Source organism: Coptis chinensis, chromosome 4, assembly GCF_015680905.1.
Source record: "Coptis chinensis isolate HL-2020 chromosome 4, ASM1568090v1, whole genome shotgun sequence".
Classification (NCBI taxonomy): domain Eukaryota; kingdom Viridiplantae; phylum Streptophyta; class Magnoliopsida; order Ranunculales; family Ranunculaceae; genus Coptis; species Coptis chinensis.
Genome location: NC_141459.1, coordinates 48,231,892 through 48,303,980, shown reverse-complemented (window position 1 = coordinate 48,303,980; position 72,089 = coordinate 48,231,892). Strand labels below are relative to the sequence as shown.

At 35.8% G+C, this 72,089-nt stretch overlaps 4 protein-coding genes and 1 non-coding gene across 7 annotated transcripts in view; 1 reads left to right on the top strand and 4 right to left on the bottom strand.

Annotated features, from left to right (window-relative positions):
• Positions 1-12,131: 12,131 nt before the first annotated feature.
• LOC147503788 (SWIB complex BAF60b domain-containing protein) lies at positions 12,132-17,401 on the bottom strand. The gene is made up of 6 exons (XM_086557003.1): positions 16,752-17,401; positions 14,522-14,633; positions 14,242-14,413; positions 13,866-14,158; positions 12,869-13,012; positions 12,132-12,427 (listed from the first exon to the last, which is right to left on the bottom strand). Exons 1-5 carry the CDS (start codon positions 17,285-17,287, stop codon positions 12,890-12,892), a joined length of 1,236 nt encoding a protein of 411 aa, XP_086413129.1. The 5' UTR covers positions 17,288-17,401; the 3' UTR covers positions 12,132-12,427; positions 12,869-12,889.
• A 15,001-nt stretch (positions 17,402-32,402) lies between these two features.
• On the bottom strand, positions 32,403-33,425 carry LOC147503787 (uncharacterized). Its single transcript, XM_086604959.1, has one exon. It carries the CDS (start codon positions 33,423-33,425, stop codon positions 32,403-32,405), a length of 1,023 nt encoding a protein of 340 aa, XP_086461085.1.
• A 1,416-nt stretch (positions 33,426-34,841) lies between these two features.
• LOC147503786 (uncharacterized) lies at positions 34,842-36,034 on the bottom strand. Its single transcript, XM_086604958.1, has 2 exons — positions 35,625-36,034; positions 34,842-35,433 (listed from the first exon to the last, which is right to left on the bottom strand). The coding sequence occupies exons 1-2, from the start codon at positions 36,032-36,034 to the stop codon at positions 34,842-34,844; spliced, it is 1,002 nt and encodes a 333-aa protein (XP_086461084.1).
• Positions 36,035-44,034: 8,000 nt separating this feature from the next.
• LOC147503785 (small nucleolar RNA R71) lies at positions 44,035-44,140 on the top strand. Its single transcript, XR_015194035.1, has one exon. It is a non-coding gene; the product is annotated as a small nucleolar RNA R71 (small nucleolar RNA).
• A 17,660-nt stretch (positions 44,141-61,800) lies between these two features.
• Positions 61,801-72,089, bottom strand: part of NAR1 (ferredoxin hydrogenase) — a 21,343-nt gene continuing 11,054 nt past the window's right edge. For 2 of the 3 annotated variants that reach the window (XM_086557001.1, XM_086557000.1), the window contains 3 exons: positions 69,578-69,704; positions 69,382-69,473; positions 61,801-62,245 (listed from right to left, as the gene is read on the bottom strand). In XM_086557001.1, coding sequence (XP_086413127.1) covers positions 62,093-62,245; positions 69,382-69,473; positions 69,578-69,704 — 372 coding nt within the window. In that variant the 3' untranslated portion in view covers positions 61,801-62,092. Of the gene's footprint in view, positions 62,266-69,381; positions 69,474-69,577; positions 69,705-72,089 lie in introns of all 3 variants that reach the window. The other variant, XM_086557002.1, reaches the window with a different exon arrangement.

The window sequence follows — 72,089 nt, the reverse complement described above, 5'->3', positions numbered from 1 at the left end:
TATGGTAGGATGATGAAATGTGGTAAGAACTTGTTCTATCTGACGCATATGCTGATAACCAAGCTTCTCGTGGTTTAACCCATAAAAAACCGGTAACAAATTAAATATATTCAGGGGAATTTGAAAATCCCCCATTGGATCTGCAAGAACGATGAATGACTTAGGGCTATCGTTTAGGGCTTTGTAAAAATCAGAGAGATGAGTCTCTGTTTCTTCAGCCATTAATGCAAGTGTAGTGTGTGGTATTCTAGATAGGCGTGTGCGTTGACGTTTACGATAAATAACAGAAGATGGTTTACTCTTACCAGACTTTAATCTCATGCAAGGCTAAGGCCAATATGAATACAAACCACTAACAGCAGTCAAACAAACCTGATATGCTAGAATGAAAAATCCTATAACAGAAAAGACGAGGAGGGAAGGAAAGAGTACCTGAAGACCTCCTTACTTCGCGTATGAATAACGTCTTGTATACGCAATCCCATTGTATTTAAGAAGTTGAAAACACTGAATAGGAAAAATAATTTGAACAAAACGAGAGTTCGTAACTAACCTGTGAAAATCGGGTTGTCTTCAGAAAGGGCGCGGGCACACTTGGAAATAGGCTTATAAAGGCGTGGGCGTGCTCAAGGTATTCTTTCGAAAAAGAAATTTTCCAGTAACCTGAGGGCGGGTGCGCTTAAGGTATTTCTTCGAAATTTATTTTTTCTGAACAAAACAAACACAGTTAGAACCAAACAATCGGGTGGGTGGGTGAAATGGGATTTTGGTAGGATCGAAAACACTACGGGAAACAAATCTAAACACAACTAAGATGGCAGCGGCGCCATTTGATAATAGTAAAAACAATAGTTATACCTAATCTTAACTAATTATGCTAGGAATAAGTAAAAGCTTGAATTTACTCTATGATCAAAGTTCTACTCTCGTTTATCATGCAAAATGTGGAGTAGAGAATTCGTTCCACTCCTAGTTGTTTAGACTTAAAGTTTCACTAGTTTTATCAATTCTAACAATATCAATGAGAGTAATGGATTATAATTATACTAATATGATAAAACAAACTAATTTCGAAGGTTTAATGATCTAGTTTATACTAAACAATTTAATACGAAGATTTTAAATGGGAAGAAGGGATTAGGGAGATTTGATTTCACTTAGATAAATTTATAATATGCTAGTATAGATTATTGCAATCCTAACCAATAAATATTAAGTATTTGATCCCTAATTATTCATGGCAATCTCTACCAACTAATAATTAGCATGTGAGGAAATTTAACTCATTCTCATGGTGAATAAACTAACATTTAGAGTGAAACTTTTGAATAAACAATAATTCTAACTAACACATCAAGTCTTCATCAAACCCCTCTAATAGAGGTTTAGCTCTGATTCATTAGACTATCATTAATAGAAGAATAAGAAGAAGACATCATAATAAACTAACTTGGCTTTATTAATCTAATGGAAGAGAGTCTAAGAATTGAAAACTATATTAAAAACTAAGTACTGAATAATTAACTAAGTCTATGAATTAATAACTAACTAGTAGAGAGTTATGCCTTAGTCCTTTTTATATAGGAGAGGGCTAGGTTTACAATTTCGTGCATGAGCTTTGGAGCCATGTTTTGGGCCATTAATTCAAGCACAAAACCTAATTACTTAAGTCCAAAAAGGGTTTATATATTAGAAATTACTGCAATAGCCATTTTGTCTACTTTTACCCCCCTAATTAGATCAAGGCCTGAACTATTAGAAAGTTCTTCCCGAGCCGGTCGTTTTGACATATAATAGGCCCAATTTCGAGGTCTGAGTCCAAATATACAGCCTACGGAAATTCTATTGACTTTTATGCTTTATTTCTACCTGCGTTGACTTTGACTTTTCAGCTTTGATCGGGCTTTAAAAACGTTTTTTCTCCTTGAATCTTGGCCTTTAGTCATAGAACTTCTTAGCAACCAACATTTGTTCCTTTCTCTTGCAAAAGGGACATATTTCTTCACATATTTGACTCCAATGCCTGAAATACACAAAAGCACGTAAACATTACTAACTCTTATTTAATAATCACATAATTGGTCTAAATGTAATATTATTCAGGGGTTAAAACTACAGTTTTGGGCTCTTATCATCTTCCCAGAAACAATTCATTGATGAGCAGAGAGAAGAAGCACTCCGACATTTGGAAAAGTATCAACAGAGTGTCAAAAAGAGTTATGACAAGAAAGTTCGTCAGCGAACATTCCAGCCAGGAGACTACGTACTTCGAAGAAAATTGGATGACTCGTCAGGGGGAAAACTATCAGAAGCTTGGGAAGGTCCTTTTATTGTTGAGAAAAGAGGGCCTAATGGTTATTATGTATTGTAAACTCTTTCTGAAGATTTTATTCCAATGCCTTGGAATGTAACAAAGTTTCATAAGTTTTATCATTAGTGTCGTAGATTCCATTGACACTACATTATTTTCCACCATTAATAAAATTCTTTCATCTGCAAAATATATTTTTGATTATTATTCATAGTTTAAAATGTTTTGTCATAAGCCAAGTGCAGCCACTTGCAAAATGGTTTTTTTTCGGGACAAAAACTAACCTATTTTTTATTTTTTGATAAACAGACAAAAACTAACCTAAGTGTTTACTAATGTACACTTAGAAAGCCAAGTGCAGTCACTTGCAAAATGGTTTTGTTTCCAGACAAAAACTAACCTAAGTGTTTGTTAACGCGCACTTAAAAAGCCAAGTGCAGTCACTACTTGTATTGCTTCAATTTTGTTTCATTCTATAAATAGGATTTAGGTGTTCACAAACGTGTACTTGTTAAGCCAAGTACTGTCGCTTGCACAAACCTAGACTCATTCTAATAGCCGAATCAAGATTTCATCATCATTACCATTTTATGATATGATGACTCATTTCATTTATTTCTTCGCCACATGGGCTTCACCCATGTGACAAAAAGGGGACGATATTTGGGCCCCACCTTCGTTGTGTTCCCAGACTTGGACTCCGACCCAACACCTTTCCAGACTCCGACCCAACACTCTGGATTCGGCCCAACACCTTTCTGGACTCTGGCCCAACATTCTGGATTCAACCCAACATGATTCCAGACTTGGTCCATATCCAAATGTTTGTAGGTGCATCTGGCACAGATTTAATTAAACATGCACATTCTGGTCAACAAATGACAGATAAGTAGGAAAGAATATCTCATTCATGAGATAAAGATGAATCAAATCTTTAGAGGTTTGGGGGTTAGAGTGGAATCCAGATCTTGGAATCCGGACCTTTCCAATAAGAGGGTCTGCTCTCACTTTCAGAACTAAGCAAGCAATATTGTTGAGACTTGATCCCTGTTTTCTGACTTAGGTACGTAGGCAGACATCAGAGGTTCAATCTCACCTCCTCCATTAATCCATCCACTATTAACAACCCTAATTGTGTTTAAGAATTTCTAGTCCAAACATTTGGCACCATCTATGGCTTCACCCATGTGACAAAGAGGGGGCGATGTTTGAGCCCCACCTTCGGTATGTTCCCAGACTTTGACTCTGGCCCAACACTCTAGATCCAGCCCAACACCTTTTCGGACTCTGACCCAACATTCTGTATTCAACCCAACATGATTTCAGACTTCGTCCATATCCAAATGTTTACAGGTGCATCTGGAACAAATTTAATTAAACATGCACATTCTGGTCTATATGACATATAAGTAGAAAAGAATATCTCAATCATCAGGAGATAAAGATGAACCAAATCTTTAGAGGTTTGGGGGTTAGAGTGGAATCCGGATCTTGGAATTTGAACCTTTGCAATAAGAGAGTCTGCTCTCACTTTTAGAACTACACAAGCAATACTGCTGAGACTTGATCCCTGTTTCCAGACTTCGGTACGTAGGCAGCCATCAGAGGTTCAGTCTCACCTTCTCCATCAATCCATCTACTATTCACAACCCTAATTGTGTTTAGGAATTTCTAGTCCAAACATTTGGCTTCGTCTGTGGCTTCACCCATGTGACAAAGAGGGGGCGATGTTTGGTCCCTACCTTTGGTGTGTTCCCAAACTTTGACTCCAGCCTAACACTCTAGATTCGACCCAACACCTTTTTGGACTCTAGCCTAACATTCTGGATTCAACCCAACATGATTCCAGACCAAGACTTGGTCCATATCCCAATGTTTAAAGGTGCATCTGACATAGATTTAATTAAATATGCACATTCTAGTCAATAGAGGATAGAATAGTAGGAAAAAAAATATCTCATTCAGGAGATAAAGAGGAACCAAATCTTTAGAAGTTTGGGGGTTAGAGTGGAATTTGGACCTTTCCAATAAGAGAGTCTGCTCTCACTTTCAGAACTACGCAAGCAATACTGCTGAGACTTGATCCCTATTTTTAGACTTGGGTACGTAGGCAACCATCAGAGGTTCAGTCTCATCTTCTCCATCAATCCATCAACTATTCACAACCCTAATTGTGTTTGGGAATTTTTAGTTCAAATAAGAACCATGGAAATGAAGTGCACAATCATATTGATGTTGGTGATGAAATGGTCCAAGAAACGAAAAATGTTGGTTTAAATGATTTTGTTGCAGGAGATCGATGATAATTATGGGGATGATGAGTAGTGCATTCCTATTTTGGGGATGGAGTTTGATACGCATGAAGAGGCATATGATTTTTACAACTTATATGCTCGGTTTACAGGGTTTAGTGTTCGAAAAAATCACTTGTCTAAAAGAAAAACTGATGATAAAGTTGATAATAAAGGTTTTTGTTGCTCTTTCAAAGGTAAGTACTGTAAAAAGTGAACTCCAATTAAGATAGTGTGACAAGGTTTGTGGAAGGGCATAATCATGATTTAGTTGATCGTTCACTTGCGTATACATTAAGGTCCCATCGAAAAATAGATCCGTCACAAGCTATTCTCATCCATAAGATGTATCGTGCCGGTATAAAATGGTGTCAAGTCATGCATTACTTAAGAGGGGAAGCTGGTGGGGCTCAAAATCTGAATTTTCTGAAGTCGGATGCTGATAACTTTATGATGAGGGCTCGGATTGAAATTCTTAAGAAAGGTGATGGTCAATGTCTTCTTGAATATTTTATGAAAAAGAAAGAGGCTAACAAAATTTTCTTCTATGAAATTGAGATGAATGAAGAAAATGAGATATGGGGTAGCTTTTGGGCTGATGCTAAGTCTGTATGTGACTATTCTTTCTTTGGGGATGTAGTGTGATTTGACACTATATACAACACCAATGAATACAACATGAAATGTGCTCCATTAATCAGAGTAAACAATCACAACCAAACTATCCTTTTTGGATGTGTGTTGCTTTTACAAGAAACAACAGATTCATTTGTATGGTTGTTTAAGACTTTTGTGAAAGCAATGGGGGGAACTCATCCCCAGGTAATTTTCACAAATCAAACTATTGTGATTGGTAATGCTATTGAGGATGTGTTCCTGAATACTCATCACATACTCTGTTTGTGGTATATAAACCGAAACGCCCAAAATCAGCTTTCTCATGTAGATCCAGAATTCACGAAACTTCCTAGTGATTTTAGGAATTGTATGTATGAGCCTGAATCCGTTAACGAATTTGAGTCAATGTGGGAAGCACTACTTGAAAAGTATTAGATGGGGGAGAATGAATGGTTACAGTCTATGCATAAACTTCGAAAGAAATGGGTGCTAGTATATGGTCAGGATCAGTTTTGTGCAGGAATGACAACCACACAAAGGAGTGAAAGCATTAATTTCTTCTTCAAATAGTATTTTAAAAAGAAATATGATTCTTCGCGAGTTGGTGGAACAATATAATGTGGCCATGGCTGATCGACTTGAGGAAGAAAAGATTGAAAATAAAAGATCAAGGCATTCAAGAGCCAACTTGTTTACTGAATGGGATGTTGAACGTGAAACATCTAAGATATATACAAGAAAGGTTTTTGATATATGTTCCAAAAAGAAGTGATTGACATGATGAATATGAAGTTGACTCCTAAAAGTGATGATGGAACAACATGCTCATACATTGTCTCAAGGCTAGGAAAAAACAATAGGGGCGTTCTCTTACATATGTCCCTTCAAAAAAATTGGTGAGCTACAACTGTAGAAAAATAAAGTTAAGTGGATATTTGTGTGCTCATTCCTTGAAACTGTTTAGGGAATTGAAATTTTCCAGCCTACCACCCCGTTATTATTTGAAGAGGTGGAGTATGGATGCTACAGAAAGTATTGTTTATGATTCCCATGGAGATGTAATTGTGGTTGACTTAGGCCCAATGTCAACTGCCCGCTATAGTGAGATGTACCATATTACACAAACTATTGTCTCAAAGGCTTCTTTGTCTCCTAAGTTGTCCTCTTCAACTACAACAGAGTTAATGTAAATTATGTTGAAAGTGAACTCCAGCTCAATTTCTCAAAACAATGCAAATCATGCGAGTGGTGGTAACTCGAATGAGGGGGGAAATGTTCCGAACGTGACAATACAGGCACTAAAACGTAAAAAGGGAAAAAAATCAGGCTAAAGGCAAAATGAATGATGGATTAGAAGAAAATCCAAATGGTAGTAATGCTCTTTCAATGAAAAGATCGAAGGTTAGCAAAAGGTTCGTATGATATATCCATACAAATATTTCTAGTTAGCACCTTTGATTTTTCAGTTTTTTAAGGTTCCTTGATATATTTTATTGTGCAGAAAAAGATACGAACCAAAAAGAATCCAGGAAAGAGATGGAACTAGAGATAAATACACCCTTATCTAAAATGGAATCCACTGAGGTATGTGAATTTGTTATATATATATATATATATATATATATATATATGCTAATTTGTTCATAAAAATGGTAGGAATGATCAATTAACCATGTAGAACATAATTTCTTTAGGGAGTGCGTGATTGGCCTATCAAATCAAGTATTATATGGACCTGGTGCTTATTCCAATTTGAATGCCATGGCCTATCCTTTTTACCCATTTCCTCATCCTAACTTCCAGGGAATGATTGGCTTGCAAAACCAAGTATTACATACTTGTGGACAGGTTTGTTCTTTGCTTTGTGTTAATTGGTTACACCTTTAAAGAGTTAGTTCATTTTTTTTTTCTTGTAAGTGATAAAACTGTTTAAACTGTACCATGCATTTCACAGGATACAATAGGAAATATTAATCCAGCGATGACCCACATTCCTAGTACACAATCCTTTTAGGTACACGAATATATTCTTGTTTGTCTATCATACCTTCTCTTTCTTTTCTTTTTTAAGAAAATTAAATTTCAGTATATTTTCATTTGAGTTTGATAGCACCAATTGTATATCTTTTGTAGGTACTTGTCATGCAAATAGAGGAACCACATGGTATAGCTCGTCGATTAGACTTCTCAAATCCATGGTGTATATGACAAAAAATGACAAGAAATACAACCTATACATATTTATGACGAGACATTTTTTGGTTTTCTTCAGTGCGGTAAGTGTTTGTATTGTGAATTTCTATACATGTTTTATGATAGGTTGAAAATTATTGACAGATTTTGCCGACTTTTGTTTTTTGAGCAATAGAAGTGTTGGTCTTGTGAATTTTATACAAGTGACAGGTTGAAAAATGTAAAAAATTCTAAATTTTAGATCAACTTTTTGTGTGAGTTATGTATGTATGAATATCTATTAAATGGTAAAAACCATAATATTCACATATGGATATTTATTGTTTTATATTGCATATTTGGTTGAATTTACATTTGATGGATATCTCAATTTAAAAGAGCAAAGTTCGCCACAGGTTCAAAAATAATGTAAAAAATGCCAAAAATAAAAGTGATACTTTGTCATTTTTTTATAGAAAAATGAGATAAGTTTGGTCAATATTTCGAGAATATTCGATAACTTCTAAACTACAACACCAGCTCCGCCCCCTAAAGTGTAGAAAACAAATGCTGATACTCGTCAGGGCTGAAAATTTAGACTGATATATCGATATATCGGTGATATATCTCAGAAATCAAGGTACCCGATATGGATATTTTTTATATTTTGGGTCCGAATATTAAACAGTATTTAAACCAATATATATCGCAATTTATGATATATCTCTTAATATCAACAATAGTTTTCGATATATTCGACATATCCGATATAAATCTTTTGATTTTTGACTGTTTGACTGTTTGACTGATATTTTTGATATATATCGTTATATATCGGCAATATTTCTGACATTTACTGATATAAAATGATATTTTGACTAATTTACCAAAAAGAGAAATATCTCTGATATATCGATGTGTATCGATATATATCGGTTTTTGGGGGGTCTGATATTTTGCCTGACATGGAAAAATTGGGCCTTGATACTCGCCACCTCTCTCATTCTAATTGGTCAAACTAAGTCAATAAGTAGTCAAACCAAATCCAAAGGTTCCTCAGTCAACCTATGATCAACTTCTGCTAACCTTGGTCCTAGTCCAACTGACCAACCGAAGTTGAGAATCAAAGTTTGTGGCTAGTCACATGCCTAAAATATTTTGGAACTTATCTATTTTTATTTAATTTATTATTATTATTATTTTCTTGTAGTATCACTTATAATGGGTGAATTTTGGCAATATTTATTGCAAAACATAAAATGAAACAAACATGGCAAATATTATTATAGTGAGTGTATTTTTATTTTATTTTTTTAAGGCAACTTTTCATGGGGAAACATTGTTATCAAACACACCCTTTTTAATTATTTAATTATTTTTTATTGGCAAGTCTATTTTAAATGAGATTTGTAACTCAATTATGTTGGCAGGGGTTTAAGCCCCACACCTCCAATATCATTACCTAGAGGTTTTACCAACTTTGCTAGTTTGCAAGTGCGTTTTTCAATTTTTGATTAGTTAACTTATGTCAAGGATACAAATCCAAATTCAATGGTCTTAAAGAACATATTTAACTATTAATTGTTTTTACATTTGGGAAGACCTTTTTGTTTTTATTTTCCATTTACCTATTATTATTTTTTTGACATGACTTTTAAAAACATATGAAAAATAGTCAACTATTAGAACTAAGTTATTAAGTTAAGACCATTTTAGAATTGTATTTTGTATGCAGTAGAACCTCGATAAGTTAATACCCTTGGACCAGGCAAAATTCATTAATTAAGCAGAGTTTTAATTAATTGGTAAATTAATAATGATATTAATTAATCGATAAATTAATAGTTAATCCAAATATTTATGGATTTTTAAACTTTATTCTGTAAATAATTATCTATGATGTTGTACCATGGAGCTAGATTCATGTAAATAAGCACTGAAGGCGACGTTAAATAATTTCCTCTTACAATATGAAAACACCATACCAGAACTTCTTAGCATGTAGAGATGAGATCTAGCAAGACTTAAATTTCACCAAATGACAAACAACACTAGACTAATATTTTACGAAGGCAGTATATATATATACACACACACGTAATAAATAGGCTCCACTAAAGTCTAAAAGGGTTTTGAAATCTATTATCTTACAAATTTAACAAAATTATTAATTTTGTCTAATGACCTGATTCAGGACCAGCAAATTTCATTAATTAAGCGCAATAATTATATATTCGCGTATGAAATTAACGAGGTTCTAATGTATTATTATTATTATTATTATTATTATTATTATTATTATTATTATTATTACTAATATTATTTTTTTGGTTATACATAAATTTATGTTTTAATTAAAGAAAATTATATAAAAAAAGTTTTATTCATAAATTGGGGCAAATCACAAAAAACCTTTTGGGCCTAAACCAGATCCTTCGAGATATGTTAGGTATGTTTCTGATTTGATTGATAATATTACAAATGCTTGGAACATTAGCTTGTTAAATGAGATGTTCACTACAGATGTTAGGGATGAGATTTTACAAACTTGTATTTTCTCACAAAATTTGGATTAGAAAATTATTTGAACCTTAGAAAAGAATGGTATTTTCACTGTCAAATCGACATATAGTTGGTTTCTCAGTCAATCTAAGGTTGGTAGGCCTCTTAGGTCTTTGTCTGTTGCTAAAACTACTTGGTGTTATATTTGGAAGCTTCATATCCCGTATCAAGTCAAGATGTTCATGTGGAAAATTCTTAACGACATTTTGCCAACTAGGAAAGTGTTGTATGATCGACATGTTGGTCCTGTGTCTACCTATCCTCGTTGTCACTCTGCGACTGAAAGCATTGAGCATGCCCTTTTCAGTTGTATACATTTAGATAAATTTTGGTTTGCCTCACCCCTTGCTATGCGATTTCATTCCTGGAATCAGCAGTTTAGTGCTAGTGATGTGCTCACTAAAGTTATCTCTCAATGTCACTCAAAGGATAGTACTAATTTTAACTTATCTCTTTTAGCATCTACTGCCTATATAATTTGGGTAGATAGAAATTCTCTGGTTTTTTATTCTCGTTATAAAGCTGTTAACCCATCTCAAGTGCTGGAACAAGCACGAAGGTGTATTATTCCTGCTCATTCTCCAGTGATTTTGAAATATACTTGATACCTGAATCTCATCTTCCTGACCTTTTTATGCTTGCATGTGACGGCAGTTTCGACCCTAGTTCCTCACTAGCCGGTGTAGGCTACACTCTAAATAAATGGGCTTATGACTTATGTTATGTAGGAAGCAGGCACGTCTTAGCAGACTCAGCAGAAGAGGTAGAGTTGCAAGCAGTAAAAGTAGGATTGGAACAAGCTCGTCAGCTAAGTGTTAGCAAGGTGGTGGTTTGTTCAGATAATAAGGGTATTGTTCAAGAGCTCAATGGAGATTCTGCTACAGTATCTTGGTGTTGTGAGGGTCTTTTGCATGAGATACTTAATCTCAAAGCTAGTTTTAGTTTCTGCAAAATTGTCTTTATTCCCGAGGGAGTTGATCAGACATGCCCATCTCATAGCAGTATCAACAACCCTTCATAGTCCTCTAGTCTGTAATAACCAAGTTTCTATGCCTGCGAAACTTGGTTTTTCTGAAGTCCAGTCCCGTCTGTATGAACAATTTGCTCTCTGTTAATGAAATCGAAAACTATTTGCTTAGAAAAAAGAGGAATAAAGCTCTAAATGTTCAGGACAAATTTGGGGGCAAATTTGGGACTTTGGGGCATAAGATGATGGTGGGGCCTGGGGGTATCTATAAGTTAGCAAGACAACTGTATACTAACAAACTAAAACCTGTAGTTGACTCACTGTCATCAGAAACGGATTCAAATTCTTGCTTCCGTTTTCAATGAACATGTGGCAGTTTCGGATTCGTCTAGAAGCAAACTAAGTATTGCAAAATTTTAGTCCCCCAAAATAAATCAAATTTTGGTCTCCCAAGACACATCATTTGGTGTTGAAAAGTTAATGCCTAGACTAAAGATATTTGGTGTTTGAGTGATTTGAGTGATTTGGTATTTGGTTAGGTCAAAAAGTTTGGTGTTTTTGAGCTACTACCATTAAAGATGACAATTTCAAATTTTCTAACAAACCGCACTCCAAAACTTTAGCAAAATTTTTGACCTTTCAGTATTTTAGCAAAATCGATGTCTATGGTTTTAACGTTTAAAAGTGAAAGTATTCCAGATAGAAGAAGTGAAGAAGAACAGCAGAAGGTCACTCTTAGTGGGACGCATACACGTATATCACTAGATATTGGTACTAATCTTAATGTTCTGGTGCAACTGTTGAAGAGACTAGAATCTGGTTGGTTTTTCAAGTGAGCCACAATCCATGAAGTAATCTGGAAAGGACAGAAACCTCCGTGGGCAATATTTTCATACTTAGACCGAAAGTTTTTAGCTTGGGTTGTGAGAAAAGACACCAAACCCTACTGAAAAAAAAAAAAAAAAAAATAGAATGTTCGCATCACCAAGTCCTAAGTCTCAACAAATTAGTAAGATAATTTCAATTGAACAATATTTGCTCGTTGGTCTCAAGATGGATCAGATGACTATACATATGGCGACCTGAAAACTGCATTACACTTCTTAAGACAGTGGATATGACTACATCCCTTACCAGGGTACAAAACTATTCCAATAACAAATAATAATTGATTGAAGATTTGGGGCAGCCTTGCCCATCAGAATAAACATTGTTCATAAATCTACATCTTTCATTTCGGGTTTTAGTACTTTCTGCTTTGAAAGTTAGATAAGTACAGAGAAATGTAAACTATGAAGTTGTGACCGAGTAAACCTGAAACCAGGAACATGGCTTAAATACACAATATTCCTCCCCACAACCCTTGATACATTATCATTCTTATCAAATGTAGCCAAGTTGTATGAACATCATTACATCTAATATATCAAAAAGAAGAACAGTAAGATCTTTCCAATAAGTATCAGCTATACTGTCAGACCAAACTACATGTCAGATATCGAACATCTGCAAGAGCAACAAGAAAGAAGAATTGGATCACTCTTGAGTGCAAAACTTGCTAAAATGGAAAACAGAATATGTAACAAGCTGACACTTTATGGCGTGAACCAGAAGTATTCAGTGCGTATTCACAAGTTTTATGAATAACCATGTTCAAAACTCATTCAATTGATTAACAAGGACGCTGAGCAATCTAAGGAAGTGATTTGCATATCAGTCAAATGAAATAAAAACAAAAACAAAATACTAAAAAACTTTTCTAGTGGATATGCTAAACTCTCCAGGCCAACTACATAGCTAATGTGCATTCCTTTATATTTTTTCAGAAAAGCATTCCTTTACTGAATTGCAGACATGAATAGATGATAAAACAGCTAGAAATTTCTATATGTCAAAGATACAAAAGAATAACAAAAAGTTCTAATCTTCAAGCATTGATGCACTTACCAGTCACCTGACCCAGACTTGTTATGACTGCTTAGAGAAATGAGTCAATAACATTTCGGATATCCCTAATGCTGAAACATTCTCGCATCCAAAAAGCCCTTGAAGCTTGGGATCACACATTATCATCATTGGATTCAGGTCATCCTAAACAAAGAACAGAAACGCTTATATGACAATTTACTTTACGATAAATAAAAGAAGATGATCAACACATTTAACAATATATAAAGTACTAAAGCTACAAGGACTTCTCAAAACAAGGAAGCATTACGTGGTCTCATACAATTATCTCAGTTCAAGTCTTCCAAAAACATAGAATTAACAACCAGTCGAACTATCTGCCATGTTGGCTTACTGAAACCTGCTCCAATGTACTCCTTCCAAAAGCTTACAATGCAAAATCACATGTGGAACCTAATTCTAAGAATTGACCAACAAGTATGGGCCATCTCTTGATAGACTTAAAAACCAAAAACATATAACGATTTGATCCATTTTTTCATTCTTTTAATCTGCAAAACTCACTTTGCATTAGGTAATAATATGATAATGTTTACAAGATTATCTGGTCTAAGTAGCAAGAAGCTACTCGGCCCCACACAAGAACTACTATTCTCACAATTCCATCCGGCCATCCCAAATACCCATCAAGTCAACAAATTTAACATCCTTAAACAATGGATTAACACAAGCCCAATCGAATGAAACATCCTTGACTTCCACTATCAACATATGCACTGTCAAAATAAGACTTAAAAAAAAACATGATTTTCAGTTGTGTAGTATCATTTCATGTGGAATATTTGACCTAAAAACAGATATGCTGACCATCCCTTGATGGACCTAAAACTTTTATGTTCATCCATCTAAATTTAGTTCAGTTTTTTAAGTTTCTATGAACTTCAGGATGCGGCCTGTGGGGCTACCAATAGCAACTAAGTGTCTGAAGCAATTAAACTCAAAACTGGGAATACAGAATATGAACGTCAATGCTTACCTCCAACTGGTTAACCTTTATGTATTCCCAAACACGTCTTATAGCTTCTGACTGGCGCATCTCTTTCTCTTCAGTGCCAAAAAACCTGGCAAGTGCATCAGATATTATGATGGTCAGCGAACCAGCTTGAGTACCACCTTCCAAACCAGCTTCTGTACCCCCTTCTGAACCAGCTTCAGTAACTCCTTCAGTACCACCTTCTGAACCAGCTTCAGTACCACCTTCCGGACCAGTACTTTCAGTTGCAGACTCAGTTTCTACCTTCAAACGTTTAGAGTCTTGACCCAGTTCTTCTGCAGAAATGAAGAACAATGTAGAGTTCACCCAACATATATTATTACAACTACTTAAAAACGCATCTACAGGATATACATACTTGTAGGGTCAAGTGGTATAATATGTTTAGCTAGCAGCTTATTCATCTTGAACATGTCAGTACAGTCTGTCTCAAACACCAGACGCAATTCATCATTGCAAATTATCTTTCTCTTGTTGCTTGGATCTTGAAGATTATGTTTCCTTATATATGCCCACAGCTGTTTCACAATCTAAACCAGCCAAAAGAAAACTTCCAGATTACCCTTTCCCAAGTTATACTACACATTAATTAGCAAGTCTGACAAAATGAAGATAACTAATAACAGATCGTACGATACCTGGGTCCTTGGCAGAGCTGGTTCACCAACAATGACCTGAAGCTCAGGTGAAACACCACAAACTTTGTTTAGACCTCCTGGACCCCCTCTTCTTTTGGTTCCAGTTGAAGCACTACAACATGGGAAGTTCATACGTCAGCTGTAAGGATCACCTCCCACCACTAGAATGTAAAAAGAATTGAAGATGCAGAATTGTGGATATAGGTATTTACTGTTTACATAAAATCCATAATTTTTTTTAACCAAAACAGTGACCCCAAAGAGATACTAAAATTATCTTAAAATGAAGAGATGTCGGTGAATATGTAGTTGGTCCACTTCTCTTTCGTAAAAGTGCTCCAAAAAAACATATAAAAACCATGGACAAGTTTGAATCACGGACCATAGAAAATGGTTCATATGGATTCATTTAGAATGTTTTTGAAAGGTTGTAATATTAAAAAAGGAAACTAAGACATAAGGATCTAGTGACCTGAACATATCAGACCAACAAGGAAGATATTTTAAGGGTTATTTAGCTTTTGGTCCCACTTATTATGGCATAATCAGCGTTTAGCTCTTCTTTTATCATTAATCTTTTTTGGCCCCATTTCTGTCAGTTGACTTTGTTGATTGTTATTCAAGCGTCTTACTTTTTCGAAATGACAAGTTCACCCTTGTGCGTGAAATTCTAGGAGGGCCAAATGCTAATTATGCTATTAAAAGTGGGATCAAAAGCAAAATAATGCGATTATATAATAACACATATTGTCATGGAACCCAAGACGTAGTGTACACGTATACAAACCTAAAACTTAATCCAATGGCTTCTGAGCAACTTCTCTTTGATCAAACTTTTCCCAAATCTTGGTGATCAAATAAGTCATTATTGTGAGAAAACTCCATCTTCTGCTCATTATCCATCTTTTCTTCTCTCTTCTTACAACTACACTTATCAGTTATCACCTCCAGCCCTAGACTACGCATCTTTTTTATGTTTGAACAGACATGATTCATTCATTTTTCTCTTCGTCGTGAGTTCGTTCAATACTCTCATCGTTCTCCCTTCCTTGCCCTCAAATCTACACACTTTTCTTGTCGTTATTTATTCACCATTTTCTCTATAACATGAACCTTGCTACTAATGAGCTTGGAGAAGGAAAGATCACAGCTTCCTACATTGACACCCATGCTTTAACAAGGCTAGAACCATCCATAGTTCCTTACACTGAATTCCATATATACTAGTACATCATACAACAAAGAAGATAGCAAAATTCTACATATCATGGTGTCCTAATTGTTTCCCTAATTGGATGTAGCTCGATATTTCCAACAACTTAGATTCAAATTATTCGTTATTAGAAGGAAAAATAATCATGATAGCAACATATGCACAGAAAGACAGAGCGGTCCACAGGGATTTATTATGTCCCTTGTGGTTGTATACCATTACTTAAAACCTCTGTTTCAAATAGCAACAAACAAGACCGACGGTGGCTGGAGTGGCTTTGAGGGAGTGCGAGGTGTTCGACCACCACACTAGCCAGTAATATTGTGACACAGTGGAAAAATATTAATGAAAAGTAAAGATTTCCTATAAATATAGCATCTAAACACATAATCGTTTCTTTCTCTCTTAATATATTCCTGTTTTAGCTCCACCAAATTAGAAATCTCACTGTGCTTTATAAGTCTTCAATCAAATAAGCCAATAAATTAGAGATGAATGTTAAGATTAAATAGGAAAACAATACACTTTAGATAACCTTCCTACTGTTAACATTAAACAATAAAAAAGATTTCACGGTTTCATGAAAAGCTAACGTTTTTCCCTAAATTTTGTAGAAAAGGGCCTGTGATTATTGGAAAAAGATGTTAATGTTTTCCTTTTTTCATAGAGCCTCACTTGGACAGTGGAATGCCTCAAAAATAGATATATTTTTGCCAACATGCCTAGTAGAAATACCAACTAAATGGATTTTATATAATGCTACCAATATTAAGAGAATAGAGAACCACCTTATGATATTAAATTCCCCTTCTCACAACTTCCCAATCAAATAGTCAAATCACTACTTTCCAACTTCAACTTGCAAAGCTCTACCGTTACGTAAATTTCGGTAAGTCTTATTAAAAAATCCACTTCAACAACAATTGCCATAATTTCATAATTTCATTAACTTTTTAACGTTCAACTCATTTAACAATCCTGCATTGTACTAAAAAGTAAATAAAAATAAAAATAGACCTTTCTTTCTTGGTCTCAGGTGGGCCAGCATCAACAACCGTAGTTGTTGATGTTGTAACAACCGACCCATCACTTCTTCCTCCTCCTCCTTGTAATTGCAAATGCAGGTTCGGGTTCGGGTTGAATGAATGTCGTTGTAAATGTGGGTTAAACCCATGATGTTGAAACTGCCCTTGCAAAGTAGGGTACCGGAAATGAACATCTTCCGGGTGTTGAAACTGGTGTAAGAATTGATGATGAGGAAGGGCAAAATGGGAAGGAATAAATTGTTGAGAAGCGGAGTGACTGTAGAATTGAGGCTGTGGGTGTGGGTATTGTTGAAGGGGAAAATGGTCTTTTGACGAAGAATTAGAATTAGAAGAAGGACGAAGGAAATGAGGATTAGTAAGAAGATCTCTAATGAAACCAACTTTATGTGATAAGTCTAACCCTAGTTTCTCTTCCAACTGTTGTATTACTCCGTTTAATGTTTGTGTTGTTGTTCCTTGTCTTAACAAACTTTCTATCCCGTTCACTATTTCTTCGTCATTCACCATAACTGAATTAACAAATTTTCAAACCGTTTTGTTTTTGTTTTTGTTTTTTTTTTCTCTCTCTCCTCTTTCTTTTGTTCTCTTCTCTGTCTGTCTCTCTCTTTGTTGTTATAGAGAGAGAAGACTAAAATGACGGGACTATCCTTATAATGTTGAAAAAGTGAATTTTTATTTTTGACTGTATGTGACCTTGCTTTATTAAAGTGGATAAGATTTGGTGAGGGTATATTCGTCTTTAGAGAAAGTGGTTGGTGAATGAGATGGTCATGGTCCCAACAAACTTGTCTCTGGGGAAGTGAATACGACGAATAAATCGAGAATATCGAGGTATTGATGTCGGGTGAGAGAGTTACACGTGGATAATTATATTCTGATTGCAACACTTGTTTGTTTTATAGTCCTTAATTTGTTGTACCTACAGACCAAGAATTAACCTAATTTGTTTGGCGGAGTTTATGTTTTGATTTAATGAGATTTCTAAACTTAAACCCCGGGCAATGTAAAACCAATAATCATCTCAAAACAATAAGAAAATGGGTCTAGTGATATTTGTCTAACATTCACTTGGTGTCCCACTCTTGGCAGATATTAGGTGCAATGACAAACTTACTTCAGAAGCAAGCGCTTCAGGTGAGGTGAAGCCTGTTCCGGCGGACCAGGCTGTATTTGATGCAGAGCAAAGTTTTGAGAGGGAGCTCTCTTTCATTCGGGAAGCCAAAGAGTCCGGAGTTGTTTATCTTTTTGGTCACGGAGATATAAGAGCAAGGAAGGACTCTTGGTTTATCAAGAAATTGGTTATAAACTATTTTTATGCGTTCTTGAGAAAGAACTGCAGGAGGAGAATTGCAAATCTGAGTGTACCGCACTCTAATCTGATGCAAGTTGGCATGATATACATGGCCTGAAGCTGATTTTCCACCCAACTAAAGGCCTTTTCTCCTCGTTTCATTTTATTTGGTGTCGAAGTTTACATTTGCAGTTGGATTGAAAGACCATGTTTGAGCTGGAAATATTGTTAAACGAGACATACAAATGATACTACATTCTTCTTCTTTATAAACACAAGTTCTTAATGCTTCACCAAATCTCTCTCACTCTCTTTTCTCATTCCACTCCCTCGAGCTCTTCTCTCTCCCTTTTCCCATATCTTCTCTCTTGCTCACTCACCCTATTGAGCTCTCTAGCTTCTCTGATGTTATTGAGCTAAAGAACTTCTCTGAAGGAATTCGTATGTGCTTTTTGTTTAAACCCTTTTTATTGTTTAAAGTTCTAATCGGGGGTGGTTTTGATATGTTTAGCAAGTGCTCTCTCACAAATTTGGAATTGGGGAAATTATTTACATGGTCCTAGTGTGTTGGGTTCGCTTATTTGGTGGATGAGGTGTTTCATTGGGTGGCTTTAGGTGCTGATTTCAAGTATGCCTTCGTTGTTCGGCTAGTGTTTTATGAGTTCTGCGTATGGAAATTGAGAGTTTAAATAGTTCATTCTCTACTAAGTTGTAAACTCCAAGCTACTTGTCGTGGTTTCTAACAACAACAAAATCGCATATTTGATTTCCTCCCCAGCCAATTGAAAACTCCTCTTCGCATTTTACTTCCAAAGTCAGATTACCATATTTGTGTTGCCTTCTACTTATCTGTCAAGGGAGACGATCAAACAATACAATCAAGGCAATGTAGTGAGAAGATTGCCAGGCCAAAATCCATGAGCTTAATCGCGGGGAATTGTAGAGGAGCTGGTCGTCCCTCAACAATTAGATATTTGACATAACTGTTGAAGAAAGATAGACCAAAATTACTTTTCTTGTGTGAGACGAAGTCGGGTTTCTCGAAGTCCAATAAATTGATTAGAAGAATAAGTAGTGATTATGCTGGCTTTTATGTCTTTCCATCCAGTCAGGGTGCAGACGGAATCCAAAAATCCAAATCCGATTCGTATTTGAAAAATTAGATATTATCTGAAAATTTCGGATATTGGATTGGGATAAATTTTGCTATCAGAAAGAAATGGATTCAAATTTTGGTCATATCCGTCGGATAATATCCAATCCGAATTAATTAATACAACTATATTATTATATTATTAATCAAATATCTTCTATCTAATAAAACAGAATTGTATGGGCCCAAAAGCCCCATCTAGTGTGGCTACAAATCTTTCTCAAAAATTATGAGATGGCATATCCAATCTATTCTAGGCCTTAAATTGTTTACTCTCATTGTGTGTAATCCACTCAATCACACTTAATAATAAAGTCAATTGTAGTGGGTCAGTGTTGTCTTAGTCAACAATAGTTGTTGGACTATGGGCTGGGCTTTTAACTATTTAGGATCTTAAGTCACAACAAACAATGGACCAAGTGTGGCACCTACTAGGCTTTTGGTGTATGGTAGTGTTATGTCGCGTTTACGGTAACGCCGAAGACGCGATGAGCTGATTAGTGTTGTACGTTAAAATATCGAGTGTCGGGATAGTACCCTAGGCGTGTCGAAGCCTCGCGGGCCATAGGCACGGGCATACCCTAGTATAAAATAAAGAGACCAAGAGACAAGACTTTCGTTTTTTCGTGTCTACTATGAAGTCAAGAATAGGAACTGGTTGGATACGTGACAATTTGGCAATCTAAATCAAAGTCTAATCAATGAAATACAAAACCCAAGGTTTAGATTAGTATCTTCTCCATTTTCCATTTTCGCATTTGCTCTGTTCATCATCATACTCCAACAAATATGAGTTTCCGATCATATGATGGCAAATCTTCCAATTACAATCAAATATACTTCACATCAAAGCACATCGGAAGTCAGGAGGCAAGAATCAAAGCTCGATGAACACTGTGCATGGCCTTAATTAAGATATTAGTATATTACACACGCTCAAGCTTCAGCACAAGCAAACCCTAGTTATTAATTTTTATTTTCTTAATTTGGGTTATGTTTAAATGAGGTTCTCTAGTGGTGTTGGGTATGAGTTAGATTTGTAGGATTTCGACTTGGAGAATTTGTTTGCGATTTTCTGAAAACATTGAGTGTTGGAAATGTTAGGGAGTTTTGATTTTGTGATTTTGTGATTTTGTGTTCGGATCGGATATTATCCGATATCCGATTTGGACATCGGATTTGGATACTATTGTCGTATATCCGTTAGAGTCGGATGTGAGGACACAATTTCGGATTCGGATACAGCCATATCCGAATCCGAATCTATCCGTCTACACCCCTACATCCAGGGACTGACCCAGGAGTTTCGTCATTCAAGTCAAAAATTCAACAACCAAAAGTTTCTTTAGTGTCATATAATAAAAAATAAAAATCACATATTAAAGCAAGTAACGAAGAATTTCGTAAAATCTTGAGGACACAAAAAATAGTAGGTTCAATTCAAGTCAGAAATTCAACAACAAAAATTTATTTAGTGTCATGTTAAAAAAAAATCACAAATTAAAACAAGTAAGGAATAATTTCGAAAAAACTTGAGGACACCAAAAATAGAAGGTTTAGTAAAAACATATAAGTATTATGTACCATACACATAAATAACACATAAATAAGAGATGATTTGAAAATCGAATCCGAGAAAAGTCCAAATAAAAGAGAAGATAGAAAATTTGGAGAAGTTCACAAGAAAAAAAAAATGAATTACTAATTGGAATAGAGCTGTAAAAGTGTGGACTTGGGCCTACAGTACAGAGTGCATAATTTAAAATGTTAAAAATAATTTGTCAACTAATGGGAAGAGGCTTCTCAATGCTAAAAACTAATGGGCCAAGTTAATTATTATTAGTAAGACTATATTATTAGCAGGGTATTTTTTTGTCAAGTGAATACCCTGCTAATACATTGGGTCCGTCTCTGTTTCCATCCTCTTATTAGGTGGCATGTGGCTGTTCTATATGCTGGCTCTTGGATGATACATGCTGAAATTTATATTATGGCTATGTTATAGCTCTAAGAGTGGATTCATTTTTTATTATTTTTTATTATTATCATTTTTTTTAAAAACAATACGAGATCGATTGACATTTTTTTGTATATCGATTGCTTTGTTAAAATGTAGTGGATGCATTTTTTAAAAAGAGGGAAAACTGATCTTATTGCAAAACTTAAGACAATGTAGTAGCCATATTCATGACCACTGGTATCACATGTAGAAGAGCCTAATAGTATAACATTTAGAGAAAAAGAGAGCACATGGTACAAGAACATAACCCAAAATGGGTATAGAGAGACAAGTGGGCTAAGATCGCGTTGTCATTCACTACTATGTAAGTGGAGGAGATTATAATACTACAGAATGAGAACCACACAGAAGAAGACAATGAACAAATTAATATGTTACAGGATGAAGTACGTTTGGTAGTTCCTTTGAATCAAGTACTCCCAGTAACTGGGATTTTGACTGGGAATGAAGTGATCGACTGAGATAGTTAAGGCGGATTATGAACAGATTGGTCAAGTTTGTCATAGTAACATGGAGATGGAACCATCTAAAGGGTTTGAAGACCATGATGGTAGTAAGGATAAAGCTACATGATCTGTTATTGTAGAAGATAGTGAAACTAAAGTGGATAATAGTATGGAAAGGAATGACGGCAATGGTTTTGATGCTCTCAAAGCTAATGCTAGGTTAGTGAATGAAGCACATGAATATGATGCTACGGTGACTGACGAAGTGGAAATAGGAAATGAGGAGACATCAACCTTTGAAACTGATACTAGGGTGTTCGCGGTGGTTGAACCTAATCAACCACCTCTTTCTTGATGATGTCATGGAACTGCTGAGGTATTGGTTCCACCAAGGCATGCAACTCAAAATCTAAAGGACCTAGAAAAAGAAGTAGATCCATATATTAGTTGTTTGTCAGAGACCAAAGTTCAAGATAGGAGGATGCTGGAAATATTTAAGCAAATTAAATTCAAAGGGAACTGTTTTGTGCTTACTGCTGGAATCAAAGGAGGACTTGCTATTATGTGGAAAGAAGACTATATATAATTTGGAGATTCTTGGTGCCACGGTTAACCATATCTCAGGTAAACTATCCATGCCAATTATCATCATTCTACTGATTAGTATTTTACTTTTGTTTATGGTGAACCAAAACCTAGCTGTCAAAAGAAAGTTTGTGATGAAATCATATCCTTTGCTCATTTCATTCCAGGCCCTTGGTTAGGATATTTTAATGTTATAGCTTCTGCTGATGAAAAGAATGGTGGTAATGCTGCTTGTAATAGAAGTATGATAGAGTTTAATGACTTTATTAATGACCTTGGTTTAGTAGACCCTGGCTTTCGTGGCCCCAAATTTACCTGTGGAGCAATAGAAGAGATTATAAAAATCATGTTCTTGAGAGACTTGATAGGGTTATGGCTACCACCACCTATGTGGACCTGTCTCCTCATGCCCAAGTTAATATTGTTGTTAATTCAACCTCAAATCACCTTTCTCTCTCCATTAATTTCAATATGGAAGAGCAAACCCCTCCTAAACCTTCAGGTTTTTTCACATGTGGACTGAACACCCCACCTGTCACTCAACTATTGAGAACTCTTTGAATCAGGATGTTCATCCTGAAACACAGTTGTGTGGTAAGCTAGAGGCTATCAAAAAGAAACTCATTATATGGAATAAAAACGTTTTTGGAAACATTTTCCAAAAGATCAAGGAGGTTAAAACAAAGATGAATAGGGTTTTTTCCAAAGAAGTCACTAAAGGAACTTATAATAATATTGTTAAGGCTCTCAGAGTTGAGTTGAATAGTTTATATGATCAAGAAGAGAGCTTTTGGAAGCAGAAATCTGGTTTTGATTGGGTTAAATATGCTGGTAGGAACACAAAATTAATTTTTCCACCTTTCTACTTGAAGTAGAATGAGTGGTTTGTATGTGGGTTTTGAAGTTGTTCATCTTAGATCTTTGAAAAGTAGAAGTGTGATGGGGAAAAACCAAACTTTTCTTAACTTTTCTATTGTTCTTTGTATGGTTTTGGTAAATGAAGATGTAGACAACTAGTTATTGAGGGTTTGAGGATTAAAATATGAATACTAGAGTTGTTTTATGTGTAAAAACATGAAGATCTAAATATGAAAAGGTAGCTTGGTTAGCAAGTTATACTCATTTGATTGATTCAAATGAGTATAACCAACTTTGATGTGTTGAATGAATGAATAAGAAGTTGTTTTGAAAGAATGATCAGCTCCTAAATGTGCATTTTATTACCTTTACATTACTGCATTACAACCCTTCTTACGCATAATAAACAGACAACTCATAACTTTTACTTCATTTTTCAGGTTACAAACCATTTCAGACCACGTACTTATCATAAAAGCTGCATTTTAGTGCCAAAATGAGCCTTATTAATGCTTGACTTAAGCTGTTATGAAAAAGTGCTAAAAAAGTCAAAGGTCAAGAACTCAAAACCAGAGGACTGAAAGTCATGTCCTTAACTCAGAAGACTGGAGATGGATGACCTTGCTACAAAAGAATACTTGCTAAAAAACCTAGCTTGCTCAAGAAGATATAGAAAAAGCAAAAGCAGAAGCAAAAAGTAAAAGTAAAAAGCAACATAGTGAGGTGTCTTGATTGTAGAGGGAGAGGGTAAATCAGTCTTTGGCAAAAGGTGTAATATAAAAGCCAAAAAGTAGGAGGAGAGAAGGCACCTAAACTTAATCTATGGTCATGTAGGAGTAAAGTAGATTTTAATTTCAAGTCCTTTTGAGATGCCCCAAACCCACTATATCCTAGCTTACCAGCCCAAGATGTAATGAGTAGGAGATCCCCGCTACTTAACCGTCTCGACAAGTGCTAGAGCAGTCAAGCAACCGGTTTACAAAATGAAACCATTACAATAAGTCAAATACGGGTGATAACGAACAAATAAATAAAAATAAAGAGTTCAAGCTCAAACCAAATAATGTCTCAACTCGCCTCTTCGCGTGACCAAGTATCAAACACCTGCAAAATCTGTAAGAGCGTAAAAACCACGCACCTAGCAAGCCAACTCTACAAGCAAATCTAAAGAAACTTCCAAGGGAGTAGGACCCAAAAATAATAAATTCAACATCATGTTAAACGACACATCATTTTCATCATTAAGAATATTTATGACCAATCATAAGAGTAAAACGAGTAAAGGACCTAACCACTAAAATATACAATATAAATAAACAATAACCCTCATACCATACTTCTCTTCACAACTTCATCACTAATTAGTATACAAACAATGGCATATATGAAGAACTTCTTGCCATCAGTTCACCCAGGCCTACGATGGACTACTCATACACCATAGTACAACGCACAAATCAAATAATAAATCGCAAACACACGTATGCATAACAATCAACGATATCAATATAACAACACAATGAAGGAGACAGACTATTCATAAAAGAACCATCATAAACAACATGATTCAAAGTAATAACCAATATCAACATATAGAGTTGAAGGACTAACACACCAAAGTCGACATCGCATAAAACAAAGTAAATAACAAAATCTACATACATGCATCACAGGTCATATATATATTCCAGCATGTATAACTAAAACTTAGACTTGAACAACACCTAATCCATCACTTAATCAACATATTACTCTTAATCATGGGAATACATCAACAAGTCAATATGAAATTCGGAATACACCCAAATGTTTATAGAATCACAAGCACTACACCCAAGTTAGAATCCAAGGCATATAAGTAGAGAGGACTTGCCTGATTTGAGTAAGAACATGTCACAATTGAGCACCCAATGACCCGGTCACAAGTCCTCAATATCATCCCCTTTTATCATAAGGTGGCATAATTTTGCCCAAAAAGAACTAAAATTCTGACGTATCTCGAGCTGAAACACCAACTAAACCACATACCAAAACAAAGCCCTTCGAATCTAGATTATGAGGATCCAAACGGCATCCAAAACCGATTCTTGTGGAGAAAGTTATACTTGTTTTGGTGAAAGGGTGTCAAATCTAACCAAAGCCGAAAATCATATATTAACTTCTTTGTGAGGGTTGATCCAAGGAGGTTATTGAATTGAAAAAGCATAAACACAAGTTCCTAATCATCTTCTCCATGATCTCTTCAGGTTTCCCCCAATAACCGACTCACTTTTGGTATGCGAATACAAGAGAAGGAATGAGAGGAGTCGAGGGGTTTCTGGTTTATGTTTGTTTCCAGTTTCAAGTCTATCGGGTTGTAACAGTCGGGTTCATGGGTTAGAAAACCCAACTCTAAGCTACCCAATCAAGTGTCCATTAGTCTCAATTCTCAAAAGCCATATGTTTTCTACCCCCCCAAAATATGTGGTTTTACATTCTTTCCACCTAAAAAAATTTAGACCTTGAAATTCAATTGAGCGACAATCCTCACCAAATTAGTTATCATGTCATAACTCTATACAAAAGTAATAAGGCATATATCCCTAAGCTCAACACATTCCAAAGTTGCTACCCAAAACCAAACAAATCACCATAATCACTTATGTGAGAAGAGTCACGCTACCCAGCTAGATAATTTAATATACGCTCAATGCTATTTGACCACAAATTCCTTTAGATAGTCCATATATACATAATCAAATCCGTAGACCGGCTGCAATAAGAACACTTTAAACTGTGTACTAAGAAAACCGTATCATATCTCGATAGACAAAAGATGCATGTATTATGGACCAACACTCTCCAAAGTGCGAGAGTTGTGAGAATAGAACAACGAACGCTAATTGCAAAAGAACAAGTGGTCTATAAGAGTAGTAGTCTCCAACTCTAAAATTACATTTGATAACCGACTCCGAATATGAAAATTAAGAGATTAACTGATAGTAACCCAAACAATCCTCAATTAAAACCATCCCATGATTCCGTACTAGATTATCCATTACCTTCAATCACCAACGGGATTCATAATCAATCATAATCACTAGATGACATTACGTTCAATCCAAATCAACATGGCAATTCTAAACCACAATATGAAATTCACCACAAAATCAACTCTGGGGCAGACTGTAACAGGAACTCTTAAAACTTCAAACTATGAAAACCATATCATACCTCAATATACAAAAGATGCCTACATTATTGACAAGCGCTTCCCAAAACTCAAAAATTATTGAGAAAGGAATCAACAAGGCAATCACACTCGTAAAAGGAATAGGGGACAATAATAACAGTTTAAGTCTCCAACTTAAAGTTCACATTAAATATCCAAATCCAAATCCAAATATGCAAACTAAAATATTAACTTGTATTAGCCCAATCAAAGCAACTCCACGATTCTCCACTAGATTACCAATAGTCGAATCGCATAATCATCAATAATCACAAATTATATTAACTTGAATTCAAAAGTGAAAATTCACCGCGAAATTGAATGAAACAAAACTCCTTGGGTCAATCCTTTCAGTAAAGTTTAATTCCAACGACAATCTAACATTCACAAAATCTTTAGTAATCTCATTTTCACTGCCAAAGTGTTTGATCTCCAATTTCTCATTCTCCCCTTTAATCACGTGTAAGAATCAACAATATATGGGGTTCCATCATAACATGTTGTTCAAGTTTATGTAGAAGTTAACCAACGATACCACAAACATCACACATAGTTCGTAACACTATGTGGCAAGTACAACCACACCAAAAATAAATAATGACGTAAGTACATAATAAAATAAAATGGATTTACAGAATTTTCAAAACAACATAATGAAATTGGAGTATCTACTAAAATATAATTCCGAAACAATAATTTTTTCACTTAAAATAAATCTTTTACAAGATAAATAAAGTAATAACTTAATAATCTTTCACAAGAGGTACCGTCCCCATAGGACCTCACTTGTGGTAAACTCATTCCAACGAAGGCCTCACAAGCTGTAAACCTCCCTCTTGTTCAGGAGGACTGACACAAAGACCTCACTCACAAGTGACAGATCTTCCTCCTGACTAACCACAAAATTATATATATATATATATATATATATATATATATATATATATATATATATATATATATATATATATATATTTTGTCACACATATTGTAAACATCCACTTGTGAGTGATGTCTTTGTGTATATATATTTCCAGGGACCACACTTGTTGTAAAACTCCCTCTAATGAGGTACTGCCCTATAGCATCGGCAAGTGGCAAACATAATATACACCCTCCTGGAAATATTACAAAGCTTTCAGGGGTCACTTGTGCACAAGCAGTCATCTTCCCCCCTGAAAGTTGAGAGGTACGACACCAAAGACGCACACACACACACACCACACCCACCCACAACACACACACACACACATACACTAAACATGCATATATAACAATTACAAAACTTTCAGGGTCACTTGTGCCCTATGGCCTCACAAGTGGTCATCATCCCCCTGAAAGTTTGAGAGGTACGATCCCAAAGGTGCATACACATACCTCCCACTAACCACATATAGCAATCACAAAGCTTTCAGGGTCACTTGCACCCTATGGCCTCACAAGCGGTCATCTTCCCCTTGAAAGTTTGAGAGGTAAGGGCCCTAAAGGCGCATACACATACCTCCTACTAACCACCAATCATATATAATCACCATATCATCATTTAACTTATCATATATTCACATAACCGATACATCAAAAAGAGTTAACCAAATCCATTAATTTAGCAATTGCCATACAATTTGTGCTACACACCCAACACCACATTAATCATCCCAACACCAAGTATCCACTACTATCAAATTCATCACAATAACACAAAGTATAAAACGATCACCCAAAAACAAATATACTCTTCAATCAAGTTCTAATTTCACAAATGAATAACACAAAAATCAATATCTCAAAAATAATAGTTATGAACAGCCTGGGATTCAATGAGCAACCATACACAAACACAGTATAAACACTACAGTCATCATTCCCATTACAATACATACTACCAAATTCTTTTTCAAAACACCAATTCACTCGACAAAACAATAAAACATTTTAATCACTCGATAGAAAAATAGACCATTTCATTCTTCTGACAACTCAACAAGGCATGGATTTATCATAACCTACAGACAATAACAATTCAAAAAGACAAACTCATTTCACCAATCTTAAGTTAGTAACTACACCTATCAAAACTCAATTTAAAACACGAACAAGACAAATATTTGTATATGCAAACAAATGTTCAATGGCATTCAAACAAACATTCTAAATATTAAACAAGCGCCCCTCACTTTGCTACACCTCAAAATGAAACCTAAGCTTGGTTTTGAAAACTTTTTAGGGGTACCCTGCCTGTGAGGACACTTGAACTTAAAGCTCTGATACCACTTTGTGACTCCCCAACCCCACTATATCCTAGCTGACCATCCCAAAATATAATGAGTAGGAGATCCCCCACTACTTGACCGTCTCAACAAGTGCCAAAGCAGTTAAGTAACCGATTTACAAAATGAAACCATTACAATAAGTTAAATACGGGTGATAATGAACAAATAAATAAAAACAAAGAGTTCAAGCTCTAACCAAATAATGTCTCAACTCGCCTCTCCGCGTGATCAAGTATCAAACACCTACAAAATCTGTAAGGGCATATAAACCATGCGCCCAGCAAGCCAACTCCACAAGCAAGTCTAAAGAAACTTCCAAAGAAGTAGGACCCAAAAACAATAAATATAATATGATGCTAAACGACACGTTATTTTCATCATTAAGAATATTTATGACCAATCATAAGAGTAAAATGAGTAAATGACCTAACCACTAAAATATACAATATAAATAAACACTAACCTTCATACCATACTTCTCTTCACAACTTCATCACTAATCAGTATACAAACAATGTCATATAAGAAGAACTTCTTGCCATCAGTTCACCCACGCTTAAGATGGACTACTCATACACCATAGTATAACGTACAAATCGAATAATAAATAGCAAACACATGTATGCATAACAATCAACGATATCAATATAACAACACAATGATGGAGACAGACTATTCATCAAAGAATCATCATAAACAACATGTTTCAAAGTAATAACCAATATCAACATATAGAGTTGAAGGACTACCACACCAAAGTTGACATCGTATAAAACAAAGTAAATAACAAAATCTACATACATGCGTCACATGTTATATAAATATATTCCAACATGTATAACTAAAAATTAGGCCTTAACTACACCTAATCCATCACTTAATCAACATATTACTCTTAATCATGGGAATACAACAAGTCAATATGAAATTCGGAATACACCCAAATGTTTATAGAATCACAAGCACTACACCCAAGTTAGAATCCAAGACATACAAGTAGAGAGGACTTACCTGATTTGAGTAAGAACATGTCACAATTGAGCACCCAACGACTGAAGTTGAGTATTGTGTTGAAAGTAGTGCTTCAAAGTGTTTTAAAGTGAGGTTCACCATAGATTGTTTAGAGTTTGAATAGTTGGGAGTTTTGGAAGGAATGTAGGATCTTTAGTTTAGGACTTGTATTGGTTAACTAGTTTATGAAGAACATTGAAAAGCTTAAGTTGTTTAAATGATTGAAAGAACACAAACTTGAAAGAAACGAAATAAATGATTGAATAAGAACAACAAAGAAAGATGATTGATTGATTGAATAACAAAAGCAAATAACAAGATTGAAAATAAAGAACAATAAAGTAAATGACTTGAATAAAAAAAATACTAGCAAATAAATCTTACGTGACACTAGAATAAGTCTAAGTGCATTCTCTTTCCCTAACTTTTAGTTTATATACTTTATATAAATAACTGATTTGCCCTTCTCCATTACATTTGAGACACCTCACCCTTTGCTTTATGTTTTTTTTTTTTTTTTTCTTTTTGCTTTTTGATTTCTTCTTGATCAAGATAGATTATAGAGAAATCCATCTTTTGTGTTAAGGACATCTATCTCTGGTCTTCTGAGTTGAGGACTTGACTTTCATCTCTTTGGTTCTGAGTCCTTAACCTTTGACCTTTTACTTTAACTTTGACATTTTTAGCACTTTTTCATAGCAGTTTTGAGTCTTCATAATAAGCGTAATTAAGGCTTCTTTTTGTGCTAAGACGCAACTTTTATGATGAGTGGTCTGAATTGCTCTGTAACCTGAAAAAGGCAATAAAAGCTATGAGTTGTCTTTTTATTATGCGTAAGAAGGACTGTAATGTAGTAATGTAAGGGTAATAAAACACACATTTGGGAGCTGATTACCAAACCCCAAATAGCATATTGCTTGTCCTTAAGCAAGGATGAGAGAAAAACTAAGATTACAAATGGGTGATTTATTATAAGTTATACTAATCTCGTTTCACGGAGTGCGATTGCATTGACCATATGCAACAAAGCCTTAAACCACTATAAATTCTCTAGTGGACGAGCTTTAAGCCTCGTGAGAGTTTTTCAGTGAAGGTACTCACAAACTTGTCTATTTAGTACAAATGGTCTTGCTTCCTTATTTATTCTCAGAATTTTATACATCTCATTAGCGGGGAATAAGGACAAGCTCCTTTGAACTTAGAATAGCATATGTACAGTAATTTAATCATCTAAATATAAATGTATAAAACATGAGCAATGAAATGTAAAAGCATGTCTTTTTCGGAGCTTTCAGAGAACATCTTTAAGATGAGTTCTCACAGGAATGTGTTAAAACACAAACTCTCTGATAGATTTACTCAAGTTTCGTTCTCTCAAGTGCAACGGACACTTATATTCCTCACATACTCAAATGATGTCCAAAGAAATCGAGGTCAATTGATCATGCTTGCCACTTACTATCACACCATCCTTTTCCTAATCGAGCTAGAGGTCTTTTATTAGGAGTTACGGTGCTAGGGTGATGGTCTAAAAAGAAAAAGGAAGGGAAAACCAAAAATTTGATTAGTTGAGAAATTGGGTCTTCAAGATACTTGTGACTAGAGAAGAACCTCGTTTTGTTCTTTGCTTTCGTATTGTAATTTTTTAGCCCTTTGGCTTTGTGACTCCATATGATTTAAAAATTTTGGGAGTTCTAACTTTGCTTTTGTTTCTGATATCGCCTCCTTTTGATTTTGAACTTTTAGGAGATTCGATTTTTGACTCCTTTGATTTTTTTTGGAGTTTTAGTTTTTGATGGGTCTTTCTTTTCTTTTTGAAGCAACTAACTGATTTGTTTTTGTGTAAGGTTTTCTCTTCTCTTTTTCTGATATCCATCCAATTCTCAACTCGTCAGTTGGGTAAACTTTTTATTGTGTGTTGTAACGGGTTAGGGATTTATAGTGAAGAATAAAAAGGCAATCCAAAAACGGTGAAGGCTCAAAAGGGGTAACTAGTGGAAAACTATTTTTTTGGGTTTTTATCGTTTATTTGGCTATATCGATCTAAAAATAGCTTAAATTCTCCCTTAGGATATGGCGTGGTGATCAAGTAAGTGGACGTGTGGTCTTTCTATTCGAACATCCTTTGTGTTATCACTCAATAATCATTTAGATAAGGCTTTTGGCTAGATTCTCACAGGATATGGAACTTTTTTTTTTCAAAAAATAAGCTAGGGTTAGGCAGACCCCCACCTGCATTAATCTCAAAGGCGCTCATACAATGTTCCTATTGCATCATCCTCTATTAGTCTATATAGTTCTCGACTTAGAGGGGGACCTTGAAAAGTACAACTATTACAATTAGAGATGGTTAAACCAGCTAGCCAATCCGCTGGTTTGTTACACTCTCTATAAACATGAGCAAAAGAACAAAATGCAAAAGAATTAGCTAATTCTTTGATATGCAAGACTATGTCCAAACAGTACCAAGGACTATCCACCACATTCGCAATTATCTAGTTTGCCCATAAAGAGTCTGATTCCACCTCAATATCTTGTATGCTTAGCTCATGACATCTGATCAGTCCTATCTCAATGGCCTTAAGTTCTTGATATATTATCGATTGCATCCCCCCATAACCTGAATAAGCTTCGATCACTGTTCCCTGCCCATCACGTATCACTCCTCCATGGCCTGAGCCTAAATTATTTAACGCCCCATCTGCATTCAATTTATTCCTTTGTTCAGTCGGGGGGTTCCATTGGTTCCATTTTCTTACTTTTGTTTTGAACTGTACCTAAATACCAATTGACTGACATAAGCTTCTATTCTCCGGTGTTTCTTGAAGGTCACTGATCTGAATTTGTAAATACACTCTCATTTCTATGATTATTCTACTCAACACCACTACCACAGGCTTTGCATTATTCTTGAGCCTTCTTGCGTTTCTCTCTTTCCATATTGTATCCACCGAAGCACATATGAAAGCTGAATAAATATCGCTTGTCAGAGCCCCCCTTTTACATACTCTCAACAGTGATGACCACTCCCTATTGGATGACCTTGTATCAGACTCAATGCCCAAGATAGATTGGACACCTCTCATAATTTCCTTGGAGTAACTACATTCAAAGAATAAATGGTTTGAATATTCTCTACTTTGATTACACAAGCAGCAAGTCGAGTAACTGATGATCTTCTTTTGCACAAGCCTATCTTGTGTCAGTAGGCTATTAGAAAACAGCTGCCAACATGTAAACGAGTGCCTTGGCATTACTAACTTTCCCCATACCATTCTCTGCCATCTAACTCGAGGACACACTGGAGACATAACTTTATATGCGCTGCTGGCCAAGAACTTCCCAATAGGATTTGGCTTCCATATAACTCTATCCACCATCAGATGAGAGTTAATGGGAGTATTCATGATGTCTTCTTTGAGTGCAATGTTATTCAAGTCTTCTACTGTGGTACTCCATTTCCCATCCCTGATCAACTGGCTAACCTTTGCCTCCAACGGTAAGTGAATCTCAGCAACTGGTTGAGGGTTATGAATAAGTGGACTCGACTGACACCAAATATCATGCCATAGCAGAATTGAATCACCAGTTGCGATGCTATATATAACGAACTTCTTTACCTCATCCCTGCTCTTCAGAATACTCCTCCATGACCAAGTACAATCATTTGGGATTTCCATAGTCCATAAATACTTATTATGCAACAGATTACTCCAGACCCATTCAACCCAGACACTTTCTTCCTTGGCTGCTATTCTATACACAATACCACAGTATGCCCATATATTCCAAAGTGACATATTCATAATACCCAAACCCCCTTCCTCCTTTGTTTTGCAAATGGTAGATATGTTGGCTTAATGATGACATTTCTTAAGTTCTACACCACTCCATAAGAAACGTGCACAAACCTTCTCTATCTGTTCTATCACAGTTTTTGGTATTATAAAGGTTCTATACCAATAAATAGGCATTGTGGTGAGAACATATAAGATAAGTTGAAGTCTACCTGCATGTGACAACATTCTAGCATTCCTGTCCTTAAGCTTAGCTGTGGCTCTATCCACCAATGGTTGGCACTCTTTAATCCCAAGTCTGCCTGCAAAGAGAGGTAAGCCCAAATACTTTACTGAAGGTCTAACCAACTCTACTCCCAAAATCGATGCAAGATTCTAAGCCTCATAACCACTAATGGAGTCTGTCATGAGAGTAGTTTTATGATTGTTGATATGTAGCCCAGTTGCTTGACCAAACAGATGTAAACAATCCTTGAGTCCTCTGATAGACTCCTCTTCCCCTCTACAAAACAACACATCATCTGCGAAAGCAAGATGTGACAGATTGGTTTTCTTGCACTTGGAATGAAATTTGATCTGTTTTGCATCAAACTTCTCCTTTACTATGCTTTCCAACACCTCCATGACCAGTACAAACAAATATGGAGAAATAGGGTCACCCTGTCTCAATCCTCGTTTACCTTGAAAAAAAACCTTCTGGAGCACCATTCACAAGAACTGAGTAGGTGGGGGAACATATACATAATTTGATCCACTTCCTTAGCTTCACAGGGAACTGAAATATCCCCATCATAAACTCTATCGTATCCCAGCTGATCATATCATATGCCTTTTGGATATCAATCTTCACTGAGCACCTTGGAGTTCCATGTTTTCTTTCATACCCCCTCAAAAGCTCATGTGATAAGAGAATATTGTCTTGGATGTATCTATCGGGGATGAATGTCGATTGGTTAAAATGCACTAAATCATTAATACATATCTTGAGTCTGTTGGTGATGATCTTAGTGACACATTTATATATGGTGTTGCACAAAGCTATCGGTCTGAAATCCTCTACCTTTGTAGGAGTAGTTACTTTAGGTATAAGGCAGAGAAAGGTAGCGTTTACTGCTATTGGTAGATGATAACTATTGAAAACATTCTTTACTGCAATTATGAAATCCTTACCCACAGTCTCCCAACAAACCTTGAAGAAAAATGGATTAAAGCCATCAGGTCCCGGCACTTTATTATCCTCCATGTCAAACATTGCACTTTTGACTTCTTCATCTGTGATTTCGTCTTCTAGTTGCCTAGCCAAAGGTTCAGGAATGATATTTCTTACCTTCAAACTCATAAAAAAAAACTTTCCTCCTTCACTGGCAGTGCACTTGTACCCAGAAGTTGGGTATAATACTCAACTATTGTCTTTGCAACTTAATTCTGACCTTTAACTGTGACTCCTTGGTCATTTGATAATGCCCATATGCCTTTTCCTGTTGTTTTCTCCTTTATGCAACTGAAGAAATACGTTGTACACTTGTCCCCATCTTTCATCCATAGTCCTTCACTTTTTTGCTGTATATCCACTACCTCTGCTCTTGCTAGAGTGTTGTATCTGCTCAAGCAACCCCTTTCCCTTTCACCCAGAAAATTATTTCCGGAGTCCCTCTGTAGTAATATATGCACATCTTGTAACTCCTGCTTAGCTGTTTCTACCCTTTCATGAAGATGAGAGAAATTTGATCTAGCCCATGGTTTTAACTTCTGTTTTAGCAGTTTCAGGTTTTGAATCAACACATACATTGGATTATTATATATAGCCATAGTCCACACTTCTTCCAGCATGTCTTTGAATTCTTGTTGGTACACCCAGAAGTTGCAGAATCTAAAAGGAGGAGTTTTTCTTGTATAATCACTCCAACTCAAGAGCATTGGTGAGTGATTAGAAATCCCATATGGTTTGTACTCAACAAATGTGTACGGAAATGAAGTATTCCATTCTTTATTCACCAAACATCTGTCAATCCTAGATATAATACTTCATATACCAACTGATTTATTTCACCATGTAAAGAAAAATCCAATGGAATTTAAGTCTGTCAGACCTGCATTTTGAATGCATAGGATGAAGTCCTGAGCTTCTCTCGGGTGCATGGAATCTCCTCCTATTCTCTCATTAGCACATAAAAAATATTGTTGAAGTCTCCTGCCACACACCATGGACCCTGCACTGAAGCACTTACATTCATAATATCTTTCCACAGACCCAATCTCTCATTGAATCTATTACTTGCATACACCACTGTGAGTAGATACTCTTCATTGCAAGGCTTGAATCTGACCTTACAATGAATGTATTGAGCTGACTCAAATAACTTCTGGACATACACTAAGAAAGGATCCCAACATACCCATATTCTACCAGCATCACTAGAGGAATAGTTACTGACACTACTCCATTGAGGACAACATATGTTTCTCATAGCATCAAACTTCTGTTCCTTGACCTTTGTTTCCATCAAACCAAAAATACAAATCTTCTTTTCTATTCTAACCTTGTTTATCTCCTTTGCTTTATGTACATCATTTGTTCCTCGAACATTCCACACACTTATTGGGGCTATCATTTAGTGTTTTTTGTGGGCCAACCCCTACTCCGCTTGCCATGACCATTCTTTTTGCTACTAGAATTCTGTTGTTCTTTCAGCTTACTGCTATCTATTCCTCCCTTCTCTGTCATATGTCCAGTATCAACACGATTCACACCATTCTTATGTTGTATAGGTGTATCCATAATGGCCCGCGGCTTAGTGACTTTATCACTGAAGTACGAAGTCTCCTCCACTGACAAAACATCCTTTAACATTTCACCATCCCCAATTCCTTTTGTTCTTTTAATAAAATCAACCAGTTCTTCCTCAAACTCCTCCATAGCAATAGTATCATCTGAATTGACAAAGTGCTCTACATTGTCTACATAAGGCACCACAGATAGGTTATGCAGTATTTTGTCATCATTTTCTGTAGCAGGCTCCATATCTGGTTGAGCTTGATTTTGGCCCGTATCATTATCTCATTACATACATCTCCGTCAGTAGGACCATTGTTCGCTATACCATTACTCTCCTCTACCCCAGCCACCACTGTAGTAATCTGGTTCACCTCTAGAGTTGTAGTGTTAATCACTCCTTCATTTGTGCTATTACCAGTATTTTCTGATATGGATTCTGGTTCTTGCTCACCAGCTTCTTCCTGTTGACATTGCACCCATACCCTTCTTGGACCCCTGACATTGTGTGTTGCAGGCTTTGTAGTACTTGGAACTCTGAAGCACTTGTCTATGAGATGGCCAAAAGCCTTACAATTATCACACTTCTTGGGAACCCATGAATACTCCACTCGTACAGTTCTATTATCCCCTTTTCCCATCTCAATCTCAAAGGACAAAGGCAGCTCTGAGGATATTTCAACTTTAATACAGACTCTTGCAAAACTAATTCTCCTTTTTGATGCAGTAGCCTCATCCATTAGCAATGGTTTACCCAATCGACTGGCCACAACACCTAGACCCTCATCTGACCATAACTCTTTGGGTACATCATAAAGGTTAACCCATATTGGTATGTCTTTGATTGTTTTTCTCCTCTTCTCAACATCCTGTGACCATGGTGTGACTATAAAACAGTTTCCTGCCATGTAAATGGGACCTAGTTCCATCACATGAAGTTTATCCTCATTTGTGAACTTGAAATAGAATAGTTTTGAGTCTACTATCATATCAAATTCCCCTTTTGTTTTCCATTTCTTAGCTAATACTTGTTTCACAAACGGAAAAGACATACGATTTTCTAAAAAGAAACCCACTAAATAATCCTGCCACATACTAATTCCTCTGGATATGATATCTTTTGGAATTATTGTAACTCCATTAATAACCTCGGTTGTGTAATGCTGCAGAGGGGTAAAAGCAATCACTTTACCTTTGTTGAACAGCGAACTCCATGAATTTCTTTGGTTTGGTTCAACTTCACCCGCTTCTTTTTCAATTTTCTGGTGGAACTTCAGATGAGCTTGGAACACTCACTTCAGTATTACTGAGAGGGGGGAACTCTTGAGTGTTTGCTAGAGAGCTATTCATGTTTACTCACACTGTTGTCAATGGAGGATTTTACCAAAAGTGGAAATGAACATGATAAGAAAGTGGATAGGAAAGCTCTACCTAATAAAATTTGTTATTCTAGGCAAGAATTGGAGCACTAGATCAACCCGATGCAATTTAAGTAATTTCGCTACAAGTCGCACCTAAAAAGGTCCCCATTCTTCAAAACTTCAGACCCATTTCTTGATTAACAAAGGGGAACTAAAGGATTGCTTTTACCCATTTCAAAACTTCAAAACTTCAGACCCATTTCAAAACTTCTAACCCATTTCTTGTTCTAACCTTGGCTTTGGAAACTCACTGCTATATACAATCAAATGCTCATACATGCCAATCATGAAAAGATGCATAAACTATTGTACGTATATTAGTCTAAGCACGAAGAACAAGTCCTTACTATATTGTTATAATGAGACTTCTAAACTTTTTATTCATCATAGAAAAGGAAACAAGACTTTTTAATACTAAACAGAAAAATATTTTTGGTCTTTTTTCAAATTTTTTTTAGAAAGAAAGAAATATACTATTATATCTATTATAGAAAATGCCTAGTTTTTGCAAAATATTACTATACCACCCCCCAAATAGAATTATGCTTTGTCATCAAAGTATGAAGAGATAAGGAAAGAGATTGTCACAGAAACATGAGCAAAAACAGCGATGCACCTGTATTCTGTTCTTCATGATAAAAATATGCCACCCCCAAATAAGTTTGGGGCGTGGGTGTTTGAGATAGAACGAGAGATACATGGTTTATTGTACTAAGGGTAATTATTCTACTATGAAATATTTTTTTGAGTTTTTGTATTTTTTTGAAAACATATGAAATGCATAAAAGAAAAATGGAAAATTTTGGCATGATGTATTTGTATTACCTTCTACTCATATACCAAATTTCACAAAATAAAAAGCAGGCATATAATATATTATACTATTGTTATAAACAGGAAATAAAATAAACAACAGAAAATACAAATAAAGGAAAACATGCAACTATAAGGACAATAGGGAACTTCCTAGTCATAATCCGTGTGTGACTCGTCACGTCATCGAAAAGTTCCTTCTCTTTGACGTCGGGTCCTAGGGTGTCTATCACTACGCGAGAGCACATCTCTAATGCTTTGCAGTGTTCTAGTGACACTATACTGAAAATGTCGCTGCTCCTGCTGGAAAGTCTGCTGCTTCTCTCTGAGGGTCTGCTGTGCCGCTAGAATGACTCCTTGTGTTTGCCTGAGCTGGTGAACGTGCTGGTGCAGAATCCTTTGGCCTCCATGGAGAAAATAGATTATGTCCATGGGCTGAGTGAACTGTCGAGTGGCACCTTCAGCGAAGTAGCCCACTTGATCGATAGGGCGTGCTTGCTAGGCGGCTCTGGCTGCAGGTGGATGCCAGAATTTCTGGACGCAGTGGGCATAGATATGACCTATGGTAACGTCCTTGACCTCCACTAGGGCATCTGTAACCTCGAACCCCCAGTGTTGCATGATCCTAGTGACTAGCACTGGTAGAGGGGCGGTGGACCTCTTAGGTTTGCAGAGTTGCTCCCAAACGAAGGTGACGATGCAAAAGCTATTCTTCAGCTCTTGAAGAATCCACAGGATGTAGAGCATCGTCTTACCAATATCAGAAGGCTTAGTTGAACCTACTAGGTTGTAGGCTGTCCATTGAGATATTATAAATTGATTCCTTCGCAGTGAACTCTGAAATGCGCAGTGTGACTTGGGGTTTTTCACCCCCTTGAGAAATGTCTCTGCCATCATCACATCGATGGTCTTATTGTTTGGGGACTGTTCATTCTAAACATAAGCCTTCAGAGAAATCCCCAGAACCTCACTCACCACCTCCTTGGTGAGCTCAAGCGTGCGATCATCCTTGACAACTGTGATGCGGTCATCCTCCCCTCTAAGCATATGATTATAAAACATAAAAGTGAGAGATAGAGAATAAGCCGCACTGATAATGACAATTTTAAGTAAACTAACTATCTATGCGTAAACACAAATAATCAATCAACTAAACAAGTGCTTATATCAATATTCCTACTTGCAAATAATAATGAAGTAATATAAAGAGTACGGATTCGTTCCACTCCTAACCTACCAAGACATAAATGAAATTCAACTAATTTAAATCATAAAGAAACAATGGTGAGAGTAATATTATGTTGAAAGATTTCTTTTCTACGATTATACTACGGATTTAAATAAATCTAAATTAACTAAACTAATATAAATAGGCTTTTGATGGAAGAGAAAGTTATAGAGAAGAGTAATCAATCCACCTAATGATTAGTTTCAAGCAAGAATAGAATTATTCTTTGAAAAGAGATCATCTTTTGGTTTTCACACAATGATCCAACCTAAAGCCTCAAACTTTATCATCGCTAGCAACAACTACATCTCTATAATCATTATTACTAGCATGTAGGATTATTACAACCAAGTCTCTCGACTTAATTATAACAATCCCTAGTTTAATTTAATATATGTTTATTTTAGAAATCATACAATAAACTAAACTCATTGAAATACATACATAATTAAATAATTCTACTAAGCAATCTATTCATCATTAGGCTTCATAATCACTCCCTCTAATATAGGGGATTAGCCTAATATCATTGGATTAATTAAAGTAACATAATGTAAAAAGAGCAATTGAATTGAATAATAATAATAACTTAAAGGTATTTTAATGGAGGTTTTATGGAGTCTACAATTATAAACCCTAATTATTTAAACTATACTAAACTAAAGAAATGGGAGAGAGAGAGAGCTAAATTATTCTAACTAATGGGAGGGAGAGAGGAATAGAGTTTTGCCTTAATCATTTTTATATAGGAGAGAGTTAGGTTTACAATTTCGTGTATGGGCTTTGGAGCTGTGTTTTGGGCCACTAAATCAAGCCCAAAACCTAAATACTTATGTCCAAAAAGGGTTTTATGGCTGGAATTTACTGCAAGACCCTTTTCGTCCACTTTTAGTACTCTGATTGGGTTGAGGCCTAGACCATTAGAAAGCTCTTTCCGAGCTAGTTGTTTTGACATATAATAGGCCCAACGTCCAAAGATACGACCTACAAAAGTTCTGTTAACTTTTCTGCTTTTTTTTCTACCCGCGTTGACTTTGACTTTTCAGCTTTGACTAAACTTTAAAAATGCTTTTTCTCCTTGAAACTTGGCTTTAATCATATAATTTCTCTAGCAAGCAATTTGACTCATTTCTCTGGCAAAAGTGACATATTTCTTCACATAATTGATTCTAAGACCTAAAATACACAAAAACACGTAAACATTATTAACTCTTATTTATTATAAACATAATTAGTCTAGATGTAATATTATTAAGTTATTAAAACTACAGTTTTAGGCCCAGAACCTCATTCACCACCTCCTTGGTGAGCTCAAGCGTGCGACCATCCTTGACAACCGTGATGCGGTCATCCTCCCCTCTAAGCATATGATTATAAAACATAAAAGTGAGAGATGGAGAATAAGCCTCACCTTCCAACAAAACCAAATTAGCTTTCCATCCTCTTCTTCTAACCTCAGCCTTGAAATGCACTTCAAATAGATCGGAATTGAAGATGGGTTCAAAATTTTGCTCCGACACTATTTTTAGAGCTCATGCCATTTGGAGTATGAATTGATAAAATTTGGGTTTTTGGTTGGAATGGAGGTTGAAAATGGAGCAGGCTGTGAAAAATTGGAGTGGTGGTGTGTATAAGTGGGTGGGCGATCCCGAGCTGAATGAGGGCGGTAGCGAGTTGACTTCGGGCGGCTAGGGTTTAGAATGTTTGAAGAAGATGATGTCTGTTGGGCGGTCGCGTGGGTTAAATAGGTTTGATGGCACGTGCCGTGCACGTGTCTGTTTTAGTTAAACGAATTTTTTTGCCTAAGCCCAAATGAAATTAGGAAATTCCAATCTTGTCCTCAGTGCCTTGCTAACTTCAAGAGCCGACCGTGCTTCGTTACTAGTCCGATCTTGACCCGTGCTATACCAAAATGATCAGTATCGAAAATGCTATGCAACGGTATAGGGTGCACTCACATCCAACGGTGGATGCAAAACAGATGAGGGAAAGAAATGAAAAAAAGTTGTAGGGAAATATGTACAAACAAAAAAAGGAAAATTTTAATTAATTAATAATAATTTATTTATTTTGGGTTTTGAATAAAAACTGAAATTTTAAAAAGGTGGGTCGTTTTAAGTCAAATTCCCAAGACTTTGAAGTTTTTGAAAACTTGAGTCAATCCCAACCAGATGGTCATATTACTCCTCAGTTGTGCTCGATGAGTAAGTGGCTGACACATGAAAACTTTGAAAACTGAATTTTCACTATGAGGTTGAAGACCAGGACAAGTTGGTGTTTGACAGTTTTAGCACCAGCCTTCTCTCATAGCTTGTCTCTTACGTGCGTATGAACTCTTACCCAAATCAGGAATGATTTTTGGTATATGTGTCCTCTCTCATAGCTGCAGTTTTCTAAAAAGTGCTTGCACTTGATCATTGAAACCGATCCATCTAGTCTTGCTAGATAGAAGGTTTTTGTTCGCTACAGAAGACATTTTTGAAAGTTTTTAGAAAGAGAGAGATTGAGAAGGGAGAATTTTTTTTTAAGAAATGAAGAATTTTTGAAAATTTTGTACAAGTTTGAGTCTTTTAATGTCAAATTCTTTAGACAAATAGAGAGGTGGAGGCAAAAGATAGAATTAAACAGAGAATAGTATCACTTTGGATTACTCTATTTGTTTAATTATCGTTTGGAGATGCCTCATCTTTATTTATTTATTTTTTTTAGTTAGTTTTCTCAAGCAAAAGATATCTCTAACTATCTAGAGGTTTTGACAATAAAATAAAATTATATGTGAATCCAGTAACATTTTGGTTACTCCGGGGCGTATAATTTTTATTTTTATATCCTTTAGTTTTGAAAACTATGGAGAGATATTTTAAGATACTTGTACTTCAAAATCTGTGATTCTAGACGCTAATATTTGAAAAACAAACAACAACAGGAATTTCAGACAACTTTCATGTCGGCTCTGGGGTGAACCTAATCTAAACAGACAAAGCTTTAGCTACGCGAGTTGAGGGATTTACTGCGCAAGACATGAAATGTCCTGACCCGGGCGAATAGCTCGGTGATATAGGCTTCCCTTAGTAAGCAAAACTGATCTCAAACCACCCCTAGATTGCGTTGTTCTAGGGGTTGGTTTGCGTATAATCCATTGCCTATTTTGTTTTTGGAAAATCACATAACTATTGATATATCGAGAATCTAGCATTAACATAACAGAGAAAACAACTGTTTTGAAAAAGAAATGTGAAATAAAGAAAAGGGAAAATTGTATACTCACTCCACAGGTTCACACTTACTCAAACAACGAGTAAAAAGTGTTTTACAAAGAATATGCGAGATATACGTGGACTAAGGCTCCGACACTTACAACCACACACTCCAAGTGGAGTGGTTCGGATACCTTATTAATGTATTCCTTTTAAAACAAAAAATGGAATGGAAAGGAGAATGAATACATCGAGGAAAAGAGGATTTAATCCTCGTAGATAGGATCTTCATGAAAGAGTTTTTAGTGCTCCAGCTCGGTTCACGTCACTTGTTGCTTCAAAGGCTGTGTTTGTTGGTTTAGGGTTAGGAATAGCTTGTCTTAGGAACAAACCTTTTTGGGTTTTGTCTTGGGCTAACAAGTTCAGAGATTGTTGCATGATATAGATGCTAGGATTTGAGTTCGTTGTTGCATGACAGATAACATTATTTCGGTGGGCTTATCTGTTTGGACAGTAGTTGATGGTGTAATGGGAATGAACTAGGTCTCTTTGGCTGTTGATAGGTGGGTTTTGGTAGTTCTGGTTAAACTGGGATGGAACCAATGCTCTGTTTTGATCGTTATAGGTACCTTATCCTTGTCCTTGTCTGAATGTATTCGATGGTTTATTGAAACCTGGTGGTGGTTGGGTTTATGGAATGTTAGTCTATGCGAAGTTTGGATGTTGTCTCCATGGTGCATTGGGTACATTGAAAGCACATACTTCTTCTGGCTGAAGTAATGATAGGTTTGTGATCAAGGGACAGGTGACATCTATATGATTTAGGCTTAAATAGAAATTGCATGGTGAGGTATTTATGTTCATGATAGGATGAGGGGTTTGGTCTTTTTGTTTGGTTGTGAGGGCATCTACCTTCTTTGTGAGAGCTTCGATTAAGGTTTTGATTTCTAGATCAGATTTCACCTCAAAAATACCACTAGCCTTAGATGTACTGAGTTGGGTTGTTCTGGAATTGTTTATGTCGCCTCAATGGGTACTCTTTTCAGCTTGGTTTTCAAGAAAGATTAAAACTTCTGTTGCACCTCTATCCAAAAAATTACTATTACTCATGATGTCGAAGGTTACTTTGTATTTTTGGAGAAGACCTTTGAAGAAACAATGGACATGAGTGGATTTTTCCAGTTTATGGTGAGGACATGAATGGAGTAGGTCAGAGAATCTATCCCATGCTTCAAAAAATGTCTCACTTGGACTCTGTCTGAAGAATTGTATCTTACTTCTTATCTCTTCTATTTTATTTGACGAAAAATACTTCTTCATGAAGGAGAACACAACCTTTTCCCATGTATCAAAAGAATCGGGCTTCTGAGAAAGAAGTCAAGCGTGACTCTTACCAGCTAGAGTAAAAGGAAACACTCGTAGCTTAACTTGATCATCGGTGATGCCCGGATGGTGGAAAGTATTGCATACTTTATGTATCCGGCGTAAATGTTTGCATGGTACCTTGTGTTCAAACCCGTGAAAGATGGGTAGAAGATTGAACACGTTCGGTGGAATGCGAAAGTCACTCAAGAGCGGTGTGAGTCGTATACAAGATGGAGCCCATCTTGTAACGGTGTGTAGAAGTTGGAGATAGGTTCTTCAGCTTGCACTACTTCGACGGCCATCTTAGTAGATAGAGGAATAGAGAGAGGAGATTGTCTAGGACGATGTGCTCTCTTACATTAGTAAGTTTTATTATCGCTAATACTTGTAGTGCCTGCATGCAGTATCATGCACTTTTAGCAAGAAAGCAAAACTATCCTAACATGCGCAAACGATGTAAGGTATGCTCAAGAAATCAAAATTCATTTTTCCAAGTATCGAGTTTTGAAAACTTTGCTTGGTCTTTATTTTACTATACCCTGTTGAAGGGAACAATTGGGCGCGAGAGTAAGATGGCTCTACTACACGTCTCATAATAGTAGGCAATCACTTCACCAAGTGGTGTGCTACTGAAAATCTCACTCGCGATGGATCTGGAGGAGGGGAGTGAGGAAGGTAGTTGGTCCACCGGAATATGGTAACTGATTACTTTAAATCCTCATGGCTATATTTTTGTCCTTTTTTAGAGGAGCGTGACTACTTTGGGTTCTAGTTGATTGATTTTAATTTATTTTTTTGGTCTAGGGTTTCAAGAATCAAGCATCGTCCGATTTATCTACATTGGGGAATGACTTCCCAATGGTTATTAAGTGGCTTGGGTTCAGCCTTATGCTTAAATGTAAATTGCATTGTGGAAATTAAATTTCAAACAATCACATAAACATGCTTGAAACACAAGGTATCCTCTTACATGGGCTTCGAGGAGGTTTAGAATTTATCTCTCAAGCCGTGCTTACACGTTGTTTGAGGAGAAGGCGACGTTGGTTGGCGCATGATCTGAGAATCAGGCCCAACCGTTCGAGCTTTTCCCTATTTTATGTTACAAAAAAGGGGGTCCTTAACAACTTTTTAAGCGGACCTTTTAATAATTAAACAACTTTAACTTCAAGGGCCGAAAACATAAAAGTAAACTAACACTATACTAATATAATAGATTAACTAGTTTAGATAGATTATCTAGATTAACTAGAGCTAACTTAGTTAGAATGTTGATTACCAAGTTGATTCAAAGTGTGTGAGCATATGATTCATGACTCGCCTCGCACACTTGAACTTCTCAAGGTAATGAAAACTCTAATCTCTTAGTAAGTTTAGAAGTTAAACCAAGTTTTCAACTCATATCAATCTAAATAACTAATCAATTATTTAAAGAACACAAACTTGGAATAAACGAAATTATTGATTGAATAAGAACAACAAAGAAAGATGATTGATTAATTAAATAACAAAAGCAAATAACAAGATTGAAAATAAAGAACAATAAAGTAAATTGTTTGAATGAAAAAAAAAACTAGAAAATAAATCCTACATGACACTAGAATAAGTCTAAGTGCAATCTCTCTCCATAACTTTTAGTTTATATACCCCTACTTTATGCAAATGACTGATTTGCCCTTCTCCATTACATTTGAGACACCTCACCCTTTGCTTTATGCTTTTACTTTTTTATTTTTTCTTGACCAAGATAGGTTTTAGAGAAAGTTATTTTTTGTGTTAAGGACATCTATCTCTGGTCTTCTGAGTTGAGGACTTGACTTTCAACTCTTTGGTTACGAGTCCTTGACCTTTGACTTTGACTTTGACTTTTTCAACACTTTTTTATGGCAGCTTCGAGTCTTCATAATAAACGTAATTAAGGCTCATTTTTGTGCTAAGACGCAGCTTTTATGATAAGTGGTTTGAATTACTCAGTAACCTGAAAAAAGCAATAAAAGCTATAAGTTGTCTTTTCATTATGCGTAAAAAGGGTTGTAATGCAGTAATGTAAGCGTAATGAAATGCACATTTGGGAGCTGATCAACGACCCGATCACAAGTCCTCAATATCATCCCCTTTCATCACAAGAAGGTGGCAGAATTTTACCCAAAAAGAACTAAAATTCTGATGTGTCTCGAGCTGAAACCACCAACTAAACCACATACCAAAACAAAGCCCTTCAAGTCTAGATTATGAGCATCCAAACGGCACCCAAAACCAATCCTTGTGGAGAAAGTTATACCTATTTTGGTGAAAGGGTGTCAAATCTTACCAAAACCGAAAATCATCCATTAACTTCTTTGTGAGGGTTGATCCAAGGAGGTTATTGAATTGAAAAAGCATAAGCACAAGTTCCTAATCATCTTCTCCATGATCTCTTCGGGTTTCCCCTAATAACCGACTCACTTTTGGTACGCGAGTACAAGAGAATGAACGAGATTAGTCGAGGGTTTCTGGTTTATGTTTGTTTCCATTTTCAAGTCTATCGGGTTGTAACAGTCGATTCATGGGTTAGAAAACCCAACTCTAAGCTGCCCAATCAAGTGTCCATTAGTCTCAATTCTCAAAGCCCATATGTTTTCTACCATTATACTAGGCCCAAAATATGGGGTTTTACACCTTTACACCTTTACATTTTTCAAGTTTTTATTACTTTATTTACTTTTTGTTCTTCAATTCAACTTTTCAATTCAAGTTTGTTCTTCAAGTTTCAATCCAAGTTGTTCTTCAATACAAGTTTATGTAATGACTCAAAATTTCACTAAGGGTAATCTAGTCATTTTATGTTAGTTCGGTGCTACTATAGCATAATTTGGGTAGACTGATATGGGGGACGAGGGTTGGTATCTGTTTTATTTAAGTATTCTAGTAATTACAATTTTTGGTATGGGTATTTGACGCGGCAATTTCCAAAGTTAATGCAAATTTATTGTTTGTTACCATTAAAATGGAACCGGTTAATTACTAGATATATGGCGGGGTTTAACGTTTATCATTAGCGGGGTGGTAACGTATATTATTGGCGGACTTTGATGATTATGGGCTTTTCATTTATGGTTATTTTTATATTGGGCATGTTTATTGTATTGGTTTGCTATTTTATTGGGCCTTCTATATTAATATTGAGCATGTTCTATTATTGGGTTTGCTTTATTATATGGGCCTTGTTTGGTTACTTGGGCTTATATTATTATATGGGCTTGTTCATATATATTGAGTTGCTCCTACGGTCCTAAAGAAAAGAGAGGGGGGACTTCGAAGTAATATCTCTCGGTTTTGATCCCCTCGAAATCCGTCTCTCTCTCTCAGCTTAGTCAAAACTTCTTCCGCCACCACCATCCGGTGTTTAATCCACAACTTAAATTAATTTCGGTGCTAGTTGCTTCAGTTATAATCAACGGACTGAGCTTTTTATCAGGGGATTTGTGAGAATAAGAAATTTAAGAGGATGTCATCGCTTGAATCGAAGATGGTTGAAAAGGAACGAGCTTTCTTTCTTTTTGCTGCTTTAGCCCAAAACTCTATGCGATCCAGCTGCAGGGAAATTTGGTGATTGATGTTTGGAGATTTAGCTAAGCTTGGACAGAAATGAACATAGAAAAGGAAAGATAAGGTCGTCACTTTCCTTCCCTTATTATTTTCTCTGTCATTTACTTATATTCGATCTTTTAATTAATATGCTTATTCAGGTACTTATTATATCCTTTGGCTCTAATTGTTAGTATGATTTTTGAGAGGAAAAAAATGCACTAATCTCATATATGAATGAAATTTCATTTATTATGGACTTTGGCTTTATGGCCAAGGGTATGTTAGTTCTTAAATTTGTTTCAGGCCACCACAGGCCACATGCCAGGCCGCTACAAACCATGGTAAGTCACTGCAGGCCATTGTCAGGCTGCCACAAGCCGCAATATGCTTTAGTATATTCCTACACATTTCTATTAACTTATGGTTTTATTTCCCGCGTAATTAAATTGTTCGTTATAATAGTGTTGACATATGTATATTAATGCCATATAAATTATCATAGGTTTCACCTTCGCTAAACACTTCTTTTGTCTAGGTGGAGTAATATATATATATATATATATATATCAGGCCGGATAGGTTGACAGTCGAAAATCTAACAACAACCTTACAGCTGAAACTCACCATTGGATCACCCAATCTAAATTAGAAATCAAATGCCCAAATATTGCCTTAACTAAATAGAGCAGTAAATTACTTTCTTTTTCTCCCAATTTTCATTTCTATTTTGCGATCAAAACCCTTATCTTCTCGCTCTCTCTCTCTCTCCAAAAACCGAAAATTTCCATTTTAACTATCAAAAATCAAAATCAAAATCAAACCGAACCCAAAACAAACGCCTCTCCTCCAACAAACTATTCTATTTCACGTACCTAAATTTGAAATCAAAAGATCCCAAAACCCCATATTTTCAATTTTCAGCACCCAAATTTGAAGAACTCATCTTAAAATTCGATTTGAAGAACCCAAAACCACCCATTCTCGATTCTCACAAGGTATGTACTTTTTAAAATTTTGAAATATTTGTTCAATTTTATTTTATTTTTTAATTCTCTAGTTTGTTTGTTTTTTTTTTTTTTAATTGATACATGCAGTTTTTGCTAATTCTGGAAGTGAGAAAATAACCTTTGTTTTTTTTTTCGAGTTTAATTTTTTAATTCATATTCAAATGTATATTATTTACTATCCTTCATTTTGGGACTATATGTATGAGTGAGTTTGTTAACATGTCAAAATGTAAATTATGAATTATTAACATATTTTGTTTGAGTGAGTTTTTAATTTGTTACTTCTCGAAGGTGTCAGATTACTTGATAAGAGTAGAGACAATGTGGTTAATAGAAGCAGCAAGTTTGAGATACCGTATAATTGTGTCTTGTACTGTACATTGTTAGCGTGTGGTTATTTGTGCTTGTGAATTTAGTTTGTATGGAATTGTTTCAGATGGGAAGATCTTTAAGAAGCCCTGTCGTCCATATGAGAAGGAGCGTTTGGATGCAAAACTGAAGCTTGTTGGAGAGTATGGGCTCCAATGTAAGAGAGAACTCTAAAGGGACATGGTGTCTAACAAGCTGGAAGTAGATATTAAGGTACGTGGAAAAAGCAAACTTAGAGTCAAGATGGAAGATTTATGGGGGCAGTTTACAGTCTACAGCAAGTTTAAATGTGAATGTGCAATCCAAGCAGAATTAATAGAAAGGATTCTGGTTTCAATAGGGGTTCAGGTGGTGAATATTACTACAGTGTTGGTGGTGAGAAGCAACTAACATATTAGTATTTTCATTATCTAGTTTGTAATATTAGGTGGGTGATGGGTTTTAGAATATGTAAGAGAGTTTGTGTGTGATAACATACATCAAAGTACTTATATTTTAGCGTTAGATAAGTCTTTAATTTAATTGTATGTTACATATTCAAGTGTATGTTACTTCTATGTGTGATAACATTCATCGTCCATTTAATTGTATGTTACATATTCAAGTGTGATGAATATAAAGAAATTGTACTGTTCGGCTCTATGTTTCCGAACAGAAGGTTTGAGTAGTCTGCAGATGTATGTTGTAAGAAGTGACATAACATATAAGTATGACAATTATAGTGTCATATCTACTCGTAAAGCTTATATACGACAATGTATAAGCTGTTCACGACAATGTATAAGCTGTGCACAACACTATATAACAAAGAAATTTATATACGACAATGTATAAGCTGTCCAACAAGAGTATGAACATTCATTGTTCATAGTCCAATAGGACTATAAACACTGAAAGTTCATAGTCCAACAAGAGTATGAACATTCATTATTCATAGTCCAATGGCTTCAAGGTATGAACACTAAAGCATGTTGATTTCTTGTGAAATACCAGGGATTAATGGCTTCAAGGTTTGTTGATTCACACACAAGGAATACCAAACAATGGAAACAAGAGAAGTAACTCTTAATATTATTAACTCAAACCAAAACTGAAAACCCTAATACAAAGCTACCTTTATATAGGCGAAACACCCTAATTACCACAAAACTCGAAATTTTCCAAAAATGGAAAGTTTTGGGATAACCACATATTAAGAAACTACTAATCAAAATAGAACTAACCCAACTGACCAAATCAAAAACGGACTCTCCTATCAAAAGATATAGCAAAAACAAAATTTTTCTAAAATGGCAAAAACGTGATTTTGAAGGCCTAAACGATGGATTTAGGGCCCGAGAGGGTGGTGCCCACTGCAAAAGCAGTGGGTTATGCTTATTTTGATATTTCCAATCAAATATGGCCGCGTCCATGTCTTTCCGACTTTGTTGCCCGCTTTTCTAGTTCATTAACATATGCATCATATGCCAAGTTCATTGACATACACATCATATACGAAGTTCATTGACATATGCATTGGCAAACTGTACTGCATCAACTATGCACACTGAATGTTCATAGTCCAACAAGAATATGAACATTCAGTGTTCATAGTCCAGTAGGAGTATGAACACTGAATGTTTATAGTCCAACAAGAATATGAACATTCATTGTTCATAGTCCACTAGGAGTATGAACACTGAATGTTCATAGTCCAACAAGAGTATGAACATTCAGTGTTCATAGTCCACTAGGAGTATGAACACTGAATGTTCTTGGGTCAATTTGAGATACCCCCCTGTTATCTCTTCCACCTCATTACCTTCACATACTACTTCAAACACTTCACCATCCCCAATTGAAAATCTTTTAGGAGGCACAACAACAAATTCCACAAATAAATTCAAAAACTTAGTATCATCAACATCAGAATCCTTCACAAACATCATACAATCACTATCATTCTTTATACTTAGTCTATCCCCATTTAAGCAATATATTGGGTCACCACCAATCTCAAGTTCATAACGAAATGGGTTTGGGACAAGCGTAAGAATCAATGCATTCAATCGAACCAAGCACAAATTTTTTGCATTAACATTAAAAATGCAATAATCAGACCCATTAATATAATCTTTAGCAGTAGTCACTATAGTCAATGAATTTTCTCCCATGGTGCACCCTCATTTGTATCTTGGGCAATGGAGTTGTAACAATTCAATTCAACTCAAAGATCTAGTTTATCATTTCCCATCTCAATCATAATCAAAACAAACATCCACATCACAAGTTCAAAAGAAAACAAGATATGTATACTATGAACGAAAACTATTTCTATCTACTCTCTTAATAATCATTATCATTGACTTTGCTTGCATCAGTATCCTTAACTATGACAGAACTCAAAACTCTGACACCCTTAACTCTGACAGAACTCAAAACTCTGACAGACCTCAGCTTACATCAGTATCCTTAATAATAGACCACGAAAACGCAATCAATAACAAAAAATACTTACATTTCACAAATTACATATTCTTTTTCTCCGGACAATTTCTCGAGTCATGGTTAGTAATCATTCCACAGTTTCTACACATTCTTCCTGGATTGTTTAAGGCTATCTCCCAAGGGGATTTAATTCTCTCCACGTTCTTCTTTCTACCTTTTGTTTGAGAAATGTTAGGATTCAAAATCAATATCTAAAATAAATATTTGAAAATCAAAATGAAATAAATATTAATATTAAATTAAACATTAAACCTATATCAAATTAAACATTAAAATCAATTAACCTGTGAGGTATCAATCGAAGGCTCTTCAACTGGAGGCTCTTCATTATTTGCAACTCCTTCGGAAGTTTCATTCAACTTTGAAACTCCAATAGCCATTTCACCCATCTTTTCTATAAAATATGAATAAGCCTGAACAGTATTCCCTGCATCATAAGCCACTTGAGAAGCAACATTGATACAATGAGCCACTCTCAAAGGTTCATGGTTTTCATGGCCAATCACTAATCCAGTATCAAACTCCGCTCTATATGTGTTTGCCTTTTGCATCCACCGCTTCAAAAGAAAATGCCTTGGAATCTCTTTGATCTCGTAACGCTGAAAAAGCTTTAACATGTGACCACAAAGTAACCCCATAAACTAAACATGCTTACATTCATAGTCCCCCTCTAAGGTTCTTCTATTGAAACTCACTTTCCAAATGGACTTCTTCTGCAGGTCTCTAAATTTCACCATGTAGCTTCCAGTTCCATTGTTGACAATCTCGTCCCCATCAAATTTGTACTCCGTCTTTGCCTTCTCTAATTGCTCCTTAAATTTATTGAATGGATTAATTGTATAGACCTTTGCAACATGCATAAGAAGAAAGACATCTTTAGGCACAATTCGTGAACTATGCTCGGTGCGGTAATCAAAATCTCTTTCATTCCTAGAAATCAAAGCCAAAGACCTCTCATTACCATGTACAAGCTCCATTAGCCTAGTTGTTGAATTTACGAATTGGTTATAATGAGAATTCATCGATTCACTTCTCCCAGTTGTATGCATACCAGCAAAAAATGTGTCACTGAGATAACAAGGCACCCATTTCTCTATATATTATACATTTATGTTAACCAAGGATTTTCAGACAACTCATTATTCTCTATTATTGTACACCATCTCTTTCAAAATCACTAATCCTATACGAGAAAGAAATAGTGTTCTTCAAGTCAGTTACCAGTGTCTCAATTTTAGTAAATGACAGCTTCTCTTGAAATTTTTGCATAATATGCCAAAGACAGTAATGATGACGAGTATCAGGGAACACTTTGGCAATAGATGTAGTCATCGCTCTATCATGATCAGTGGTGATTGCCATTTGCACATGACCACCCATGCCTGCAAGCCAGACCTTAAACAGCCATGAATGTATCTTCTATCTCATCAAGTAACAATGCGCAACCAAACTGAATCGACTGCATATGATGGTTGACTCCAGTAAAAGGGGCAAAAGGCATAGAGTATGCATTGGTACGATATGTGGTATCAAAAGAGATAACATCCCCGAAATACTCATACTGCACTCGAGACCTCCCATCAACCCAGAAAAAGTTTATTGCAGTCCCATTTGGTTCTAGATCAATGGCGTAGTATAACTGGGGATTCTCAGCACTCTTCTGCATAAAATAGTTAAGCACGGCAGTTGCATCACCTTCTTTAGACATTTTTCTGTTCGAACCGTAATGATGGTTCCAGCAATCCCTCTTTGTAAACCCAAGTTCTTCCCCATTAAAAACAGCTGCAACTTTGCTGACTGGTAAATCATTTTCACCAAAAATTTCAGTCAACCTCTTCGCCGCTTCAGGCATATTTTTGTTTGATCTCATGCAATTTCTCTTTACTGGACTAACCAAACCGTGGCTATGGTCATTTTCAGCATAACTTACATAGTATATATCTTCGTGTTTTCTTTTCGTGACACGCATTCTAGCGGGGCAACTACACCTGATAGTGCTAGTATTTCTAGAAACATCCACTTCTCCTACTTCTCTCTTGTTATGGAGCTCTTCACGAGAGCAAACCATTAAACAACCCGTAGCCAAATCCACACCGCTTTTTTTTCGATCTGTCGACCGAACACGAGTCTCAAATCCCTCTTGTTGACCATACTGTTTGTAGTAAGTCTTTGCTTCGTCAACACTACGTCTTTGTCCGAGGATTTATTGGAAGAAGACCCAACAACTACGTCTTCTTCCATACTGATAGCTATATTTTCTGCCATTGACTCCATTATACATGTATTTCAGTTTGATTAAATTATTTAATCAAAAGATTCAAATATAAAATCAATTATTCACAAAACTCTGTTAAAGTTGATTTTTAGAATTTTAATTTTCGGTTTGATTTTCAGTTTGATTTTTGGGTTTGATTTTGGGTTTGATTTCAGTAGTGGAAGAGAGAGTGAGAGCGCGCAAGAAGGTAAGAGTTTGTTTTGGGTTCAGTTTGATTTTGATTTTTGATAGTTAAAATGGAAATTTTTGGTTTTTAGAGAGAGAGAGAGAGCGAGAAGGTAAGGGTTTTGATCGCAAAATAGAAATGAAAATTAGGAGAGAAATAAAGTAATTTACCGAAATACCCCTGCTCTATTTAGTTAAGGCAATATTTGGATCTTTGATTTCTAATTTAGATTGGGTGATCTAACGGTGAGTTTCGGTTGTAAGGTTGCTGTTAGATTTTCGGCTGTCAACATATCCGGCCCGTATATATATATATATATATATATATATATATATATATATATATATATATATATATATCCTAAAAGGACCTTAAATAAGTACCAAATCTAAAATACCCACAACTTCACCTACAAAATGATTTAAAACATAATCTTTTGTGCATATAATCTACTAACCATAAAGAACATCTCTACAAAAATTCAACTCGTTTGACAATTTTTAACACTGACAATATATGATTGCAAAAACTAGACATTTCTAGACCTTTATATATACTTTCAAAAGTGGAAAACAATTTTATCTAAATTAGAGGATACCAAACGAGTTGAATTTTTGTAGAGATGTTCTTTATGATTAGTAAATCATATGCACAAAAGATTAGGGTTTAAATCATTTTTTAGGTGAAGTTGTGGGTGTTTTAGATTTGGTACTTATTTAAGGTCCTTTTAGGAGTCGGGGTGTATATATATATATTATTTTGTGTGGTTGTTCATTTGCTTGAGATTCGGGAAAAACATAAGTGAAGTGACATGCTAGCTAGAATACTGATTCCAGGTTGAGAATCGGTTAATTAGGGGACGTTACCTAATTAGAACATGAGTTAGGAACCCATACCGCCTTCCTCATCGAAATGGCCTAATCCATTCTCATAGAACCTTACACCCCGATAAGAGAACTACGATTGGCTTGATCCCTAAATGGGTACGTAGGTAGCCACCCGGCTCAGCCGCTTCCATAGGAAAACCCCAACCCCTAGTAACAAGGATCGGTTATTCTATATATGTTATTACTATATAATTTGGTTTAAACATATGATTCTACGTGTTATGCATGATCTTAATCGCGTAGTACATAATATCTAACTATAGTTATTAACGTTGATCGTTTTACTGTTTTCTTAGATATTTGTTAATTAATTAAGCACGCGGGGGATTTTATAAGAAAAACGGTAAGGCAAACATTGCGATGTAACGGAAAGGTAAGCCGTTAAGTAAATCTTGTCAGCTACATATAAATTTAATTCACTTTGATTATTATATACTGGCTAACCATCTAACGTTGCGTGTTAGAAAATGTTAAATGACATGGACAACCAGACTCCCAGAAGACAGGAAAAGGTGTATGTGCTCACTAAGAAAATTTAACGTAAAGCGTATTCTGATTGGCTAAGGCGGTTCTTTTAGCTCTTTCTTGTTCTAAATTTATTCCCTTTAAGTGATTTTGTAATAATTTAGTATAATGTTAATTGTCTTTAGTTATAAATTCATTAATTAGAAGTTATGACGATAATTGGATAAAAGATCGGTTTCGGGGCGCTACAGCTACTTGATTTAACTAGCATTTGTCGAGATGGTTAAGTAGTCGGTGCCACGAATCAATATATTTTTTAGTAGTTGGGTTTATGATTGAGGTTATAATATATTAAATGGAAGTATATTATCTAATTTTCAGGTTATGACAGGTTGTAAATTTATGAAATGTTGGACATACAGAGGAAATTATGTCGAAATTTCTTTGAACGCAATGTTCAAAGGGGTGTTTTATATTTTAGTTCTAGTTGGACTCCTGTGAGTCAAAACTGCTCACGTCTTGGTTTATTAGATGGTTGAATATTTGGATCGAACTCTTTTCTCTGAATATTCAACTGTCTAAAAAATTAGTGGCGCTACAGTTTACATTCAAGTTGTTGTTCAAGTTTCAATCTAAGTTTCCACTCATCAATACAAGTTTTTCCATTCAAGTTTAGTCAAGTTTCAATACAAGTTTTCATTCCTTCAAAAAGAAGTCATGAACTTTAAGAATACTACATTCTCACCTTCATAAACTCCCATCAATCCATCTCTAAAAATCTATGGTGAACCTCAAACTATAACTATCACTATACAACTACTTCAAAGAACTATTTTGATAAGTAACAAGATTAAATACTTTGAATGGAAGAAAACCAACTAGATTCAACAAAGCTTGAAGCTTTAAAAAAAATAAAAATGGAAAATAATGATATTAAAACTAAATAAAAACAATTAACTAAATTATTATCTCCTACTCCTTCTAGAGTCTAGCTATTAGTTAACTAGCTCCCTTATTTTGTGGGCATCTCTACACTTATATATGTGTAGAGATGTACAAATTTTCCCTCATCATATCTTATTCATCAAGCAACCTAATCTAGAACATTCTTGTGTCTTCTTTGAGTGGATAGAATCAAGCTTTTTGGGCCCAAGCCCATGTCTTTGGGAATATGGTCATTTGGTCTTTTGAGCCTTTTGTGCTTAGTCATTGTCTTGCAAAAGGTTGAGTCCTTGGTCCCTGAAGCCTTGGAGTGTTTCCTGAGCTTTTGAGTTTTTGGATCTTTGAGTTGATTTTGGCCATTGATTTTGACCTTGACCGTTGACTTTTTGGTACTTTTTCTCAGTTGTCCCATAAGGTCCCTTTTAGACTCCTTTTGGCTCTAGAACACGTCTTTTGAGGTATTTGATCCAGAATAGGCTTGTATCCTGAAAAAGCAATAAGAACATGAGTTTTCTATATTATTGATCATATAATTTGACTAAATTAAAGGATTATAAGAGAATAAAAATGCCTATTTGGAGACTGATCAACTACCCCCAAACAATATTTTGCTTGTCCCCAAGCAAAGATAAGAAATAAGAACAAAAGAAGTAAAATATGTGTTTATTATACTAATCTTGTTACACAGAGTGTGACTACATTGACCGTATGCAACAAGGCCTTAAACCATTAGGAATTCTCTAGTGGATAAGGTTAAGCCTCGTGAGAGTTTTCCAGATAAGGTACTCACAAACTTCTTTTATCTAACACAAAGGGTCTTGTCTCCTTATTTATTCTCAGAAGTCAATACATCTCATTAGCGGGTGAATAAAGACAAGATCCTTTGAACTTAGGATAACATATGTACAATAATTTAATCATCTAAATACAAATGCGCAAACATGAGCGATGTAATATAAAAGCCGTGTTTCCAACACTTTTGGAGAGCGTCCTTAACCTGGGTTCTCACAGGGATGTGTTAAAACACAAACTCTCTAATAGATTCACTCAAGTTTCGTTCTCTCAAATACAAAGGGCACTTATATTCCTCACATACCCGAATGACGTTCAAAGAAAAACCGGGGTCGATTGATTACAATTGCCACTTACTATCACACTATCCTATTTCTAATTGAGCTAAAAGTCTTTTATTAGGAGTTATGGGGCTTAGGTGGTGATTTAGAAATAAAATGGAAGGGAAAACAAACTCTGATAAGTTGAAAAATCGGGTCTTCAGGATATTTGTGACTAGAGAATAACCTCGTTTTGTTCTTTGCTTCCAAATTTGTGATTCATTCTTTAGCCCTTTGGCTTTGTCACTCCTTATGATGTGATTTTTGGGAGTTCTAACTTTGCTTTTGTTTATTTTGAAATCGACTCCATTTGATTTTGAACTTTTGGGAGTTTCGATTTTTAATATGTATATTTCTTTTCTTTTCTTTTCGAAGCAACTAACTGTTATATTTTTGTACAAAGTCTTCTCTTCTATTTTTATTGTTCATCCAATTCTCAACTCGTCAACTGTATAAATTTTTTATTGTGTGTAACAGTGGGTTAAGGATTTGATGGCGAAGAATAAAAATGTTTATTGAATTTTTGAAGGCTCAAAATGGGGAAACTATACGAAAAATGATTTTTTGGGGGTTTTTAACATTTAGTTGGCTATATCGATACAAAAATTAAAGGGCCTAAATTCTCTCATAGGATATGATGTGGTAATCAAGCAAGTGGACGTGTAGTCTTTCTATCTGGACATCTTTTATGTCATCACTCAATAAACATACAGATAAGGCTTTTGGCTAGATTCTTACAAGATATAAAACTTAACTGTTCTAACCTTGGTCTTAGAAACTTACTGCTATATACAATCAATGATGCTTATGCATGTCATTCATAAAAAGATACAGAGACTATTGTACGTATATTAGTCTAAGTTCGAATAACGAATCCTTACTCTATTGCTATAAGGAGACTTCTAGACCATGTATTCATCATAGAAAATTAAAGGAAACAAGATTTTTTTGTATTAAACATAAAACTATTTTTTTGGTCTTTTCGAAAATATTTTAAGAAAGAAAGAAATATACTAATATAAGAAATACCTAGTTTTTACAAAATGTTACTATACCCTTCCCAAACAGAAATATGTTTTGTCCTCAAAGTATGAAGAGATAAAGAAAGAGATTATTATCATAGGAACATGAACAAAAACGGCAGTACGCCTGTACTCTGTTCTTCCTGATGAAAATATACCACCCCCAAACAAATTTGGAGCGCGGGTTGCTAGATATAGAACAAGAACTACATGGTTTATCTAAATAGTATGTTACGTAATTATTATATATTAGTTATATTAGTATGTGTCTACTATGAAATTTTTGGGTTTTTGTATTTTTGAAAACATATGTAGTGCAGAAATGTTGGCGTGATGTATATGTATTATCTTCGACTCATATACCAAACACTAAACATGTATACATGATTATTATTATATTAACAGGTTAAGAAATAAAAAGTACGAAATGTAAAATATGTAAACAAGTATCTATACAAACAAATATGAAATGTGTGTGTGGGGTTTTTTTTTTTTTTTTTTTTTTATCAAAAGGTTTTTTTTTTTCTCAATCTAAATGTATCTCTAACCATATAGAGGGTTTCTACAAGAGAATAAAATCATACATTTATACAATATCATTTTGGTTACTTTGGGACGTAAAATTTTTATTTTTTATATCCTCAAGTTTTTGAAAAATTATTCAGAGATGTTATAAAGATAACTCATACAAAAGCTGTGATTTCTAAAGCTAAGTTTGAAAACGAACCATAACAAGTGATCTCAGGCAACTTTCGTGTCGGCTCTTTATTGAACCCAATCCAGTCAGACTGTGGCTTCAATTTGATGTATGAAAGTGTAGACAACTAGTTATTGAGGGTTTGAGGATTAAAACATGAATAATATAGTTGTTTTATGTGTATAAATATGAAGATCTAAATATGAAAAGGTAGCTTGGTTAGCAAGTTATACTCATTTGATTGATTCAAATGAGTATAACCAACTTTGATGTATTGAATGAATGAATAAGAACTTGTTTTGAAGAACTATTTTGATAAGTAACAAGATTAAACAGTTTAAATGGAAGAAAACCAACTAGATTCAACAAAATTTGAAGCTTTAAAATAATGAAAATGGAAAACAATGATAATAAAACTAAATAAAAACAATTAACTAAATTATTATCTCCTACTCTTACTAGAGTCTACCTATTAGTTAACTAACTCCCTTATTTTGTGGGCATCTCTACACTTATATATGTGTAGAGATGTATAAGTTTGCCCTCATCATATCTTATCTATCAAGCAACCTAATCAAGAACCTTCTTGTGCCTTTTTGAGTGGATAGGATCAAGCATTTTGGGCCCAAGCCCATGTCTTTGGAAATTTAATCATTTGGTCTTTTGAGCCTTTTATGTTTAGCCATTGTTTTGCAAAGGGTTGAGTCTTTAGTCTTTAGTCTTTGAAGCCTTTGAGTGTTTCCTGAGCTTTTGAGTTTTTGGATCCTTGAGTTGACTTTGACCATTGACTTTTTTACACTTTTTTCTCAGTTGTCCCATAAGGTCCATTTTAGGCTCTTTTTTTGCTCTAGAACACGCCTTTTGAGATATTTTGTCCAGAATAGGCTTGTATCCTGAAATAGCAATAAAAACATGAGTTTTCTACATTAAAGATCATATAATTTGACTAAATTGAAGCATTATAAGAGGATATAAACGCATATTTGAGAACCGATCACTACTGTCTTCAGAAGAAGGAAAAAACTCTATTACTAAAATCAGAGATGATATTGGCCTTTGGAAAGAAGGTAGGAAAGATGTTGGGGAAACCATTATTACCTACTTTCAAAACCTTTTTACATCAAGTGTTGAGACTTAAAGAGTTGAGACACGACCCAGTTTTTGAACAATGTGATTTACTTGGCTGAACTACTCTGTATTGTATTAAATCCTAACATTGTGACTGCGAGACTGTGTCAAGTATCAACTATCAAACAACACAACATGGCATATATCTAACCTTATAGAAAGCACATGCTTTCTTTTAAACAGACTGTTCGTTTATGGACATGTTATATATTGTTTTGAGCAACTTATATAGTGCCTTGCACAACTTTATTAGTGTCATATATAAGCGGCTCACGAACAAGTTAATAAGCGTAAATTAAAAAGTTGTTCAATACACTATATAATTCATTAAGAAAAAGCGTGATGCTCTCGAGGAGTGTCCATGTAGCATAGTGGTTGGTTCTTTTGTAAATATGAACTTGTAGAAGAAAAAGCCTCATAGAAAGCATAATCATTTTTCGTATTCCAGTCTTCATTAAAGTAAAACCAAGAAAAAGGTGCATGGAATTCTTTCTTTTTTTCTCTAGGAAGTAGGGATATTGTCTTGTAGTTTTCCTTGTCCCTTTTCCCCCCTAGATTGGAAACTGTACTTACATTTTCAAGTTATCGTGTTATACTAATACTATGCTTTCTACTCTGTGTTGTCATCATTTATGTCCACCAAAATCTTCAGTCCTAAAATCTATTGGTCAGTTCGTTGAGATAGAGCCTTCGACTCATTGCATTAGATGATTAGAGTATCAAACAACCTAGTGAACCGAAAACTTCAAGCATCTATGCATAATAACTTGCCCTTGTCGCTACGCTCAGATTGACTATGAGATGAGGTCATTTTCATGCCGATTAAATATGCCTCTTTCAGTTCTGTCCAGTTTTCTCTCTTTTAATTCTGTTTAGTTATCTATGCCAAACGTATTTAGCCTGCCATTTCAACTTCATCCGTAGTCATATATTTCTTGATTACTGCATTCTGATTTTGATCAATGGACTAGTGTCACTGACACATCTTTCTCATAGTTAGAGTTCTTGTTAATCATGCTTTTAGAGGATTTCGTCCTTGGACTTACCGCACGCAGTCAGAGATTATTTGGTTATGGCCAAAGAATTTCTGGACTGCCTATACTTCTATACTTCTGTTGCAACCGTTCAGACTCTTGCTGCAGCTGTACTGCATTCTTCATGGAAGAGATTACTTTTTCTGAAATCATTTTCCTCAAAATCACTCTTTGCTATTGGGTTCCTGGTATTGCTAGAGAGATTAATGGTGTATGTGTATCATATATGGTAGGGGGACTAGGGGTCCTTCACCCTTAGTTTTGTTTATGTTTCTTAGCTGTCTGCCCTGTTTTGTGTCTTTACAAGCTAAATAAAGTACAACTCGACCGCATTTTGTTGATCTGGATAGAGAAAAGATAAAGAAATAGGAATCAAGTTAGGAGTGAATTGCCAAGGATTTACATGAGCATGCACTTACAAACTGCACATAATATCCTCTTTATTAGCAAAAAAGTATGTATCAAATATGTAGTATATACAAGTTGTTATCTGTAGCAGAATGTATACATTCGTATGTACAGAACGATTATCGGCCTGCCACTCAAAATCGGCTAATCTCTGTCACTACTTCATACACATCTAACAAAGAGGGGATTAGGATGCATTGTCAAAAGCCCACTGTTGACACACGAGACTCCCATGGGAATGAGTCCAAAACACTATTGAACTGAATAACAGCAGTGTTGAATCAAAGTTCTGCATATCGAGAATACCTCACCAGTTGTGTAGTTGAGAGGTAATACTTTTCGCCATTGGATGGTATTCGGTGTGAATGTACTTCTTCGCTTTCTCTGAACCAGGTTGCTCCAGCCACTCATCATATACGTTCTTGACTAGACGATTATCAAAAGGGTCGGCGACCAATACCTGTCACAGATTAGAAATTGCTAAAACCATATTATCAACATGAATGACGGCAGTAGTAGCATGGTAATATATTAAAAATGACATGTATCTTAAATCCATTGTGCACAGAAGGATAAGTTAAATCCTTTGTGCATATGTAACAACCAATGCATACATCATTTCTTGCATTTAATTTCCAACAAAATCTGAAACTGCAGCTACATTAAGGGTTAACTAGTATTACCCCCCCCCCTAGATGAGCCAATTAGGATTTCCCCCCCACTAGATGGGAAATTAGGGTCTCCCCCCTAAACACACGGTCAACTTGGTTTGACAGTTAACTTTCAAGTCAAACAATTGAAAATTACACAAATGCCCTTATTGTTTTCAAAAAAAAAATGTTCAATTTTAATTAGGTGGGGGCATTTATGTCATTTTCAGTTGTTTAATTTGAAAGTTAACGGTCAAACCAAGTTGACCGTGTGTTTAGGGGGGAGACCCTAATTTCCCATCTAGTGGGGGGGAAATCCTAATTGGCTCATCTAGTGGAGGGGTAACACTAGTTCACCCTAAAAACAAAGTAGGACAATCTTGTATAAACACGTTCTAGTGGAGGGGTTAGGGAAGCTAGAGTGTGAAGGATATTCCCATATAGCATAGAGATCAAGTTGAAAAACCTTTTCTTTTCTTCCCATAAAAAATACATGAAATGGAAATTAAATTAGAAATATTACATCAACACCAAGAGAATTAGCCAGATGCTAACTCATACATAGACCACGACGTGAACACCCCCAGTTCCGACAGACACCCCAGGCTCAAACAACCCACCTACAGAAGCTACACACACAACAGCAGAAGCATAACAAAACAAAACAACTCAGCCCCGGAAGGCCAAAAAAAACAAACAAACAGTAAAGTGAACCCATGGATCCACCACCAGGCCGGAACTTAACAGCAGCAGTATCAAATCACCAATAAACCACAGTATTTCACCACCCTTACCACTGTGCCTACTCATCATCAGTCACCTTCATCAACCCCCTTGTCCTAACTCCTAAGTCTGCTTTAGACCACTCCAAGTCAAGCTGAGCTTCATCATCAACACTATCAGAATCTTCGTACTCCCTCTCCTTCCAAGCACCCTTCTTTTATCTTCTTGCAGCCTAAGTTCCCTTCCATTTACCATTTGGAGTACTTTCCCCGGTGTTTTTGTTACGCTTATACCCCATCTACTAACAAAGTCATGAAACTGCTCATCCATGCAATTACTCTCTTCCCTGCCTTGATTACGTTCGAGTTGAAAGGTTGAATATTAACAATAAATGGTTAACTTACGAGCTAAACCTGGGGAAAATCCCAGGAGTTGGCAAATCTGGATTCAAACACAGCCTTAATTTAGAAGGAAAAATGGTGTCAACTTGACACCAACCTGTTATCAGGAATTGGAAACAACCACCAGTCTCAATAGGCTAAACTGTTCAAGCAAGACCAAAGCCTAGAGTTAGCATCTCCCGGACAAGAAATTAGGTTCTGTCAAAGTAAATTTGTATCCTCCAAGAAACCAAGCAGAATAGATTCTTCCGTTCCCGCACACCCACAGACACAATGTCTCAAAGATACACTTACGAAGAAATAGACTTTGGTGAGAATTAAACCAATAATGGGATGCGTAAATCCGGGTTTGACATGGATTTTGATTAGTGTCATCAACTTGAATAGTGTATGAGCCTTAATTTAGAAGGAGAATTGACGTCAACTTCACACCAACCTGTTATCAGGAATTGGAAACAACCACCAGTCCCAATAATCTAAACTGTTCAAGCAAGACAATAACCTACACTTGGCATCTCCTGGCCAAGAAACTAGGTTCTATCTCAGTTAATTTGTATCCTCCCAAAAACCAACCAAAATAGATTCTCACATGGACACGCTGTGAGAGACTAATATACACAGCTAATGTATATTATACACGTGTCCAACACAACTCATCACATAACTATATCAAGACCTTAGCCAGGTCGCTCATATCAAGACCTCAACCAGGTCACCTAAATACTCAGTCAGGTCGCTCATATTAAGACCTCAGCCAGGTCTTGTAACGCTCAAAGATGGAAAGACAGCCGTTACAACAATTCTGTAAAAGCAACAATGAACTCATTTATCCTCCATTTAAGCTCATTCAAGTCCTACATTAAAAGGGATTGACCAAAAGTCATGCTATAAATCACAAGGGAATTACCAAGGAAAGAGGGGGGAGAATCCTAGGCATCTTCTCCATCTACCATTTTAAATTCATCTACATTTTCCAAGCCCACGAAGCGTGGTCGAAAAAATTTAAATGAATTACTCAATTTTTGATGTGCTGCAGAAAATAGGCATTGAAATTCTTCTGAGCTTGGATGCTAGTCTGATAAGTTACCTCAACTCGTTTTACTTCCAATTTCATACATTGCTCAAACTGTATTAAGAGCTAGGCTAGACCAGTACATACAAAATCGGCTATGAGCCCTTCATATGACATATTTGAACATGTCAGTAGCAATCGACAAAGCTCAAGAACTGTATTCCCGACCTGGGATCATATCCCATTATGTAGTCTTGTATAAAGGACAAATCCCGTTGCTACTTGATAAAGCATCTACCAAGTGACCTCAACAGGTCTTGATATTATTCAATACCATTGAAACATGCATGCTAGTTGCACTTAAACTACTATTTCTACAAAAGATGAAGATGTTATTAATTTGATGGTATACAAGTTGGGTTATTATTATAGATTACAAATCAGTAAGAGGTGGTATGCATATAGATGAATGCTTTGACTTCCTCTATTTTTTACAACGGGCTTCGTGTTTATGCTTGAAGATTGAATCCAACAGACTCAACAAAGCTGGATTCGATCAGCTCGATCAATTCGCATACTAGTCTTAATATTCTTCAATTAAGTATGCAACTTGCCTTCCAATTTGTTTCAGATATGCACTTGCATATATGCAATATTTCAGCTCTAAATTCTCTAACTATCCGTGGACAGCAAGCGAAAGCAGATGCAACGATCACTCGATTCATTTTGAAAAACTTCGATTGACATTTTTTTTCTAGAACTAATATCTGTGCTGCAGTTTACATATTCATAGTGTAATGCAAAGCTAGTGCACTACAACAGGTGGAAAAACTACCAAAGAAATCGATGGATCATTTCTCAGTTGTACATTGCATGATCTTGGTACAAAATGGCAGTTAGTGCCGATTGTGCTGGTCATCGATTTCACTGGAGCCTGAAGATTGTTTTCCACCAGGTCGCACATGAGAAGGAGGGAAAGCTCTACATTACATTTATTCAGTATGTGATTGATTTATCTGGTGGACTAACAAGTTCAGTTGCAGAAATCAGTATGACCCAAGTCCTAAATTTAATAAGCCATCACTTGATTGGCTAAACTAATTTCTATTACTGGTTCTAACAATCGATATAGTCTCTCTCTATGTCTGTCTACCATCTGGATGGTCCAAAAAAAAGGAAAAAGCTTTATTGATTAATGGCTTTAAAGGATTATCATGCTATGCATTTCTACATTGAGGAATTGTCTATTTTTTTCATTTAGACCTGGTTCTACAGATCCCCAAAAAGCATTACAGCTCAAGAGATTCGATTCTGTACATAGTACAAACAGATCATTCATGATTATTACCTCCATGAGATACCAGCGAGCTTGCATACAAGAGACAAGCTCAATATCAGGATAATTGCTATTCACTTACAACTTGAACACTTGGTTCAATTTCTTATGGTTACATTATTTAGTTTTCTCTTTCGATGAAGCTTTATCAATTCCATAGCATGTTAGACACACTGATTTCTTTTTGAGACTCACGATCAACCTCGATCAGATTTTGATAACCTCAATGAGTCTTCATTGAACAAAGAACAAGGACGCATTCTATGCGACTTATACAGGTACATTTGATTAGGCTGCATGTCTAAACTCATGACCAGGTTTGCCAACAAAAAGGACGACGAATTTCGATAGCTCAGCCGCAATTACCAACTCGCATTGAATACATACCATTGAGGGCTAACAAATGTTTCTTTTGAGCTTGACATTGTTGGAAAAGCTTAGTTAAGGCACATACATAACAGAGACCGCATTACATCGAGTTTGGATACAAGAACTATGGTTGATATCCATGTACTCCAGCGGTACCAATTTCTTTTTGGTACATCTCGCCAATTCGTGACTACTACTGTGTCTGTTTTTTCATGGTGTAGCTAAACTGGTACAGGTCGATTACACTCCAAGTTGGGTTAGCTACAGCCATTTGCGCACATACAACCCAACCTTTTGAGCTCAATGCTCGATCTATCTTCGAAATTACTATTTAGTTTGTTCTAATTCCCTTTTGGCGTTAGTTCGATCTAGTGCAGGTCAATCAAGCTCCAAACTGGGGGATCACCACAACCATCTCCAAACTAGGGCTAATCATTGCCATCTAAACACGTCAATCAAGCTCCAAAACTGGGGCTAGCTACAATCACACCAATTCAAGGCTAACTATCAACAATATTCTCACTAATTGAGGACTTGCACTTTTAAGATCAATTCAGTGCAGAAATTCGAAACAAAACACTCTCTTAAGCTATAATTTTCTCACTAATTGAGGACCTACACTTTTAGGATCAATTCAGTACAAAAATTCAAATCAGAACGCTCTCTTGAGCTACAATCTTCTCACTAATTGAGGACCTACACTTCTAGGACCAATTCAGTACAAAAATTCAAATCAGAACGCTCTCTTGAGCTACAATCTTCTCACTAATTGAGGACCTACACTTCTAGGATCAATTCAATGCAGAAATTCAAATCAAAATGCTCTCTCGAGTTACAATCTTGAGGACCTATACTTCTAGGATCAATTCAGTGCAGAAATTCGAACCAGAACGCTCTCTTGAGCTACAATCTTCTCATTAATTGAGGACCTACACTTCTAGGATCTTGAGCTACAATTTTCTCACTAATTGAGGACCTACACTTCTAGAATCAATTCAGTACTTATCAAAACAACATCACTTGCCATCTTCAATCATTACATACCCCGCGTGCTTCCCACGTGTGGAATTAATCTCTCATTAGACCGTCCTACAGAACAAGAACGACCTAATGAGAGGGGGCAATGTGAGGGACTACTAATATACACAACCAATGCTTATTATATACATGTCCATCATTACTCATGACAAAACTATATCAAGACCTCAGCGAGGTCACCTAAATACTTAGTCAGGTCGCTTATAACAAGACCTCAGCCAGGTCTTATAACGCTCAAAGATGGAAAGACAGCCGTTATAACAATTCTGTAACAGCAACCATGCACTCATTTATCCTCCATTTAAGCGTATTCAAGTCCCACATTAAAAGAGATTGACCAAGGGTCATGTGCTATAAATCACAAGGGAATTACTAAGGAAAGAAAAGGGGAGAATCCTAGGCATCTTCTCCATTCTCCATCTACCATTTTATTACACAATTTCAGTGAGGAACTACGTCTGACTTGATTCATGTTCTTCAGAGAATTTGATAAGTAGGTTGCTCGCGCTAACCCAAACTTGGTCTAAACAATACTTTCCACCATCTTTCCCCATTCCCTCATATTTGTAAGGCTCTACACAAAATGAACCTTTACACACCATATTTTAAAAATAGTCTGTGTCGGATGCGTATCTACATGTCCGTGTAAGACACGTCACATACACATTGTATGTGATATTTTATATTTTGCTGTGTCGATACAGACACACATATCGACACACATATTAGTGTCAAAGTGACTTGGATTCTCCATTTCCCGCACAACCACAAACACAAGTCTCAAGATACACTTACAAAGAAATGGACTTTGGTGAGAATTAAACCAATGATCGGATGTGTAAATCCAGGTCTGACATGGTTTTTTGATTAGTGTCATCAACATGAACGGTGTATGTTATTATTGCTATCACAATAAAATCTATTAGCTTAAATTAGGTGGAAATTTTATTTGGGACTCAACTTCAATAGAAGTAATTAAGGGGATGAGAGAAAGAGGTATATTCAATTGTACTGGACAAATTGAAATGGTGTGACTGCGGTAATAACCACTGCCAATAAACTAAATAAGAAGACTGACACTCGGTAGTGCAATAGATATTGCGCCAACATCACTCCAAATAAATGTTGAACTACAGGAGGAAGAAAAGCAATGAAAGTAGTTATTGCCGTAACATCGATGTGTGTTGTTAAAGTATAACCAGCTACATTGTATGATATATAGGAAGTTCACACAAAGTAGTTACCCTATCGAAGTCTTAGGTTAAGACATGCGAGCTGTGAGAACGCAATTATGACATGCCTTGCTTGACGTTATAACCAGGTTATCATACAGTAGCGCTTATGCATGCACATTACATATGTTACTTACATGGGCATATGAGAATGTTCGCCATGTGTTTAACCATATATTTATGGGCATTTTTGTATTTACTAAATGATATCATGAGGATATCAATTAGTAATGTAGGCAGAAGTAGAATTGGTATTTCATTCACGCATGAATTTATAGTCTAGTCTCCAGTATAAATTGATAGATTTTGCAACCTTGGCATTTCATAAAATATGGAGGAATTTTGGAATTAAGGTGTTCTAGAGAGTATATTATGTTGCAGATTGGGGTATCTTTGGCCTTTTATTTATAGAAGGGCTATTCTGGAATTAAACAGATGTAACAAAGCTGTTCTTCTCGTCTAATGGGTGTGTGAAGTTGAGATAACTGAAAATAGTAAAGTTGTTTACAGAATAAAACAGGTATTTGGGAAGGGATTTAGGGCATTACATATTTATTTTGGTATGGGATGTGCTAATACAAATATGGAATGGGCACCTTGCGAAGGCGACACATAAGGTGCATATTTTAAAAATACCAGACATGGTCTAGAATTCTAGAAGGTTACCCTAGAAAACTCCCGAAAGCTCTAGTATAGCATAGTAAGATAGAATACATCACCATTCTCTAGTAATCTCTAAAGTGAGCAAGGAAATGGTGGATCTAAACACGACGACGCTGCCACAACTGAGATATGCACCAAAGAATAAAAAATACCAAACAAACTAGAGACTTACATCTTCCATATGCACGGTTTCTACCAACTGAAGTAAATCTTTTGCGGATTGCCCCACTTTTGGTTTGATTTGACCCCCTCCATTCAAACAGCCTGTAAGTAAATCACCAAATTAATATCCTGTAAACACTTTGTATGCAGCAGATACAGAAGGTGGTTGCATTACATGAACATTTCTAGACAGTGGAGGCTATTACCTGAAGGGCATGCCATGATCTCCAAGAAATGATAATCACATTTCCCTATTTTAATTTTCCTCACAATATTTTGCAGGTTCCGAAAGCCATAACAAAGTGCAAATTTCAGAACTGCTTTCCCCTCCACCTGGATCATAGAATGTTACTTGATATGTCAAGCAGATACGAACCGAAAAAATAGATACAACATGGTAATTGATTTTTTTTGACAAGTACACATCGATTATATTAATAAACGGCACTGCTATTACATCAATACCCAACCCAAGTAACCGAGGTTCCCTGAAGTATGCCCATACCCAGCAACAATAAATCAAAGAAAAGCAACATAAACAAGAAAATACAAAAGAGAAACACCCAAAAAACCCAAAGATCTGAGCCTAAACCTATACCGACTGACCAGCCTACCCACAGGACAGACTGATAACACAACCACATCATCAACAAAACATAGCAAGATAGAAGTTGTTACCAAGCCAACAAACAAAAGTGAGAGTTCTTAGGAATTCATCTAGATAGAAACTCAGTCGAATACCCTCGTGCAAAGATTCATGTTTTATTCTTTTTAAAATTTTGAATTTGTAACAGATTGTAAATGTTGTCTATAAATACAACTTCATTCCTTTGAGTAATCCACATTGGGTAACTCAAGCAAATACTATCTTTTTATTTAAGTTTTATGGTATCAGAGCTGTGATATTCTTGAAGGTCATCTTTGATCCAATGGCATCAAGCACTAACACTTTCAACACCAACACACCCATGGCTGTCATTCCCAATCTTCCTTCATTCTCTCCATCTTCTATTACCAGTTTAATCTCCAAGCTCACAACATCTGCTTTGGCGCTCACAATTTCTCCCTTTGTTGTGAAGTCAAACACTCATGGGATACATTGAAGGAAGCATCCCACAACCAACCTCTCATGTCCTTAATGAAGAGAGTGATGCGGAAGCGGGTTTGATTCCAAACCCAACATTTGAAAAGTGGCTCACAACTGATCAATTGTTGTTGAGTTGGCTCAATGCAACATTATCTGAGGATGTTCTCGCTAAAGCTGTAGGCGTTTCTACATCAAAGGAAGTTTGGGAGAAGCTGGAAACCACTTTCTCGCAGCGTTCTAAGGCACGAGAGTACCAACTGAAGCAGAAACTTCAAAATTGCAAGCAACAACAAGGTAAATCTGTTTCTGATTTTCGTAGACGATTCAAGAAAATTTCCAACTCCTTAGCTGCAATTGGTCAAGTAATTTCAGATGAAGACAAAGCTGTGCTCATTCTTAACGGGATGGTTCCAGCCTATGACAGTTTTGTCACTTCTATATTTGCTCATCCACCTCTTCCACCATGTCATGAATTGGTTCCTAACCTTCTTGGCCAAAAAATCAGAATAAGAGCTCAAAATAATTTTGAAACTGCATTTCTTGCCAAGAAGAACAATCCAAATTTTCCAGGGAAACAGAAACAAGGACAGCAATCTAAAAATCTGAACCACGGCCCACTGCTGGACCTTCCTTTCCTTCACGCTTTAACAACCCCGTCTCTTGCCAGGTGTGTGGACAACAGGGTCATACAACACTAAAGTGTTGGCACAGGTTTGATCATAGTTACCATGATGAACACACCAAAAGAATTTTCTGCTCTTACTCTATCAGATGTCAATGATGCGGAGTGGTATCTGTATACCGGGGCTACGTCGCACATGACAAATTCTGAAGGTATCTTTAATTCTCCATCTCCTTATCATGGTAATAATACAGTCTTAACAGCAGATGAGTCATCTATAAGTATTTCCCATGGTGGTGATATTCAACTAGGGGATTTGTCACTTAAAATGCTGTCTTAGTCCCTCATATTACCAAAAATCTTATATCAGTCAGGGCATCTCCAATGGAGGGTGTAAACCGTATAGAGTGTAAAGTTTACACTCCAAATATAAAAAAAACTCTTTCCAATGGGGGTGGTATACCGTAGATAATAGAGTATTAGTTGATAGAGGAGGTGGGGAATTCCCATCTTGCTATCAATTGATAAATAGCTTGGGCGACACTTTAACCAACGTCCAAACAAAAAAAATTTCGGATATCACTTTAAGTAAAGTCCCTTTCTAATTCTAAAGTAATTTTTTAACTCGGACGTCACTTACGTCACTTTAAGTGACGTCCCAGTTTAAAATCTATTTTTTTTTACAATTCTCCATTGGAGAGTATAGAATGTGGATATTTATAGGCTATATAATACTATACAATTAGAGGTGTAAAATCCTAATGGCACCTACGTGGAGCCTAAGTGGAGATGTAATTTTATACCCCCCATTGGAGATGCCCTCAGTATGTTAACTGTAGATATGGACTGTTTATGTGATTTCTCATCATCTGGATTTGTTGTGAAGGATCGGAAAACAGGAAAGGTATTGGGGAAGGGAGGTAGGCATAGACTATATGCACTTGATCCAGGAGATGTTAATTTAGCATCGTTGTCAACAGCTTTACTGGCTTCTTTGAAGCAAGGAGGG

Excerpts from the sequence above, each read along its gene's own strand:
- LOC147503787 (XM_086604959.1), bottom strand. The coding sequence starts at position 33,425 with ATGTCACTTTGGAATATATGGGCATACTGTGGTATTGTGTATAGAATA.
- LOC147503788 (XM_086557003.1), bottom strand. The coding sequence starts at position 17,287 with ATGGTGAATGACGAAGAAATAGTGAACGGGATAGAAAGTTTGTTAAGA. Across the intron at positions 14,414-14,521 it reads CAGCTCTGCCAAGGACCCAG|ATTGTGAAACAGCTGTGGGC; the intron begins GTATCGTACGAT and ends TGGCTGGTTTAG. Across the intron at positions 13,013-13,865 it reads TAAAGGTTAACCAGTTGGAG|GATGACCTGAATCCAATGAT; the intron begins GTAAGCATTGAC and ends TTCTTTGTTTAG.
- LOC147503786 (XM_086604958.1), bottom strand. The coding sequence starts at position 36,034 with ATGATAGCCCCAATAAGTGTGTGGAATGTTCGAGGAACAAATGATGTA. Across the intron at positions 35,434-35,624 it reads GCTTCAGTGCAGGGTCCATG|GATTGACAGATGTTTGGTGA; the intron begins GTGTGTGGCAGG and ends TATTATATCTAG.